This window comes from Balaenoptera musculus, chromosome 4, assembly GCF_009873245.2.
Source record: "Balaenoptera musculus isolate JJ_BM4_2016_0621 chromosome 4, mBalMus1.pri.v3, whole genome shotgun sequence".
In the NCBI taxonomy this organism is placed as follows: domain Eukaryota; kingdom Metazoa; phylum Chordata; class Mammalia; order Artiodactyla; family Balaenopteridae; genus Balaenoptera; species Balaenoptera musculus.
In genome coordinates, this window is record NC_045788.1 from 27,008,111 (window position 1) to 27,080,199 (window position 72,089).

Consider the following 72,089-nt stretch of genomic DNA (forward strand, 5'->3'; position numbering starts at 1 on the left):
TTTGTATATATTCTCAGACATTTTACAGTATTTGTGATTAATTTTAAATGGGACATTTTGCCATTAACCTTTCAAATTTGTTATTGTTGGTTTACAGGAAAATAATTAATACTCTATTAAATGCCTCATTGTTTTTCAGTTGATTATTTAGTATTTTCTAAAAATAAAATAATATACTCTTAAAGTTCTGGCAATTTTTTTCTCTCATATTCATAAGTTTACTTTTTTCATGCCTTATTCATTGGTTAGAACTTCAAAGACATTGTTGGATAGCATCAGTAATTGAAGGTACATCCATATTTTATTCTTAACTTTAAAACGCATGCATGTTTCTGGTGTTTTACAGTCATGTATGATACTTTTCTATAGATTTTTGTAATTTTCTAACATTTCTTCCTGGGAAACTTTACCAGGTGAGAGGATCTAAGTTATAATTCTCTTAAATGGTAACATGTTACTTGATTATTTATGTTATTAATGGAAAATTCAAATTATTTCCAAATATAGGACTCCTATTTTTTTCTCATGTAATAAAGTTTGGCTTCAGCAGACACTATTGTGTACTAAGGAAACTGGGCGGTGAACAGTAGGACTTTCCTTTTTCCCATAGACTTCTTGGCACTTAGCCTATAAGATAAACTGTTTTCCTTTTCTAATAAATACTTTCTCCGTCCATATAACTACTTTTATTAAAAAATACTTTAACAAAAACATACAAAGTCATCAGTTACCACCAATGCTATTTTTTTAAAATAGATATGCAACCAGGATATATTGTACAGCATAGGGAAATACAGCCACTGTTTTGTAATAATGTTAAATGGAGTATAATCTATAAGAATACTGAATCACTATGTTGTACACCTGAAACTATTATAATATTGAAAATCAACTATACTTCAATAAGAAAAAAAAAGAAAAGAAACTCAGATACTGTGGAGGTCAGTGGCCCATCAACACAGGCTCCGGCCCTTCTGCATAGAACCAACAAATGGATCTTCTCGCCCCAGCCCAAGCTAGCCATGTGACCAGAATCTAGGAACAGGAAGAAGACCCTCTGCCCTTCCCCAGTAGTGCTGCCTGCCTAACGCTCCAACTGTTTATTACTGACTCCTCCTGAACTAATGGGGTTTGAGATTTCCATTAATTAAGAATATAAATAAATAAATGGGTAGGAAAGGGGGAGAGGGTGGCCTGCTACCCAGAAGGCTCTGCAGAAAGCAGCCAGTTTATGCTTCATTAGCCTCTTTGCTCCCTCTCCAAACCTCCTAATGCAACCTTTCTTCTGAGATGCCCTCAGGGAACTCCAGTTTGGAGGGGATGGTTTGATTTCAGCCTCTGGTGATTCTGAGCCTTTCTGATTGGCCTTTCACGGCCTTTAAAGGGCCAGCTTGTCCCAAACCCAGGGTACCTCCTCAGCTCACTTACCCTCCTTCCCACAGTGCCTTCAAATATAAAGATGATTTCTGCAGGTCCCCCAATAGGACCCCTCATGCTGTCACAATGCAATGCTGTGTGATGTGACTCAGCTGGTCATTAACATTTTCTTGATCATGTTTTCCCCTCAGGTAGGTCTTTATGTTCCTCAGATCAAAGCTCTCCAACTTGGGTTGAAACAGCCTCTCTAGAAGTGAGCATTTTGCCAGCAGGCTGCTGTTGTAGGCCAGAAGCAAGTGGTGGAAGGTGGAAATGGAGGAGATGGGCGCTGGTAGGAAGTCCATTCCACCAGCAAGCATGGTGGCTTACCTACTGCACTGGGATCTGGGTCAGATACAAAGGTGTTGAGAGCAAGTCCTCTGCCCTCCACGTGCAGCCATTTAGGGGAGAAGACGTCAAACAACAGCAGGCAGCATTTAATAAGGACAAAACCGCATGCTGTAGACTTTGTACAGTAGAGTTCACGGGCGAGAAGATGGGGTGGGAGTGGTAGGTGGAAGTTGCAGAATGTCTCCACGGTAGGAGCGTGGAGGGAGGAACTAGGCTGTGACTTGTTTCAAAGCTGCACTGCCAGACACACACACTGCTTTCCTTCGCTGCAGTTTAGACAGAGTTAATGGAGATGAGGGTGCTGCTACTCTCTTTGAAGGATATACAGTCCTGGAAGTTGAGGCTTGTGCTCGGCCAAGAAAGGGTGATAGACATGCCTTTCGGCTTCCTCATGAAGAAATACGCTCGGCAGCTAAAAACGGATGAGTGGAGCTGTGCCTTTGTTTTCCTGCAGGACAATAGCAGTAGCTTCGGATTCCATTCCTCATCAACAAAAATTCTCTCAGGGCTTCTATTTCGATGGAGACATTGTGGCTCCACAGGGCTTGGGCCACTCACCTCTTCCTCGAGTTGGCCAAGGAGAAGCTTGAGGGCGCCCAGCATCTCCTGAAGATGCAAAACCAGCGTGGAGTCCACACTCACTTCTGGAACATGCAGAAGCCGTTCACAGTAAGTGAGGTAAAGCCCTGGACACCGTGGAAGCCACAGTGGCCTTGGAAAAGAACCTGAACCAGGCTGTTAGGATTCTGCATGCCCTGCATTCTGCCTGCATAGACCCCTATATCTCTGTGACTTCCTGCAGAACCACTTTCTGGATGAGCAGGTGAAACTCATCAAGAAGATGGCAATCACTTAACCGCCCTCCACAGTCTGGCGGCCCCAGGCAGGGGTGGGCGAGTATCTCTTCTTCCAAAGGCTCACCCTCAAGCACGACTAGAGCCTCCAGAGCCCAGCGGCCTTCGAGGGGCTCCTCTGCAGCCCCTTTGTGTCAGGGCTTCTGTCTGAGCCTCTCACTGCAGGCACTAGACAGCTTTTCTAACACCCAGGAGCCCTCGCCCAACCTGTGGACCAAATGGAAACAGTAAAGCTTTTTGCAGAAAAAAAAGGTAAGAATACGATTCTCTGCAGTCTGCCTGCTTCAAAAGAGATCCAGAGTGTGGTGGCTATAAATATTGTCCTATTTTGGATCCTTTGAGGTTAGGGTTAAACTTCAGAGTCATTAATTTAGTAGTTTGGAGGGTGCTGGATAGGAATAAGGACAGGGACATTAGAAAGAGCTTTTCGGCATTTCCAGCTTTCTTCCAAATTAAAGTGCAAATCATGTTCTGTTTCATTCCTCCTCCCTCTCAGTCTCTGCCTAATCTCCTCAAAGTTGAGAGCCAATGCTATTTTTTGAAAGAATGTTGTTTTCTCTATATAAAAATGAATTTATCCCTATTTTCAGCAAATATCACATGGCAAATAAGACTCACGGTTTCTGGTGGAACAAAACAGAAACCTAGTATTTTAATTTTATCCTAAAATTGATTTATCTTTTGCGTTAAATAGCTTCTGTAGAAAACTGGGAAACTAATAATGGAAGGTAATCATGACAAGACTTCCCTCATCTTTGTTGTTATATGACAACATCCATATTACTTATCATCCGTATTACTAGGGCATTTACTCAGCCTAGTCCTAAACGTCTCAAGCCCCACGCTCTAAGTACTTGTTCGCAGTAGGCTTTGCCAGCTTCTCAGTCGAATGACAGCAATTCTCCAGTCTCTATATAGCTGGGATCATTTGAACTCCAGTAAAAACCATAATTTGTTTTATGGACCCTGTGTTCACAGCCATTTCTAATTAACTTGATTGAATTAAAACTTGAAGTCTTCAGATACTCCCATAGTGTAGCTGTATCTGCATTCTTGGAGCTGTGGCTTCTCTTTACATCTTGCTTTCACTGTTGTGTGTCCACATTTTTTTCCCAACTTAATTATTCCCAAAGGCATCAATCGTATCAGCTGAGTTTATGAATGAATAACGTGGAAGAAGAATATATTGTAAGAGCTTGCATTTTCCACATGTTGATACTTCAGTGTCCTCTCTAACAAATCTGCTACACCTTTTCATCTTTTTCATGAATTCCTAATTTCTTCATTCCTACTTTTCTCCTTCTGCAATTCCACACAAGTCCTGCGTTCTGGAGAATTCTTCAAACGGTTTGGGCATTGTTTCTTACTGCATGCCAGACTCTCTGGCCCTCCCCCAAGAACCTGGAAACTAATATCCTTTAATACATTTATTTTATGTTTCAACTATCCAGAGTAGGTTTTGTTTTTCTGAAATCAAGAATTCTGCCCCATCATTCAACATATAGTAGATGTTTAATTAGGTGAAAATTTACAGGTGTTACAGGTTGAGACCAACAATTGGGTTAAGAAGTTGTGGTGTTTGCCAAATGTAGGATGAGAGAGAACTTGTTTGACATCTTTCCATGTGCAAGTGATTTATTAGTTTGAGACAGTAGAATTTATGAAAACTTAAGTTCAAATTAATAGCTTTAGTGTAACTGCTGAGCCTATGACATGGACTTTTCCTTTATGAAGAATTATTTGGGCTCACTTTCTTACGGCTGTGTAGAATCCTGGTGTCTCTGATGTCATTTCTTTTTAATATAAGATAATTATTTTTATATGAAAATTGACATATTCTCTTACAGAAAATCTTAATTTTCTAAAATTTCATGGCTTTATTTTTATATCTAAAGTTCTGTTTGTGTGTGACTTTAAATCATATTTTTTCTAAATGGATATATCATATAGCAATATTCTCAATTTCATGTTACAGTCTACCTAAATACTAGTGGCTTAAGCAATAAATGATCTCCTAAGCACAATAATAATCTCACTTAAGAAGTTTGGAGATAGATAGTACAAGAGCTACATCATATCATTAAAGACCTATATTCTTTCTATTAGAGTTGCCATCCTTAGACTATTGGCTTGCTGACTCATTAAGATTGCTGCTATATTTCTAGGCATCATATAATGTTCCAAAAAGGAAGAAGTGGGCAGAAAAATAACAAGCCACATTTGCCCTTGTTAACAGAACAGCAGATAATTTACTGGAAGCCCTAAGAGACTTCTAGTTATGCTTCACTGACAAATCTGAGTTACATGGGGACCCCTATATACAAAGAAGTTGAGAAAACAAATTAGTTTTAGAACAGACATAAGTCTATAGAATAGACCTATATTCTGCCTGTCATGCTTTTAAACATATATCTAAAAACATTTTATATGGATTTTATAATTGCATGCTTCTGCTTCTGCTAGAGCAAATAGACAATTTAACCTTTTGTACTTCTCTTTTTATCCACAACCCACATGTAATTATTTTTGATTTTACAAAAGGTGATCATAATTCTGCATGCTTCTGCAAAGTAACTTGCTTTTCCTTTACCTACTATAATATAGATGTTTTCTATTCTGTCTGTCCATATATCTATGTGTTCTCTCTATTGTCTAAATTACAATCTAATTTTAAGAAAAGAGAATAATGTAATGTGTGAACCATAATTTATTCATCTCTTCACCATCGTTGAGCATTTTACATATTTATTAATAGTCTTTTATGTAAACTCTATTATAAAATTGACCTGTAGACATGAAGTAGAAAAAAGTCATTTTTCTATGTCTCATTTTCTATAACTTCAATGTATGGAGGTTGTACCTGGTCATCTATAAACTGTGCACAATTGAAACTCTCTGTTTTCTTGTGAGGTTCTGCTCAGGTCATTCATACGTGTGGAAGTGCTTTAAACTACTGTAAAGAATTCTACCAGTATATAGATGACGCCACTGTTGTTGTGATTTTGCAGTCACTCAGTACATTGGAAACATGGGCAATAGGCTAGGGATCTGCACAAGGATCCCAGGGGGACATGAGTGTACTATAAAGGGCTTATAGGCTACTGGGAAGTTTATGTAAGTAAATCAGAGCCAAATTACTGAAGTTTTTGAATGCCAAATTTGGGAACTGGACTTAAAAATAAATCGTATACTATTTTGTCAGCACTGAATAGGAAATTGTTTGCAACACTAGCTGAGCATTTGTATTACTGGGAATATTTTTAACAAAGAATGCACTGGCCCAAGGACACTCCAAGGGATTTTGACTTAATTGATCTGGAATGAGGCCTGGGAATTGATATTTTTAAAAATCTGTCCACACTGAACATTCAGCTTGGATTGAAAATGACCCATACAGGATACAGCTGATTTGTCTATATTTTACACTGCATGTCTCCTACCATTGCTCTTCCTCCTCTCACCATTCTGGATAAAATATTAATTACGGTTTTTGAGTTCCTATGACTTTATCATCTTAAAAGCCTATTTTGAAATGGTGGGATGTTCCCATCCACGATCAGACCTACTCTTGCTTGATGACCTTGAATCACCAATTCTGGAAGAGGTTTGACCCCATGTATGTGCCTCGGCTTTGCCTATACATTACCTGTGAAGATGATCAAGATGCAACATACAAATGACCAAAGTGAAGAGATTTCCTGCATGATTCTAAATAATTTTAGATCTCTTAAGTGAGAAATAGCAAATCAGAGGTGGGAATCTATTTTTAATTATATGCTTAATCGTTATGGTTGCCTATAATTAACTATTTGATAACACAGTGTTACTCAGTTTCCTTGGAAAAATAGGAATACGTACATTCACTAAATTGATTGAAATTGTGAAGTTATATTTTGTCATCAAAGATAGTAATTACTGAACTTTTATGTTGGGCATAATGCAACATAATGGTTTGTTTCTTGTTTGATAGGAAAAATAACATCGAATTTCACCCTCCTGCGTACAAAATCAGCACATTTTCTTTTCCAAATTACAGAAAGAACAAAGTGAATATTCAATAGACATTTGTATTTCCATGAGTTTGCTGGTGTAGCTAAGCAGAGCTGAAAATGTGAAGTGTTGCTGCCATCTACAGCATGAAAAACATTAAAAGTGTATGTTATCTGTACATATGTAAATAGGTTTTGAACAACTTGCTTACTCAAGTAAGAATTGTTTAATTTCTCTCTTAGTCTTTCTATGTATTTTCAACTGCTAGCTTTCAATATTACTTTAAAATGTAATATATTTTACATTTTACATCACAAAGTACTTGTGAATATAGTATAGGTACCAAAATGAATCCTGAGATTATTTTTATTGATTATTTGATTATGCTAAAATTAATTTAAAAAACAATTAAATGATAGACTAAAATAGCCTTTATGATTTATTGATACCAGGAAATATTTTCTAAATCTATTATGTTTGACAAAGTTTAAAAAAAAAATTACTCCAATAAAATTTAAACTTTTTCTCAAAGAGATTTTTTTCAGGTTTACCCATTACCTACTTAATCTGTTACGTAGAATAGTAACCACAGAGACATCCACAAAAATAACATCAGAGGTATATTTTCAATGGATGAAAGATTTTAAGTTGTTGTTTATATGTTGTTTTCCAAATAGAGATAGCTCATGGGGTTGGTGAGAATATTACTTATTCAGGTCTTTAAGGGATGAGAATACTTCTGTCTCAGGTTTCTGAATTCTCATTCCATGTATTTTAAAAGTTCTTCTCCTCTTGCCATTTCTTGGCCACTGATATTCTCATCATAGAAGGTAGACAAAAGCTACCAGCTCTGTAAAATTTGGCAAGTTACTTGACTTTCCCGAGCATTGTTTTCTTCATCTGTGCTTTTGGGGTTATAATGATCACTTTGTCGTGTTGCATTGAAACTGGATGAGAATTGAGTGTGGCAAGTGTAGCACAATGTCTGAAACAGAACCATTGATATTAGCTTTTATATATTCATAAAACAAATTGTTTCATCATGTTTGGTTTCAGACAAAATGCCATATTTTCATATGTGAAATCTCTTATGTTTCTATTGTAACAGATCTTTAAAAACCAGATATTTATAATTAAATAGAAAATGCCCAGAAAATGCATTTTCAATTATTTTGATAATATTCAGCAGATAGTCATAAAATACTGGTTCAATCAGCAAGATCTAATGTGGTTTTTCTCCTTTTCTTTTTTTTTTTAAACATCTTTATTGGAGTATAATTGCTTTAAAATGGTGTGTTAGTTTCTGCTATATAACAAAGTGAATCAGCTATACATATACAAATATCCCCATATCTCCTCCCTCTTGCACTCTCCTTTTCTTTAACAAGATTTTAATTACTTTGTTTTTTCTCTTAAAAATAAATCATAGATTCCTTAAATTATTTAATTTAAATTATTTAGATCTGTGATGTCTAAATTTAACACCTGGGCAGTTGGATGAACTATCATACATGTCACTACGGACAATGCTCACTTGTTTTTATGGCAAAAAATGTCATAGTATAAGAAATAGACAAAATCCATTTGCACTTAGAGAATTTTTATTAAAAAAGGCTTTTTCTTTTTAAGATTATCTGCAGATTCTAAAACAAAATGTTAGGATAAAGGACAAAATCACAGTTTATAGTAAGGGAAAATTGCTGAACTTGAGAACTCAAATTATTATCAACAAGAATTTCTTCCCTCTAATTTTAACAATTAAAGATTATGACAGAACTGAAAAATATGAGTAAATTGTGAAGTATTAAAATTTTATGTTATTTCCTAGGTTTATTCTTATTCTGACTTAAAAAACCCAACAAATCTAAACTAAATGTATATAAACCTCTAATTAAGGTTCCAAGAAATCAGAATTTCAGTGAACTGCTATATATGCTGTCTGGGCTAGACTTTGATTCTTCAGATCATCTATCAAAACCTCTCTTGTAGCGAAATATAGGTGATTTATCTGGTGAGTTTTAGTTTTTTTCCTCCAGAATATTCTGCATAGGGACGGATATTCAAGGTTTTTGTTGATTTGTTTTGTTTTTCCCTGTACCTGTTGGTTCACTCAGACTCAGCTTCTGAGTTCAATCTAGTGTCTAGATAATTTTTCACAGCCCTTAGAGGATGCTTTGGTCAAGTATAGACGTAGAACATACATCCAGGAGAAGAAGCTATTCTTTGAATCATGATCTAGTGCTACAATTTGGAGGAGAGCTGAGTGGGAAAGTATGGCCTCGTTGTCCAAGAAAACTATGAACTTACTAGGTGCATCCTGAACTCCTGGGTGCTTTTCATTCTTGGTGCTGAGGATGACGTTTCTCACTTCTGTGCCTTAGTGCTCTGCTCTTGGCTTGGAATGTTCTCCCAGCCATACACTTCCTGGCTTTGACCCCACCTGGCCTGAGGACACACACTCATCTCAGGTATTGTTATCTACTCTCTAGGGGTTCTGACTTCCCACCCTACATGTATTTAATTCTTTCTCTTTTTGTTCCTTCATGTATATTCTTTTATCATAGCACCTGTAAAACTAAATTGCACCTGTTTTGGTGAGTGGCGTGGCCAGACCACAATAGAAACTGGGGCTTTATCCTTGAGTTCTTAATATTCCTTACATCCCACATGCAATCAAATTCCAGCGTTTATCAATTACCCTTCCATACCTTGCTTGGCAAGATTCCATATGATCCAGCCCCTGGCCACTTTTCCTACTGCAGCTCAAACCTCTCTTCCTTTGTTTTAATATACTCCAACTGCCCTGGCTTCCAGCATTTCTCAAACTTGTCCAGCAGCCTCTTGACTCAGAGCCTTTGCACTTGCTTTTCCATCTGCCTGGAACTCTCTTTTCCCAAATATTCTTATGAATTGCTGCCTTATTTCCTCTTGCTGTTCAAATGTAACAGCAGCTTCATTTCTCTCTATTTTTTTTATCTTGAATTATTTTCTTCACTGTTTTTGGGAATATAAAGTTTTCACCCTCCTGGGAAATAACCGATTGTTCATTATAGCAAAGAATAATAATCAAAACCCGGGCAGGAATACCTTGGAGATATGGTGGGTTCAGTTCCCAACCACTGCAATACAGCAAATGTTGCAGTAAAGGGAGTCACACAAATTTTTTGGTTTCCCAGTGCATATAAAACATACGTTTATACTATATTGTAGTCTAATAAGTGTGCAACAGCATTATGTCCAATAAAACAATGTATATACCTTGATCTTAAAATGCATTATTGCTAAAAATTGCTAACCATCATCTGAGCCTTCAGCGAGTTGTAATCTTTTTGCTGGTAGAGGGTGTTGCCTCAGTGTCTAGGGTTGCCGACTGTTCAGGGTGGTGGTTCCTAAAGGCTGGGATGGCTATGCCAATTCCTTAAAAATAAGACAATGAAGTTTGCCACATCAATTGGCTTTTCCTTTTACAAACGATTTCTCTGTAGCATGCCATGCTATCTGATAGCATTTTACCCACAGTAGAACTGCTTTCAAAATTGGAGTCAATCTTCTCAAACTCTGCTGCTCCTTTATCAACTAAACTGATGTAATATTCTAAATCCCTTGTTGTCATTTCAACAATCTCCACAGCATATTCACCAGGAGTAGATTTCATCTCAAGAAACCACTCTCTTTGCTCATCCATAAGAAACATCCTTATGCTCCTTATCCCTTGAAGTTTGATTATGAGATTGGATCAATGCAATCACATCTTCAGGCTCCACTTCTATTTCTAGTTCTCTTGATGTTTCCACCACATCTGCAGTTAATTACTCCACTGAAGTCTTGAACCCCTCAAAGTCATCCACGAGGCTGGGAATCAACTTCTTCTAAATTCCTGTGAACGTTGATATTTTGACCTCTTCCCATGAATCATGAATGTTCTTAATGACTTTTAGCATGGTGAATCCTCTCTGGAAGATTTTCAATGTATTTTGCCCAGATTCATCAGAGGAATACACTCTCTGTGGTAGCTACAGCCTTATGAAATGTATTTGAAATGCCTTCTGATCCAGGGGCTGCAGAATGGATGTTGTGTTAGCAGACCTGAAAACGACATTTATCTCATTGTTCATTTCCATCAGAGCTCTTGGGTGACCAGGTGCATTGGCAATGAGCAGTCATCTTTTTTTCTGAGCAGTGGGTCTCAACACTGGGCTTAAAATATTCAGTAAACCATGTTGTAAAGAGATGTGCTGTCATGCAGGCTTTGTTGTTCCATCCATAGAGCACAGGGTGAGTCGATTTACCATAAGTCTTAAAGGCCGTAGAATTTTCAGAATGGTAACTGAGCACTGGCTTCAACTTAAAGTCACCAGCCGCCTTAGCCCCTAACAAGAGAGTCAGCCCGTCTTTTGGAGTTTTGAGCCAGGCATCGACTCCTCCTCTCTAGCTGTGAATGTTCTAGATGACATCTTCTTCCAGTATAAGGCTGTTTTGCCTACATTGAAAATCTGTTGTTTAGTGTAGCCACCTTCATTAATGATCTTAGCTAGGTCTTCTGGATAACTTGCTGCAGCTTCTACATCAGCACTTGCTGCTTCACCTTGTACTTCTATGTTTTGGAGACAGTTTCTTCCTTTAAGCTTCATGAACCAACTTCTGCTAACTTCAGACTTTTCTTCTGCATCTCCTTCACCTCTCTCAGCCTTCATAAAATTAAAAAGAGTTAAGGCCTTGCTCTGGATTAGGCTTTGGCCTAAGGGAATGTTTTGGGTGGTTTGATCCTCTATCCAGACCACTAAAACTTTCCCCATATCAGCAATAAGGCTGTTTTGCTTTCTTCTCATTCATGTGTTCACTGGAGTAGCACTTTTAATTTCCTTGAAGAACTTTTCCTTTGCATTCACAACTTCACTAACTGGTGTAAGTGCCTAGCTTTCAACCTACCTCGACTTTCCACATGCCTTCCTTGCTAAGCTTAACCATTTCTAGCTTTTGATTTGAAGTGAGAGATGTGCAACTCTTCCTTTCACTTGAACACTTAGAGGCCATTATAGGGTTATTAATTGGCTTAATTTCAATATTATTATGTCTCAGGGAAAAGGGAAGCCCGAGGAGAGGGAGAGAGGTGGGAGAACAGCCTGTCAGTGGATCAGTCAGAACACAAACAACATTTATCGATTAAATTTGTCATCTTATATGGACCCTGTTCATGGTGCCCCAAAACAATTAACAATAGTAACATCAAAGATCACTAGTCCCAGATCACTACAATAAATATAATAATACTGAAAAAGTTGGGAATATTATGAGAATTACCAAATTATGACACAGGGGCGTGAATTGAGCAAATGCTATTGGAAAAATGACCCCAATAGACTTGCTCAACATAGGGTTGCCACAAACCTTCGATTTGTAAAATATACAATAAAGTGAAGTGAAATAAAATGAGGTATGCCTGTATTACACTTGTTTAATCAGTCTGATTGATTACAAAAATGCACACACTTCTGAAAGGAAATCAGCAACATCCCCTGCAATCAACTCCTGAAAATCAGACTGAAAATCAGATAATCAGCAACAGCTTCCATCCAGTGAACAGATGTCTGAGAGTTAGCCAGTCAGCAACAGTCTTACTCTGGTAAACCTGTTTCCATAGCTAAAGCCAACACTCCAGATTCTAAACGCCACACTTTTCCAAAACCCTTTGTAAGTTCTCTGCTTATAAACTGTGTCTTATAAGCTCAGCCCTCCTTGCCTTAGCAAGAAATACATTCAGTTTATTATTTTAGATATTGAGTGATAGACTCTTTATCAGTATTTATGATCACCTATAATTACATGATATTTTTGTTACCTGTTGGTTTATTATCTATCTGCATTAGGGTGTAAGCTCTAAGAGGGCAGGTACTTTGTTGCTTTATTCACTGCTGCAACTTATTGATGACATAGGTGCCTAGCACATAATATGAACTTTACAAGTATTTGTTGAATGCATCTTTAGAGTAGGAATAATGGCCTCTTAGCATAATATCCCCACTGCTAATACAGTGCCTAGTACACAGAAGTAATTCCATAAAGTATTACTTAGATGAATGAATGAATTCATTGTCCATGCAGGTTTCAAAATATTTGTTAGGGATATCTTTGAAGTAAACCAGAGATTACTCAGATCTCTGTGGGTCCATATAGTTCTCATAAACTCATCTCTCTCTCCAGAAATACACTAGATGGAAAGATGCCCACCTTCCTATTTGACATCTCCTTTTGGAAGACTTAGAGGCATTACTGGTCTAACGTGTTTAAAACTGAACCCACACTCTTTCTTTACCACCAAACCAGATCCTCTTCTAATGTTCTCTCTGTCACTAAATGTTATAGGCCAGAAATCCCCTTTCTCTCTTGAATGTCTATTTTCAACCCAGCATCAAGTAAGGGTGATTTTACCTCCCAAATATATCTTGAATCTGCTGACTTTTCTCCCTTTACATGAGCATCACGTTAATCCAAGCTACCATTAGCTGTCGTCTAAACTACTTTAGTAATACAATTGGTCCATGAGCACCTTCTCCAGGCCTCTCACCAACCTAATCTTTCATCAGTCAACTCTCTCCTTATAAACTTTTATCAGATGCTTTGCTAATAGAACAGAGTTTAAAATCTTCAACATGGCCTCCAGACTCCATTCATTCTCATCTTGTACCACATTCCTCTTCATTGTCTGAACCTCTGTCACTGGCTTTCTTTAAGTCACTTGAGATTATCATGTTCTCCTTTTCCTCCATCAGAAAGCTTTGCAAATGTTAGTACCTCAGCCTAAAACATTCTTCCTCCTGCTCTGACTCATTCTACACATATTAAATCCACCATCATTCCCTCACTCCCTGACCAAGTCACATACCCCTACCTTACTGAGAACCTTGTCTATCTCCTGTAAACACTTCTCATGTTGAAAATCTAAGTTCTGTTTGTGTCATTATTGGATTAATAGCCATCTCTTTAACTAAACTGTAAGCTTCATGGGGCAGGGGCACTCTATTTTTGGCATATAGGAGGGAGTCAAGAAGTATTTATTAAATTGATGAAAGAATGAATGAAAGGGAAGAATTTGAATCTGGTCAAGACTTTCCCAGCATATTTCAGAGTAAACAGGGTTGGAACCTGTGTTCTGAGAGCATAGTGGGCCAAGGAAAGGCAGTGAGGAACAATGTCATTCTAGAGCTGCTTTCTTTTCATTAAAATTTTCACTGAAAAGCAAGAGTCTCCCTAGTCTTTTGTGGGCTCATGTTTGGTGGTAAAGACAAAAGTGGTGCATAGAAGACATTCAAAGATCAATTTCACCTTTAACAAAGAAGGAGAGAAAAGATGGGTCCTAATTTGTTGGAGTGAACAAATACTGTAGCAGGTTTTCATTTAATACGGCCAACTTTAAAATGAGTGTTATATTCTAAGAAGGATTTTGATTCTTGGGGAGTCTCCATTAGATGTAGGTATTAAATAGCTCTTTTCACTAGTTTTAGGGTTCATTTAAATATTTTAAAAATCCAAAACATTGTCATATTAAAAGGCAGTATTTACAAACGGTGTTTTCTTTCTCCAATTCTTGCCTCACTGTGCAAGTCTCAACCACTGCTGTGCTGCTGTTGTAACATCAGTTACAAAAATCTTTCATTTTGGAAATCAAAGTAAAGGACAAGAAAAAGCTATGAAAGCAGGATCATCTTTAGGGAGAACATTTGGGACATGGAGGGCAGGGTAGCGTGGGGAAAGAGAGGTTGCCAGTCAGCCTTCCACATACTGCCTGATTTTTCTTTGTTTTACTTCGTTTTGTTACCCCACCAGAAAGTCACAGCAAGCATAGTGTCTGGCATGTAGTAAGCCCTCAGAAAACCTTAGCTATCTTCTCCATTTTATTGGTTAATAAGCATCAGCTTAAAAACGGCCATTTCCTTCAGCGGGTTGTAAATGACCATAAATCACACACATATTGGTTAAAATAGACAAAGGAGAATTGGAGGAAACTCTGCACTCCCCTAAACCATCACCACAGCTCTGCAAGGTAACAAAAGGGAAACCCGTGGAGGTTCAGAAAGACTACACGTCAGGTTCATGGATGCATGGCAAGCACACAGCGGGGCTAGACTCAGGGTGACGTCTACCATAGCACAGAGGACTTCTGTTCCCTTCCGTGACTGCACTGCTCCCATCGTGAAGGTGACACCAGTTCTGCTGAAGAAGTGGATGGGACGACTCGGGGAAAGGTTGTGTGTGATTTGAAGCATGGTTATTTTTTGGTGGTTAGTGCTTCAATTCTTCTGCCCACCAGTAGGTCACTGATGGTTGCTTGAGGCAATATATAGTTCCTGCAGGCCCCAGGGGGCTCTCAGAAAAGTTTGCACTTAGAAGTTTCCTGCTAAAGGAAACCGAACCAAAAAATGGAGGTGAGGCTCTTTTCCTTTCCATCTTACACAACCTAAAGCCCTTAACCCAGAACCTGGAACTAAATTGATATTTGTGGACTATTGAGGGAACTTAACTACCACATACAGTGTTATTTCTAGATGATAGATTCCTAATTCCAAACAACTAACTTAGTAACAGATGCTTGGAACACATTCCCTTTACTAAGTGGAATTTAGTGGAATATTTCTAGAGTTTCTCTAAACATCTTTATATGTGGATAGAAATTTGGGTAGTATTTGTGTAATTCTAAAGTAGAGCCTACATGGTACTTCGCTTATAACAAATTTGTTTCCTCATTTTGAAAAGGGGAGAGGACTATTGCCATTCATAAACAAAGATTTTTCCTTTTGAATGGACTTTGGAAATGTGTGGACAACTAGACATAGTAATCTGGAGGACGATGAAAACATTAAAATGGAAGGAATTAATTGATTGAGTTGGCTGTGTTTCCTGACATCTGTATTTGCCTCATGTATTAAGGCTTTGTTTGTTTGTTTGTTTTTGTTTGCTTGTTTTTAAGGCCTGGAGTTGTCTATTTTTCAGAGCCTCAAATCCCTTTTTTGACTGAAATTTTACTGCAAATAGATAAAATTCCTGCTCTATACCACTGCTTTATTGATACTAACTTAGAAGTCTATTAATATGCTTATTTAAATCCCTAGCACGGGCATGTATTTAAAACATGCTTTGATTTGTAACTATTATCTTTTTTATGGAATGTAACTGTGCCTTTTGCCACTAGAACAAATTGATTTCATCTATCTTCCGTCTCATCTTTAAATGTATTATTTACCCAACTTTTAGCTTTTCCAACATAACGTAAAAATGTCTCACTACAATAAGAAGATTAATAAACAAAGCAAAAAAGACTATTTATGAAAAAATACTTTAGAAATCCAGTCCTTTTGATTAGTAACCAGCCCTAGTACCAGAAAAACTTCAAAGTGCTCTCTAAACATTGAATTTTCATCAGTGATGCTGCAAGCCTTAGCTCTCATCTTTCATGCTTACCATGCAATAACTTCAAAAGGATAAAAAGAAAGAATGGTAATCTCTCCAAGCGACACTCTGCTAGGGCCAGTCATCTTGTCTTTAGCTATCATGCATTCACAACCAGATAATTGCTTCATTACATTATGCTTTAATAAATATAATAATTAACATTTTGTTACCAAAAAAGCCAATACTCAAGCCATTCAGAAATGAAATTCAGAGCCCAGGGGATTTCTAGAAGAAAATGAAAAAGAATTAGCATCAAATATAGACCTCTTCAAAGGGAAAGAGATCATTTAAACTTGTCTTTTACTTACTGAAATCTGTTCTGTATATTTTATTGTTTTTGTCATCTTGCTTGTTATAATCCAGCAAGCGAATGTTCAAAGAACATAAAATCCTACAAATAAATAAATGGAATATGAGTGAATTTACAAAAGGCAACAAGAGTCTCACATGTAAGCTTTGATTACATAAAGCAATTATGTTTCCCAGTGGTGCTCCAGGAACATGTGATTTATCAGTAGGAGAGAAATCAAAGTTTTTCACTTCATGACACTTAGATAAATTTGCAGAGTACAAGTAACTTGGAAACCTTATCTGAATCAGCATGGTATCACCAGTCAAATTTGGGGTGATCAAGACTTTTTAGAATTAGATTGTAGGGCAGTCTGGGTCAGCGTGGGAAGTTGTAATAGACTCTGACCTTTAAACAAGAGGTAGGCATATCATAATGGACTTTGTGGTCAGTAACTCAGCAGTCATCTGAGGAAGTATACCGGAGGGAACTTTGGCGGGGAGGGGTCAGAGCTGTGTGTTGTGTAGTGGTAGCCTCAAACAAGAAAAGACCAATAATAAGATTACACTTGTGAATTTTGCTGTTTGGATCGGGGAATATCCTCACACCAACAGCTTTCTAAAGATCTCTCACCACAAGGTAATAAAATGGAGACGGCAATAAAGACAATTCTTGGTGACAAATTATCTTAAAAGCTATATTGTCCAAAGAAGTGCAAATATTTTATGATATTATGGTACAAAGGAAAGGAAAAGCAATGGGTAGGAGCTGTCTGATAGTCTCAGTGAGTGTGTTTCTCCCTCAGACACTGGAGTTAAAAAGTTATCCTTTCAGATTATTCGGATGTTATCTAGATCAGTACTTCTTCAGTTTATAGGCATAGGGAATTGTTGACAGTGCATTTTTGCCATCAGCTTGTTACATAAAATAGGTCAGTAGGGCAGATTAAAGATAATCTATTTTTAATATAAATATTAAGTAAGGGGCTTAAACAGAAAAGCCAAATTAAGGTTTTGAGAAAAGGGTGTGTGTATGTGTGCACGTGCGCGCGCCTTTATGTGCATGCACGCACATGATCGCTGGCAAGTTTGGTGTTGAAATGCAGAAATCGTCAAAAAATAGAAGGGGTGAGCAGGAAGTGGCAAATTAAAAGCCTTACCCAACAGGTAAGGAGAGTGGGAAATTGAAAAAGTATTAGGTGACAGGCCAGATTGACTGGACTTGGTTAGATCTGTAGATGAAAATGGGAATTGAGGGTAAGTGATGACTTAGTAAGTATAGAAACCTAGCTCTCTACGTATTAATTCTACCTCTACCAATGATAGGGAATGAATAAGTTAAAATAGTTTCTCTAAAGCTGCTGGAGAAAAAAATCCTAATATATACATATATATATATATATATTTTTTTTTTTTTTTTTTTTTTTTTGGCTGCGTTGGGTCTTCATTGCTGTGCGCGGGCTTTTCTCTAGTTGCAGTAAGCAGGGTCTACTCTTTGTTGCGGAGCATGGGCTCTAGGTGCCCGGGCTTCAATGTTTGTGGCTCACGCAGGGGATCAGTAGTTGTGGCTCGTGGGATCTAGAGCGCAGGCTCAGTAGCAGTGGTGCACCGGCTTACTTGTTTCGCGGCATGTGGGATCTTCCCAGACCAGAGATCGAACCCATGTCCCCTGCATTGGCAGGTGGATTCTTAATCACTGTGCCACGAGGGAAGTCCCCTAATATATATTTTTAATTAAACTCTAAGTATCCATCAGTGATGTCACCAGGGAATTATTTTTAGTTACTATAATTCCCAAGTGTCGCTAGAAGAGACTAAGTAAATAGGACCACATTTTTCCCCACAGCAGCACAAATTAATATCACCATAAGATTAGGATCCTAAAACCCTGAAGAATAACAAAATATGAGAGGAAGAATGTAGGTTTATTTTAAAATTCCATGAGCTTTTGTGAATGCACTGAAGATGGTAAGCAATGAGGGAGATATTAGAAGGAAAGTCAGGAAAACCAGCCCAAAGGCCAATACCTTTGGCACTGGTATTACTTGACTTCTGTTCTCCTATCACCAATCTAGAAGAAAATGTTTTTTAATGAAATTGGAAGTTGAGAAGAAAGGACAATAACATCATATCTTTGTAATAATAGAAACTGATACATCTTAACTCATCTCTGTCTACTCATGTATCTATGTACATATTGGAAGGGCAAGAAAACAGTAATTTTCACATTCTGAAAATATATCACCTAACTCCTTGGTAAGCTATTAAGCAGTCTTGAACTTTACACAGGATAAATAATATGATATTTAAGTTTAAATATTTTTCAGTGAAAGTGAAAATAAGCCAAAAGTCTAAATTAAAGTTGAAAGAGAAGGATAACTCAGGTTTCGAGAAATGCTGAGTAGGATGTGGACGGGGTATTAATCCTCGAGGAAGAGGGGGTATGAGGGCCACTGGAGGAGGCCTGCCTAATAGAAATGCAGGCTCGTACATTCTGACTTCTGAAGAATGTTGGCCCCAAACTAACCTTCTATGTTTAAACTTACTCTTTAAGGTAAATGCTGTGTAAAATGGGATTGGCTCTATAATAATCAACAAGGGAAAAGGAAAGAAATAAATCACCTTTACTCTTTAAGACTGCACTTACAAAGAGAAAACAAGCACCAATCATGGTTGCTTTGACTGTCACATCTAGATCTGCAGGAACGTGAATTCCAAAGTTGTCAGCATTGGTGAAGACATCGTTTACGAATCCTGACCAGTACTTTGAAATCTTCCCAATTGTAAGCTTTTCGTTAATGGTCTTCACCTTTGAAAAAAAAATAAGAAGTTGTAAATTTGAAGGTGATACAGATGGTTTTACATTTCTTCATATATTTACTTCATGAGAGATAGGAATTATTTTATTCATCGTCTTTAAATGACAATTCGATGGTACTCATTCCTTTATATAAGCATAGGTTTGTAGATTTTCTAGTTTACTCTTCAGGAATTTTGCTTTTCTGACATTTTTTAATCCATTGTAATTCCATTATTTATTTTTTTTGTTTTTGTTTTTGTATGCAGATTGAGAATTTAATAGCCTCAAATAATTGAGGCCAGGCTACCACAAGATGGCAGCAGGTACATAGTCTCAATTATATGGTCTAACCATGATTCCTTTACCTGAAGTACAGATTTTAAATCTGAATTCTTCATCAAAAAAGAAAAAAAATATGTTTGTGAAATATTTTAGAAGAAATTTTTTAGAAAAAAAAAAATTTCTAAGAACAATTTATAACTTTTTAATTTTTATTGCTAAGATTTTATAATTACTAATATGTTTAAATATTATCAGTCATTGCTCAATTTCATTTTTATATTATACTCAGATATTTACTAGGTCATTCCTTTATAACTAACCCTAAGTCCTATTTTTCATTTGAAAAATCCTCTGGGCTAATGTACCACACAGGAAATTCAGACTAATTTGACATCAAAAGTCTATAGTTCTTTTCAGCTAGAAGGAATCTACAGTTAAACTTTATCCACTATTCATTTGCTTGCCCTGTTTCTCATTCAAAGGCTGAAAGTGATTCAGTATAAACTTTCACTTTCTGTATGGGAGTAGAGGATAGAAAATAGAGAAAGTTACTTAGGCCATGTCTATACCATGAATAATAAAACTCTTAAGTTCTCCTCAATCATAAGGCATATTTTTATCCTTTACTCTTAGGAAAGTTATACCAAGTCTTTTTGGCACAGGCTGGAGTTATGACAGCTCATTTTGCAAAATGTACATTGTATTCTAGGTGAATAGTGTTCCCTGAAATCCTGCAACCTTAATGTCCTATGTGGGATATACATGAATGAATGGAGTGAATAAATGAAAAAGAAATACATACTTTAAATTAGACTATATCCTCTAGGAAAATCTGTTAAGATAGTTCATATTCTTACACATTGAATTTGCAAGTAATTACTGTTTTTTAACATTCAATTTACACAAATATGTTTATATGAGAATAGATTGTTTTACAAAATGAATTAGCAAGTCTTATGAACATAGCTTTTAAATTAATAGTATTTTAATGGAGTGTGCTCTTGAGATCAGAACTGGATATGTTACCACCAGGGATATAGGAAAGAAGATGTAATTTTGGTGATTCTGAACTAAATATATTTGCTTTATACCATAGGCGCTATATTCCACATAAATCAAGTTTTTGTAGTATGTTTTAAAAAAATTCTTGAACTTAGTATCTCTGGAATTATGAGTTATTATTGGCATGTACAATATTACTTGTTACATTATTTCACAAATATATAATTTTCTAAATTTATTTCAGAGATATTTCATGATTTGAACATTTTAAAAATTGAATTATGTTGCAAAAAATCAGGACCTAAGTGAAACGGTCCTTCATTTTGTCAATCATACCTCAAAATCCACATCGCCAAAACAGCCACATGTTGCACAAGGACCAACAATTTTCAAAATATCTTCTTTGTTTGCGTTTTGGATTGTGAATTTAGGCAGAAGGGGGTCCCACTTCTGTGCAACATAACCAACTATAGTACCAGGAGGGGCTTGGATTTCTAACTGTAAGAAGAGATAATAAAATAAGATTTCCTAAGGTTATTGTATTTTAATTTTACTATAATATCAGCTTACTTCTAAACAGTATATAAAAGATTCTAAATATCTGCTTCTATGTTATACTGTTTTTTTTTTTATAATTTATAGAAACAAAGAAATTCACTGTATAGATATGTGTTCTGCATTATGCGCTAAACGTCCAAGTCTTTGATCTTCCTTCCCTAAGGAGAACCTATCCCAAAGCTGTTTTCTGACCCTGGGACACTGGCTTCTTTGCCATTTTGTTCCAAGTACAATAACTGGTCAAGCATTGAAGATGTTTCCTATGAGGTATTTCATATTTATCCCCTCTCAGTTGTGGCCACAACACACATCTATTTTTAAGTCTCACTTACTGATTATTATGAACTTTTTTCTCTTTGGATTGTCAACTTCTAGCTTCTCTGTGCTCAGTTAAAAACAAATGCTTCTTGCAGAGTTACAGTTGTTACACACCAATTTGATTTCTGTTTCATTTTGTCCAAAGTGTTAAAGACTTGCACTTGCATTTTCAGGGCTGACTTTAGTATTTTACTCCATCATCCTTTATTCCCCTAATTTCTTTATTGTCCATAATATTGTATTTCAACATATTTATGTAGCCAAATCAAATACTTTGTAAAATAAGCTGGAAGTGGGTGAAAATGATGAACATTGTTTGCTTTTAAATCAAACCAGCGCTCATCATCTGATCTCCTTTTGTCTTTCCTTATTTGTTAAGTTCATAGTCTTATGTGCATATCTGTAGTGTTTTCAGATGGACAAAGGTGGTTTCAACAAGTCTTCTTAGAATTATATAGATTTGTTCTAGGACAACTTTTAAAGTAACTGATGTGATTTTAACCAAATTAAAAAACATATTAATCAGTATTAGGATGCATCTTATGGTTAAGTTATATGACATGGGGCTACTTTGAAATAAAACATCAATTATCAGAAATTTTCAGATGGGCATATATTCTGGATTATACTAAGTTTAGCATCTTGGTGCATGTTAGATCTTGAATATCCCCAGTAGAAGTATAAAAATTCTTGGGCTCCGTATATGAGTACCTTAGCAATCCTATCACTTAGCCAGGTAATTGCCTATACATGGAGAATTAGCTTCAATATATATTGTGAGAAACTTCTCTAATTAAGGAGAGTTCCATGTTACTATTTATTTCCCTTTGTGCTAAGTAGACTATTTATACATAGGTCCTCAATAGAGAAGCTTGGGCTTGAATAAAGACACCTGGATCAAGTCCCATTTATTGTATCTTCTAGATGTGTGATCATAGGTAAGGCACCTCCACTCTCTAAGCCCCAGTTTCCTCAATTGCAAAGTGTAGAGAGTAAAATCTATTCCAACTTATAGAGGTGTCATGATATCAAAAACATCAAAGTAAGTATATTTTCCATACCAACTTAGCTGCATCATGTCAATGAAAGTTATTACTATAGATCTATCAAATAGTGATGAAAATCTATTATATATTAAACATATAACAATCAGATGGTTCCCTCTAGAACAATAACATAGTCTTTGCTAAACCTTGAAGTTTGTCATAAATGGGTGATTGGAACCTGAGATTCTGTACTAAAAATAATACCTACCCAAGAGAATACTTTAGAAGAGTTTAGTATCACTCAGCACTCCCTGAACTTTGCACCAATAAGAGAAGAAAAAGGGTAGATTTGCTTAATGGTGGAACTTATAGCTATTACAATTACGTGGCTAATACAGAGATTCAGGAGGATGTGTCTCGTTTACATGATGCATGAGCTGTCTTTACCAATTAACATCACGGAAGCCACTATAGTTTTTGGTTGGAAAGGAAAAGAAATTTAGTGAATCACCAAATCCTCAAGCTGTTTGGATCCTAAAGGAGCAACATTCTAATTCAACCAATTGAAAGGTTAATTGCCCCATATCTGCAGATGAATGCCATTTATTTAAGAAATAATTGCTGATTTTTCCAAACATGGAAAAATACAAGCACACCCAGAGCCAAAGACTAACCTCTTGTAGGTAGCAAGGGCACCAGCAGCTGTTACACCTCAAGGGCCTGTTGACTGTAATCACCTCTCGACCTGAGTTATCGGTGATCTTCAGAGTGCAAGATCTCAGTGTGGAACAGAAAGTACGATTGAAGCAGATGCTTTCCTCCACTGCAAAGTAAATTCTTTGTCCCAAGCTGTTTTTAATCTCATATTTGTTGGAGGTCTCAGTGCCAAGTATCACTAATGGAGCAAAAAAAAAAAAAATTATCAAAATCATGCTTATTGCTTACTATCAAAACTTTATATGAGTAAAAATGGTTGTGTTATTAAAAGAAAACAGAGTGTCTGATCAGTTATTAAGTATATGGTATCTTATTCAGACAAATCTACTTCCGTGCTCGAAATTTTGAGGATTTAGCCATAGCAATCAAAGTAAACTCTGAGAACAAAACTGTGCAATTACTAAATTTTGATTACAGATATATGACCTACTTGGACGCATGTATTACCACTTTTCAACTAGGGAAGCAATGCTGTAAAGAAGAATCAAATACTCAGATAATAATTCTATCACTGTTATGAAATTTACTGGGACAACTCACACTGATAGTAATGATTTTGTCTAAAATCTCTATCTGGTATTATATCTACAGCTGCATGCTATCTATTATAATTTTGACATATCTTAGTTAAGGACAAAAATCCTTGATTAATTTGAATTCAGTTAGTCATCATTGTAAATTTGTGTATTGTTAAATGATTTGCCTATTTGATGAATCACTGACACTATGATAAAACATATTTTGTTTTGATGATTTTTTGTTATTTAGTCTCAACCTTGATTTCCATGTCTGAAATTAGAGCATTAAGAAAATTTAAACTATTAGCAGCCATGGAAATGAACAAATAGTTTTTATTACTTTAAGATTAAAAATAATATTAGATTCCCAATGACAGTATCATCAAAGACTTGGGGAGTTTTATGCTTTTATGTTTATCTATATCAGACTAATAATTTTACTTTCAATATTTATTTTAAAAAATAGGCCTAGTGCTCTTTTTAATCTATCTTAAACATTTAGCTTTATCATTTATAAAATATTTAGATGTAAAGAAACTTCTGAAACTTAAAACATTTCAACAGTTTTAATAATTACAGAATATAATATACTTACTTCCAAGAAGCTCCACCTGCTGGTGTATAATTATCAGGTCTAACTGTTAAAAGACGACATAAAGGAAATAAAAAGTATTACATCACAGGTCTTTGAAAACCTTTGCAGCTATTACTATTAACCTGTTTACTAGACTACAAGAAATTAGGTGATTTTCGTGTTCTCTGTGAGGGAAATGGCTGAAAACAGCTCACATTTTATAATGAAAAAGAAGATAACATGGTTTTTATTCAAGTAAAATTTAAAAATTACAAGAACCCTGAAAATTTCAAGGGCAGAATTGCCCAGAATAACATTAGCAACTGTGATTAACTCTGTGTTTTTTTCCTGTGGTAATCAGATAAAACTGTAGCTCTTGGAAACAATACCTTTGAGAATATTTTTAAACCATCTGAATAAGAATGCCTATAAGGTTTTAAAACTCTCTCTCTCTCTCTCTCTCTTTCTCTTTCTCTCTCTTTTTGAAAGAAATGAACCAAAATGAAACAAAACAGTAATGACCTGCATGCACGGTCTCTCCTCTCAGCCCTATAACTCTACTTTCACTCTGTCATGCAGTAACTCATTCCTCACAGTGATGAAACGTCTTTGTTAAAGCTGAAAAAAGCTATTCTTTAAAATTTTCTCATTCACATCTTCCTTTGGACTAGGGAAAAAAACCCCCAGAAATCCTGCTGATGCCAACAAAGTACCAATTTAAGCAGAAAAGAGTTAAGCCACTAAATGCATGACACATTAAAACTTGCCTATGTAATTAGAAATGAAGTTAATTTACAGAGATAAAGTAGCCACAGTTGAGAAGTGACTTATTAAACAGAATACAGTACAAACTGCTTTTTAAAGGAAATATTTAAAGTATGTTCTTAAGAGTGAATTTTATTTGTGTATGTTTTCATTTTGATATTCAATACTTGAAGAGTCACTAAGGTAAAATCATGAACACTGAATGCAATGCTGATTATTACCTTTTTGAATGCTTCATTTTCTATCTTGCCTTAAAATTTTCTTCACTTTATTCTCCCTTCACATTAATAAACTCACTGATAACTTTTAAATGAAAGTAATCAATACTAACAGTTGGAATTGATTGGGCATCACAAACGCAGAAAATATGACGTTACCTTATTTCCTTCACTCTCCTTGTATATCCTGTGGTGGAGATAAAAACTAATATCATTTCTTCTATTTAAGTTTTATTATTGATAAAAGTGCATGTGACCTCCTTTTTAAGATTCACAAAAATATTTTTTCCAAAATTTATGATTTAAGATATTCTAAAACATATTTTAACAACTCTGACAAAGTTTTTTAAAAAAATTTGAATCGGTCTTTGTTGTGTAGTGTTGTTAGTTCTCTTCTCTTTTGAGGAAAATGGAGGGTTGAAGAAAGAGAAGGGGTAAGCTTCAAAAGGACATGCATGATTATTTAGCAGTGGTTCTATGTAGGAGTAGCTTAGAGATAGAGAAGGAGTATGGGGGCAGAAGTTAAGTTTGAGTTTAGGAGCTTTGACTATTTGTGACATGGATCAAGTTTTCAGCCTTGAAATTTAGAGACTATTAATTGAAAAGGGAAGTTGTACCTCTCTAATACCTAATAATAGCAGTTGTTTATTTAATGACTACCATGAGGTAGTCATTGTACCAGATATTTTGACATAGTGTCTGATTTAGTCCTCACACACATCAGAGAGCTAGATATCATTACATTTTCCATGTGAGGAAACAACCCCAGAGAGAGAAAGTAGTTTGCTCAAGATCACAGAGCATGTATCAATAAGTGGTTAGACGGGATTTGAACCCAGGCAGTAATGCCGCTGATTTTGACGTGTTCTTTACCCTGCTGTACCACATCACTAAACTAATCTTAGGAACTGGGAGAAACCATTCTTAAGTGATGCTATGGGACTTCTGAGTACCTTTCCTCCCTATTTACTCTTATACTCACCCATCCTCTGTAATCACATTTGACTTAATCTACCTCTGTGGGTAAACCTCCTGGATTTGAGGGTCTTGGTTTTGGTTGTTCCTGTAGTTTCCTTTAAATCGCCCCAGGCCACTTATAAACCATGGTCCAAAAGAGCCCTTTTCATCTTTTGCTATTAATTGATGAACTAAGAATTGTTGGAAAGTCTAAAGAGATTGTGTCATGTATTCGGGTGTCAGGGCAAGTAAAGGACTCCTGAGGTATGAAAGGTATAGAATGGAAACCTAATTACAGCCTTGGATATGTAACTAAGAATCAATTCTTATGTATAATTTATCAGGTTTACAGGTATCACTGGTTCCATTTAATACATGTAGCAAAATAAATGGGATCTTTACATGTGTCCTTGTAGACTTTGACTCACTACTCTTAGCTATAGGTGACTAAATTATAACAGTTATCCTTTGATGCTTATAGGATAAAATGTTATTGACTATTATGAACATGTTAATCCATCTGGAAAGAGAATGTATTGGTTTTATTCTTAAGTTTAACCTACATGAACAACATATATGTATATATATACATGTCTAGACATATAAGTATGTGCATGTACATATGCATGTATACACACACAGACACACACACACACCCTGCTTGGGAATTTATTTTCAAATTATTAATGGAAACATGATTTTCAGTAGTGGTCATTGGATAGTCTTGATTAAAGGAGAATAGATGATTTTTTAAAATTTTAATTTGAGTGTTTTAACTCGGAAGGATTTTTATTGAATATTTTCCTGTTTGTTTATTGAAGCATGTACTATTTTCAAGTGTTCATAGTTTTATTTAATCTTGTGGTTTTAGATAAAAGTTAACTCACAAAATTCTTTGTATATATGTTTCTTACAAACTAGTAGTATTAAACTTTCAAAATGTGCATTCATCCTTTTCTATATGCACCACTTTAAAGCAAATTAGTGTTCTTTTAGTATAAAGATTATAAATTTTCTTTCCCTTTGAAGTAAAATATCCACCAATTTGTGGCATATTTGTTTTCTGAAAAAGATTACCAAAGGTATATGTTTGGAAAATTGACTTCATTTTAAAACTGCAGCCAATGGGTTCATATCTCTATCAAATATGAAAAAAGTGTATTCATGTCAAGCATCTGGCTTCGGGTGTGTCATCATTCATGGATGGAAGAAGAATATGTGATGACCATATGTGATCATCAAACCTCAGCCCTCTGGCACTGGTATATCACTTTTATACTCGGCGAAACCTTGTCTGACAACATTCCCAAACAGCTTGCAGCAGTTAATCAACTCTAGTCAGCTATTACAGCTGATCCTTCCTGCAGATGGAAGATGGTAGGTTAGCCTTTCCAGCTCTTTTACATATCTCCCTGAGCTCTCCAGTCTCTAAAGTACATTTGTCTGCCAGTGGGTTTCTGGAGAAGGCATCTGCAATTATAAACATTTTCCCAGGAATATATGCTGCGTGCAGCTTAAACCCTATCAGGCATAACAGAAATCTCTTGCACCTTAAGGGAATTAACACAGAGATTTGATTTTGATAAAGGAGATAGACTTTATAGTTTGAAAGAGTGCCAAACAAGCTGAAATTGCAGCAGATGTGCTGACATCTCAATATTAGTGTAAGTGTATTTCTAATCTTTTGTAGGATAAATACAAAAGCAACAGTAATATACATAAATATCAATTGCTATTTATGTGCCATGGAATTCAGATGATAATATTTCTTGATTGATTTATTATAAGGCTTGAATCATTGATGACCCTCCAATGACTAGAACAATGGCTGTACCTAATGATAATATGATCTTTCAAGCAAATTGGCCTGGAAATGCAAGAGCATCAGAAGACAATGCTAACTTGATAGGCTGATTTTCTCTTGGATTTCCATCCACCTTTTTGAGATTCAGTTGAAGATGTTGAACTCTCAGCTCACTGCAGAAGTCTCTCCCTGAGTAATTTGACCTCTAGCAACATTTCTCTTCTCTGTACACCTGTGCACATTAAAATTGTGTGCTTATCTGGCTCTAGTACCCAGCCTTGCATTTTTTGTCATCATTTTTTGTCTTTGCCAATGAGGTTGCAGAATGTTTGGGTGAGAGGGACTAGGTTTTATACCATTTACGTGCCTTGATTAAGACAGGTACTCAATGTCCTTAATTAAATAGCTGTAGGTGACTAGACATATTAGACAGTTCCTCCAGGCTAAATTTGCTGACACCTTGAGCAATAAGCAGTAAAAGGATAAATGTGCTAAACAGCTCAATCGAAAATGTTTAGTCTTCTTCCTCTGACAAATAAATAAGGAAATTAGAAGTGACCATAAAAGAAAAAAGTTTCTTCCCAAATAATAGAAATAAATAAAAGACAGATTTTATAATTTCATGATTTATAATGCTTTTCTCACTTCAGTAAGTTACTTGTTGACATTCTTCAGCCTGGATTGAAAGGCAAGAAATCAAGTTTATATTCATTTTAAGGGCAAGCACTTAGTAGAAATAGAGAGACAAAAGCACCTGGCTTAAATATTCTAGACCAGGAGGGAGACTCCCTGGTGGAGGGGGACCCCGCTGCCACACTTGGTTCCCTGGATTGGAAGGTGAGATGTGAAGGCCGTGATCTGGGTCTGAAGCTTCCGGAAGAAAACCAGGCAGACTTCTGCTTCTTTGGTTCTGTGCATCTGCAAGAGAATGACCATCCCAGTCCATATTTAAATGTAGGCCATTTTATTTAGTTTGTCTTATAATATTTGCTTCCTCTTAATTCAGAGGGTAGAGTATCTCCCACAGTAGCCTCTCACTACAGTGCCCTTTCCTTCATTTTTCCTACTCACTGTCAGCACCACTTGACCCCGAAGCCAGAGATAAAGGACTGTGGAAGACTACCAGAGGTAGTTGTGAGAAGAGTTGGATAATTTGGGCAAAATAAATGATTTTAGAAAGTATATATTTTTTGAAGGCAAGTGAAACTTCTATTCAAAGAGCTAAAAGATTATACACTACAAAAAGAAAATCAATGGCAAAAGAAACTAGATGTTCTCTACTCATAAAAGGATAAACTTAGACATAGGTTTTAAATCATAATTATGACTTTCAAGCATATTCTCCCTTCCTCAAATATTATGAAGGCGCCTCGTAATTTCCAAGGATATTTTTTCTCTTTTTATCAATCATACTGCTATGGCTAGATTTAATTCAGGGTCCTTATACTTTAGCTTGCGCCAGAACCAGTTGGGGGGCTTATTAAAACACCCACTGCTGGGCCACACTCCAGACTTTCTAATTCTGTGGTTGGAGTGGGTGTGGAGCTTGAGAATTTTGCATTTCTAACTAGTTCCCAGGTAAACTAATGCTGCTGGTCTGACGATATATACTTTGAGAACTAATGGGAATATTTGTAACTAATTTTATGAGCTTCTTAAGGGCAGTGTAATATTTAATTTAGCTTTGATTTCTCAGTGTTTGGTATAAAAACATCCGAAAAAATTTTGACACTATGAATTTCTTTGTAGCTCACCCAACATTACAAAGGATAAAAGAATTACAGAATTCTAAAATGTTTGGCTTTGATTTTTTAATCACCTGTTTTCTATATTATTGCCAGGTAAAATTGTTACTGTTTCAATTATCTCTTAGATTGAAATTCAGAGATTTGCTATTTATACTGCTTTAGTCTGGAGCCTAATATTATGCATAAGACCTGTAAGTGGTGCATGCAAAATTCTTCTTTGTTAAAAATATACTTTATTCCCTTTCTACTATTATTTTTCCCTTTTCTTCTCACATGACTGCCATTTGGCTATCTCCCTCATTAGATACCATTATTTTTTTCAAAGACTATCAGTGTTTTTACTTCTCATCTTTATTAAGCCAAATTGTCAGAGTTCTCACATGTGCATTCATTTCATTTACACTTTGCTGTTTTAGATTGAGTGTAGGTATGGATCAAGCAAGGTTCATGACAGGTGTTTTCAAATATCAGAGAGGCCATTATGAAGAAAAGTAATTTAGACTATTTTAAACACCTATGAATGGGAAGGACAAGGAAACTGGTTCTGGATTAATATGAGGAAGAAATTTATAACAGATGCACAAAGATTTGGATAAGCACTCATTGTACATATACTAAAATTGGAGTGACAGCTATATAATTCACAGTAGATTAGAATGGTCTCTCTTCAGCACTGACACCCAGGTCCATGTAATATGTGTGTGTGAGGGGGGTAGGTATTCTTCTGAATCTTTTAAACCTCTAAAAAATAAATCTGAAGAAAGGACTGATTTTCCTTTGGAGATTATAAATTCCTCTTCATTCATTGCTTCCCAAGCATAGCCTGGGTGAGCAAATGAGAGGGATTAAAAAAAACCAAACAAACCTGGTGAAGGAACACAGGCACCTAAAGAGTGGTCCTTTGGACACTGACATAAACTGTTTGTAGTAACAATTGGTTCATTAAAGTTGTGTGTACATTTGGTGTTAATGACGGACATTAATTGCCAAATGATTCATTTATTCATTTAACAATAAGGTTGTGGGAAGAGACCAATATGGATTTCTAAGATTATACTGGTCTGTGACATTTAGAATTTGGACACGCTTTAGGGGTAGGACTGAATGGAAGCAAGCTTGTCATTTGGTTCCACGAAAAGAGAGCTCCACACTGATAATATTATAACATTTTGCTTCCCCAAAGGCCCCCATCCTGAACTTCTCTCAGATTTGGGGCAGACACAAAGGATATAGACTTTAGAATTCTTCTTGCTCTTAGCCCTTCTCGAGAGCTACTAACTGAGTAAACTGAGAGGAAGACTAGGTAACACCATGTCAAATCTGGGAGAGGAGCAAATGGCCACTACCGCAATAACAACTAGAAAATAATAGAAGGCAACAAACATCCTTTCTTTGGCATTAGTGCCAAAAGCACTGTTGTCATTGACTTTCAGAGAAGCAGAGACAAAATTGTGATCTGGGGAAAACTAGTTTATAATGATAAAATTCAGAATAGTGGTTCATCTTGGGAGTGGAGGTGCATATGGCTATTGACAAGAAAGGGAACTTTATGAGGTGCCAGAAATGTTCTGTATCTTGATCTTGGTGGTGGTTACACAATTGCATCCTGATTTTTAAAATCATGGAGTTTAAGTTTGGTGCCTTTATGCACTTAACTGTACACATGTTATATCCTTCAATTAAAAAAAAATGTGTAGGGATTAATTTCTAATAATAGCTGATAGAAGACTATTAGATTCTCTCTCATTGCCAATTTTATTGTTGAAAAGCCTAGCAAATTACTCCAATTTTTTCTTGTAAACTATTTTGCTGCGACAAAACGCGGTAGATTCTTGAGTGTCTGGCAAGTGGCTCTACATTTCGGACCCAGGTCTTTAGGTCCTTAGATTTCATGGCATTAAGAGATGTTAATGCACTGGGGCCCAGAGCAGATCATGTCCAAAGTCTTTACTGGGGAGTAGAGGCTCAGTCAGAGGCTGCTGGGATCACCATTCTGAGATCACTTGCTTGCTCTTCCGGGATTTCAGCTCACACTGGAGCAGCACAGCCTTTGAAGACTTAAACTGAAGCTTCTGTTCAGTTTAGATCATCCCGGAAACTCCTGTTTTTCTCAAACTTAAAGTCTGAGACCAACCTGTTCTTAAATTGTGTTTATTTATACTAAACCAGGGGACTCCAGACCACACAAATATTTCCTCAGTTCTAATGGCGTCCAGTATCCAGACTGTCCTTTGATTTAGTGGTGCTGATTGAACTCCCTACAAAATGTGTGAAATGTCTAATTAGCCTGTATTCCCTGGGAAAATGCTAATTGCCCATACAGTTTCATGGGCCAGAAAATATCATGACATTATAAATAATGTCTTTAAATATATTTGAATAAAACTCCACAAAAATATTTTAGGTAAATAATGATGATAAACCAATTTGCCCCCTAAAACCAGATTTCTAATTCAAAAGGAAACTTCATTTTTCACTTCTTTTAAGTAGTATAGGGTCTCTCACAGATGTTTTACCCACTTCATCTGTTAAATATTTTGAGTGGGATGCAGCAAGAGTGTTAGTTTTCTACCGTAAGTTTTACCTCTAAGTTTAGTCTTGAGCCCCTATCATTAGTGAACATCACTGCTTTTTTGGTAGATTAATCATATTTTGATCATAATATTGCTTTCTAGTCACAAGTTTCTTCAGAGACTCAGACCACCAAACGAAGAAGGAACTCCTTTGAATTTCTATCTGGCTTTGAATTTCTATCTACTCTTTTAAAAATGTATAACTAGCTTATAAATATTTCACGTACTCTGCAACTCTTTACCTTACAGGCTGCAGTTGTTGCTGTAACTCTGACTTGATAAAGTGATGAAGTGTTTTTGGATTAAGTCTTAGTGTCAGTCTTAAATGAAAGAAAGACCTTGCCAAGATTTTGTTTGTCTGTCTTCAAATATAAAAATGAAGTACACATGTATTAAAATTCATAATTTTGATGTTTCACATCTATGTTTTACAATTTGAGCTTTCCCAGTGATACTCAGGGACTGGTGTATGCTACATGTTGACAAAAAGTGAAAATATGACTTCCTTTGTTCCAAATTAAATAGCATCCAAAGTCTATTTTGATAAAGGAAGCAAATAAGCATACACATTTCTCTGAATGGATCATTAATTTAATTTAGGGTATTTTAAATTGTGGACTCTATTATCCTATTTGTAATTAGGTTAAAAGGTTTCCACCAATTATACTAATCATAATTCTTCACTTTCATTATAGCCTAGAGTTTAATGGTTTCTTCTGATAATGGAATGAAAACACATTATAATTTCATTTTTATATCATTTCACAAGTATTTTTTGTGAGATTGCAACCCATTACCTAAAACAAGCACATCCCTTGTCTTCTGAGAAGTTCTTTGAGTGAGACAACACTAATGATATTTACAGTTTTAGAGATTTGAGGAAAACTTACCAGTTCCCCCTCCCAAAGTCTTTAATCTGCTTGCTTAGTTTCTGTTTGCTTTTTAGATATAATTTACCATCAAAGAAATGTTAAAAGATTCTTGCTTCATAGTTCAGAAATGTTTACTTCTAGTCCATTAAATTTACTAGGATTTCCTGAAAACACATGTTTAATTCTCTATAATAAATGGCTGTATCACATATTTTAAACAACAAATGGGAAATTTTAAAATATTGAACTGTACTTTAACACTTTTTAACTTATGTGTGAAAAGTTTTCTACAAATCCCTTTAAACTGGGAATATTAACTTGTCTTTGTGTTTGGCAGTAGATATTCCCATTCTAAATTTTACTCTGCAGCTTTTCACATCAAGTCACTAGGTTTATATTTGATAACGAAAACACTGTTTGCATCTTAACTTTTACATTCTATCAGATAGAGGGTTTTTAAAAAAAATTTAATGCAACATGCTCCTTGGAGTTCAAAGTTAAAAATTCCAACGTTGAAAAGCACTAAATGACAGGTTTTAAAGTATCAATCTCACCGATTGTAACACCCTTAGAACTGTGTATTTTCAGTCACAATATAAGGAAAAATTTATTAGCTGCCTATATTTACTCTTACCTTTAGAGGCCATGAATATGCTGAGTCACTTCTTCAAAGGCATGCAGGTTAAAAGAAAAGGCTCCTCTTGTTGCAGCAAAGAGAGAAACACAACAGGCATAAAACTTCAGAGGGTATCTGTCTACCTCTTGTCAGCTTACAAATACTGGAGGAACGGAGAGCCTTGCTGTTTCCAGAGTGCTGTATTTTATCATTTTGAACAACAGGGGGAGACAAAGCTATCGTCAAAAGTAAACACTATTCAGAAACCATCATCCCACTTGGTGGCTGAAGGACCAATTTCAGAATAATAAAAACCAGGAAGGAAAATATACAACATACAACACTCATTTTTATGGGCCTTATTTCCACTTAGTGTTTAAAAATTACTTCTTGGAATATATATTTTTGCCCTCACTACTACATTAGAAATAGTCTACTTTTCTAATTTCTAGAAATCTCCTGTACCAGAGTCTGTGATAAAACATTCTATCACATGTAAGTTTCTGACAGTTATAAATAATTTTTTTTAATTTTGAAAATGTTTGAACAGCAATATTTTTATGTTTACTCTGGATTTCTCTCCACTCTCTCTCCCTGTAACAAACAAGAAAAGGATTATTTCCTGCTATTTACATACATAAATGAAAATTTATTTTTATTTTTAGTTGAATTTGATTAATCAGGAATTTGAAAATAGAAACCTTCAATAATCTCATAAAGTTAAATGAAACATACAGGTAATATTTAACTGCATTGCACACTGAGGGGAAACAAAAAAGCACTGTAAACTTGACCAGACAGTTCATATTTCTAAATGACTATGGAGATTTTGCTCACCAAGTCAGTTGCCCTGGATGGCATGATTTGCAAAGGTTGAACTTGTAGGATATACTACATTATCAGCAACACTGTCTGCTTCTAAAAATAGTTAAGTGGCCTGAGAAGGCATGGATAGTGATGAAAAATTATGAAGTCAGCTCACAGGCTGTAGACAGCCAAAAGTTTGGGTTCTTCTTATTTGGCAAAGAGATGTTTCTTTTTGTTGTTGTTTTGAAATGTTCGAGGTTAAAATGAGCTACCATTATTTGAGTTATCATTTTGCAGAAAATGTGTATAAGTATGATTAGTATTTTAGAATTAAATTATATGTTTCCTAAATTTCTTAATGTTTGCCACAGGCATTTGGAAAAACTTTGATCCAAAGAAACTAAGTTGTTATTAGCACTATCAAACATGGTATTTTATACTGTAGAGCACAGAGAACTCTACCTAATGCACTGTGGTAACCTAAATGGGAGGGAAGTCCAAAAGGGAGGGGATATCTGTATGTATGGCTGATGCATTTTGTTATGCAGTGGAGGCTAACACAACATGTAAAGCAACCATACTCAAATAAAAATTAATTAAAAAAACGTGGTATTTTAAATTATGGTCATAACAGACCAGTTAATTTTGACTTTCAACAGAGCACCAATTTTGAAACAAAATATAAAAACCTAAGTGAATTAAACATATGTTTTGGCCTATATAAGGCCAACCATCTATGCATTTGGACATGGCCATTTGACTCACTGAATCTTTCAACATTTGACCTGCAACAAAGACTTTCCAGGCCATCTAAATTGATGATGTGCAGGTACTGCCTATTTCTTCCTTTATACTTTCTTCCTCTGTCCTGCCAAAGACAGCACCAACGTCATTTTTTCTTTTTAAAAAAGACCCAGCAGATACCAACCTGAGGTCTCCCCTTCCCTCCATTCCTTTCGGTTTCCCAGCCTTTCTCAAGGAGAGGCTTGCAAACCCTCCTTAAGGGACCTCCCAGAGGTTCAAGTGTCCTGTCACTGAGTGCTCCCGCAGACAGGAGACATTGCTCCACAAGTTGGCCTCAACCCCCATCCTGCTGCTTTCCTGCTGCCATTCACCTTCACAGTGCTCTCGTTCCAACTCCCCTAACACCTGCCGCCTCTATGGAAGAACCGGGACCACTCTCAATACTCCAGATGGTCACAGAATACTCCTAGCCCTGTGCTATGAAGCCCTGGGCTTTTTCAAGCAGCTTCAGTTTTATTTTGCCAGCAGGCTACAGTATTTTAGTCTGCTCCCTTGATTCCATGAAATATAGACAGTACAAGTTGGGCATGTCCAACAGACATAACCCAGGGCTCGATGATAACATAGCGGGATTGCAGTACACAAAAGGAGACGTGAAAATGAATATCAGGAAATCTAGTGTCAGTGGGCCTGCCCCTTCCCAGGAAACTCCCTACCGGTCTCTCTCTCGTGAGCCTCAGCTCTGCTGCTCTGTTTGGGTGTGCTCATCTACTCAGGATGTCCTGCCTTGCCTGTCCTTGTCCCCCCCGAAAGAAAAGACTCTATATCCGCCATCTTCAGTTTCAGCCAAAAGGAAATGAAAAAAAATTCCATCATAATCTTGACACAATCACGCCTGCCCATGGCCTTTTCCCAGGACCTGTCAAAGCTATTTCGGAAGGTTCATCCATTCAATGTTACATCACTGTTCAGAACGTCCCCATTATTTAATTATTTAGCTGTTAGATGTTTGACTTAAATTTTCATGATTGAAAAGGCTCACCAAAATAGTTTCTCTCAGTACAAAGGGAGAGACTGCCAATTTATTTAAGCCTATATAGTGACAAAAGAAGTGCTACCTGTTATACAATGAAACGAAACAAAATCAGCAATATGCTCCCGATGACATCCTTTGAGGAAAGAGTATGGAGTGGATTAAGATGTAAGCCTACAGGTCTGGGGCAGGACCAAGGACCGAGGACTAGGATGAACTGACTTTTAGCCTGTTTCATCAGCTTAATAGTTATTCTGCCTCTGGTTTTACTATAAAAGTATGTGTTCCTAGAAATTATATACATACATACATACATATATAAACATATATATGTAAATATATAACTAAATATACATATACATGAAGTGAGAGAGAATTACTTGCTTTTCTTGATTTATATAAATATTATTTTAGGTATAACTCAAACACATTTTAGTCACTTAAAATTATGTTTTTAAAAATTTATGATAATGCATAGCATTACATTGTTTTCAGCCACTGCATGTTATTACATTTTATGAGTATAATGAATACAGTTTTTGCTCATTGCCATTTTAACAGATGTTTAGTTGTTTCCATTATGTAAGGCAATGGTTCTTATGCACATGTATAGCAGTCCTTTTGAGGATATATATCCAGAAATAAAAATGCCGGCTATTGGGATATGAAGATCTTCATCTTTACTAGGTATCACTGAATTGATCTTCAATGGTCTTGTACCAATTTACATTCCCAACAGTAAGGGATAAGAGTTCCCATTTCCACATATCCCTTTCAACACTGGCTTGGTCACCGTAGTGGGGAATATCTAGTGGACTCCTAAGTATTAATTTATGAGAAGGCACCATCTAGAAGTCTTAATTACATTATAATCTGATAACTGTAAACATGATTGCATGTATTTATGTTTTCAGTTGTTCCTATCATACTATATCATGCAAGAATAATTAATAGCAAATTTTACGAACAGCTTATCATACAAGTAACTGCTACAGGTGAGGAATGGTATGGTAATGGACTGCAATTTAGTGATAAAATAACTCCTTTCATTCAGTGAGGCTCATGGTATGATCTGCTAAAATGTGAATCCACTTTTAGCAAACGTGCAGCACTTAAGGCATGCATTTCTATGCATAAATCTTATCTCTGGATATATAATTTCCCATACTAAAAGTCATTGTGAAACAATTCAGGGTGGGTATTAATTAATTAATTAGTTAACGCAATCATGGGAAGAAATATCATTAGTATAAATGTTTTTTTCCAGCGTTATTTGATTTGCAACTACACTGTGGATGTAAGATATCCAATCTTTCAATGCGAACTTGAATGTTTCTTCCCTGGGAAAGTACAACTCCTATTTCAGCAGCCATCTATCCACATGTTGCAAACCTCTTATCAAAGTGCATTTCTTTGCTATCTTATTCAGACCTGCCCTTTTGATACAATGCTTCATTCATTCTTTCAGTAATTATTTATTAACTTTTTACTGTGGGCATATCATTATGAAGCCTACTGACTGTAATGATATGACCTCCACTCGAGTGGAGGACCACAACATAGAGATGCAATACTTTTGTTTTTTAAAAGTAAGAGTCAGTTATCACCTCCTGAAAATAAAATGATACAACTCATCCTCTCTCTGAAAAACAAAGCTAATCAGAATCAGTAATGTATCATTCAAATGAGCAATTCTTTGTTTCACACGTACATGTCTAATTTTCCTTTCCTCTGTTACTTTGAAACAGAAAAATAATAACTATTAAGATATCATTTCTTAAATAATGAAAGAATAGTATACTGGATCATGCTTCTTGGTTGATAATGAGGGATAGATTTCTTGCATTCTCTCTTTCTCCCTACTTAAAAAGATATTGATTTAAAGGACTAGAAAAAAAATGGAAAGGAATCCTAGATACAGAGAAGAATCTGTCTGAAACTAAGAGAAGCTGGTTCTGGAACAAATATATCTAGAGGGGTCCCCACTCACCAAGATGACATAAAAAAAGACTCCTAATTTAGAGTCCTGCGCACAGACTCCCTGAGACAAAGGGTACCCCATAATCAGTAGATTGTAAAGCCCAAGGCAGAAGCAAAAGTTTAGATTGTCCATAGAAGTTCTTTTTCAAATTTTCTGCCTTGTACGTTTTCTTCAGGTAAGATGAAGTTAAGCTGAATGGAGTTCTTTGAAGTAATCTGTCTTTACTGTACTTTGTCTTCTGGCATTTTTCTGACCTCTTATGCATAATGTAAACTTTTAACAGTTCATAATGGCATTTTTCCTTTAAAGAGTCTAAAAGTAGTGGGAATCTTCTGAGAGGTTCTGGCTCATTGCAAGCTATATTACTAGAAGAAGAGCATTACAAGCAGAAAACTGTACAGACATATGACATATCAATAATTATTTATTTAGATCTCCTTCAGGGTGTATGTTTGTGTCTCTGAGAGAGAGAGGAGGAGAAGGAGGAGGAGAGAGAGAAAGAGAGAACGGAAGGGAATTGGAGCTACCAAGTAGATTGACGGGGAGAATTAAGAAGACACTTAAAATCTTCAGAAACCCCATCAAGAACTGCTTTACCATTTTGAAAATCTCTTTATTTCTACCATTATTTTAAATATACTTACCTTGTGCCTGGGTTCTTGTGCCTTGCTCAGTGTGGTTGCTTTGTCCTCCCAACATTTGCCTGCATCTTCAGACATCAGCAAAATACTGCAACAAGCCCTTCCGTGGCTGCAGCCGACAGCCCAGCAGTGCTCTGCGTGCAAGTGCCTTCATTGACAGCAGCCATATCACGCACAGCCGGTGCAGCTGCAACTCAGTGCCAGCCAGAGGACACCAGTTGTTTTCTGCAATACATTCCCTTCACATTTCCAGCCTCGAAAATAAGCTTCCCCAAGCTTGGATCCCCCCAAGAGCAAAGTTCCCAAGAAATTGAGATAATTATTATAACAAATATACATTAAATGCATAGACAACATACATTAGAGTTAATTTATGCTTAACGGTGCATACTTAGTGTTTTCTTCTGGTGCTATTTATAGGCTAGATCATCCTGAAAATGTTACTGCATTTAAATGCATGCTTTGCGAAGTGGTGGCTAAAAGTGTGGGATGTGTCCTATAAGCCATGGAGAATGTTGTTTCACTGAATGGGGTTGGAAAAGGAAGGCCTGTGTTTATTAGTGAATATCCTTTTTCTTGTTGTTGTCTAATGCAGGTCCTGACCAATTATAGGCATTCATGAAATGTTAACTCCAAGAATGAGGGAGTAGATGTTACCAACAAAAGCATTGTTTGTGGTTTGGGACTTCTTTCCTTATTTTGTCTACAAGCAAATGTATGAACTGTGAAAATTGATGAGAATTATGATCTTGCTCCTGACCTCAAATTGTAGTCAGTCATGATTTGAATAAGATGTATGTATACAAGTATGCTTTGTGTTTTTGGCATAACTAGAAATAATTCTGGGCTGGCTTAAAGCGAAGTATATTTATGTTTTGCATAGTTGTATTTTTTCTTTGGCAATCTCCTTAGTCATGTTTTTCTCTAGTAACTAAATAGATTCGAGTGCAATGTTGTCAATAGAGATATATTTTGAGCCACATATGTAACCTAAAGTTTTCTAGGAGCCACATTAAAAACTTAAAAGAGGGACTTGCCTGGTGGTGCAGTGGTTAAGAATCCGCCTGACAGTGCAGGGGACACGGGTTCGATCCCCAGTCTGGGAAGATCCCATGTGCCGCGGAGCAGCTAAGCCCGTGCACCACAACTGCTGAGCCTGTGCTCTAGAGCCGCAAGCCACAGCTACTGAGCCCGCACGCCACAACTACGAAACCCACACGCCTAGAGCCTGTGCTCTGCAACAAGAGAAGCCACCGCAATGAGAAGCCCATGCACCACAACAAACAGTAGCCCCCGTTCTCCGCAACTAGAGAAAGCCTGCACACAGCAACGAAGACCCAACGCAGCCAATAAATAAATAAATAAATCTTTTAAAAAAATAATAAAAAAACTTACAAGAAACAGGTGAAATTTTTTTTAACATCTTTATTGGAGTATAATTGCTTTACAATGGTGTGTTAGTTTCTGCTTTATAACAAAGTGAATCAGTTATACATATACATATGTTCGCATATCTCTTCTCTCTTGCATCTCCCTCCCTCCCACCCTCCCTATCCCACCCCTCTAGGCAGTCACAAAGCACAGAGCTGATCTCCCTGTGCTATGCAGCTGCTTCCCACCAGCTATCTACTTTACATTTGGTAGTGTATATATGTCCATGCCACTCTCACTTCGTCACATCCCACCCTTCCCCCTCCCCATATCCTCAAGTCCATTCTCTAGTAGGTCTGTGTCTTTATTCCCGTCTTGCCACTAGGTTCTTCATGACCTTTTTATTTTCCCCTTAGATTCCATATATATGTGTTAGCATACTGTATTTGTTTTTCTCTTTCTGACTTACTTCACTCTGTATGACAGTCTCTAGATCCATCCACTTCTCAACAAATGACTCAATTTCGTTCCTTTTTATGGCTGAGTAATATTCCATTGTATATATGTGCCACATCTTCTTAATCCATTCATCTGATGATGGACATTTAGGTTGCTTCCATGTCCTGGCTATTGTAAATAGAGCTGCAATGAACATTTTGGTACATGACTCTTTTTGAACTATGGTTTTCTCAGGGTATATGCCCAGTAGTGGGATTGCTGGGTCTTATGGTAGTTCTATTTGTAGTTTTTTAAGGAACCTCCATACTGTTCTCCATAGTGGCTGTATCAATTTACATTCCCACCAACAGTGCAAGAGTGTTCCCTTTTCTCCACACCCTCTCCAGCATTTATTGTTTCTAGATTTTTTGATGATGGCCATTCTGACCGGTGTGAGATGATATCTGATTGTAGTTTTGATTTGCATTTCTCTAATGATTAATGATGTTGAGCATTCTTTCATGTGTTTTTTGGCAATCTGTTTTATTTATGATAAAAACTCTCCAGAAAGTGGGCATAGAGGGAACCTACCTCAACATAATAAAGGCCATATATGACAAACCCACAGCAAACATCATTCTCAATGGTGAAAAACTGAAAGCATTTCCTCTAAGATCAGGAACGAGACAAGGATGTCCACTCTCACCACTATTATTCAACATAGTTCTGGAAGTCCTAGCCACGGCAATCAGAGAAGAAAAAGAAATAAAAGGAATACAAATTGGAAAAGAAGAAGTAAAACTGTCACTGTTTGCAGATGACATGATACTATACATAGAGAATCCTAAAACTGCCACCAGAAAACTGCTAGAGCTAATTAATGAATATGGTAAAGTTGCAGGATACAAAATTAATGCACAGAAATCTCTTGCATTCCTATACACTAATGATGAAAAATCTGAAAGAGAAATTATGGAAACACTCCCATTTACCATTGCACCAAAAAGAATAAAATACCTAGGAATAAACCTACCTAGGGAGACAAAAGACCTGTATGCAGAAAACTACAAGACACTGATGAAAGAAATTAAAGATGATACCAACAGATGGAGAGATATACCATGTTCTTGGATTGGAAGAATCAACATTGTGAAAATGAGTATACTACCCAAAGCAATCTACAGATTCAATGCAATCCCTATCAAATTACCAATGGCATTTTTTACAGAGCTAGAACAAATCATCTTAAAATTTGTATGGAGACACAAAAGACCCCGAATAGCCAAAGCAGTCTTGAGGCAAAAAAATGGAGCTGGAGGAATCAGACTCCCTGACTTCAGACTATACTACAAAGCTACAGTAATCAAGACAATATGGTACTGGCACAAAAACAGAAACATAGATCAATGGAACAAGATAGAAAGCCCAGAGATTAACCCACGCACCTATGGTCAACTAATCTATGACAAAGGAGGCAAAGATATACAATGGAGAAAAGACAGTCTCTTCAATAAGTGGTGCTGGGAAAACTGGACAGCTACATGTAAAAGAATGAAATTAGAATACTCCCTAACACCATACGCAAAAATAAACTCAAAATGGATTCGAGACCTAAATGTAAGACTGGACACTATAAAACTCTTAGAGGAAAACATAGGAAGAACACTCTTTGACATAAATCACAGCAAGATCTTTTTTGATCCACCTCCTAGAGTAATGGAAATAAAAACAAAAATAAACAAGTGGGACCTAATGAAACTTCAAAGCTTTTGCACAGCAAAGGAAACCATAAACAAGACGAAAAGACAACCCTCAGAATGGGAGAAAATATTTGCAAGTGAATCAACGGACAAAGGATTAATCTCCAAAATATATAAACAGCTCATTCAGCTCAATATTAAAGAAACAAACACCCCAATCCAAAAATGGGCAGAAGACCTAAATAGACATTTCTCCAAAGAAGACATACAGACGGCCACGAAGCACATGAAAAGATGCTCAACATCACTAATTATTAGAGAAATGCAAATCAAAACTACAATGAGGTATCACCTCACTCCTGTTAGAATGGGCATCATCAGAAAATCTACAAACAACAAATGCTGGAGAGGGTGTGGAGAAAAGGGAAACCTCTTGCACTGTTGGTGGGAATGTAAATTGATACAGCCACTATGGAGAACAATATGGAGGTTCCTTAAAAAACTAAAAATAGAATTACCATATGACCCAGCAATCCCACTACTGGGCATATACCCAGAGAAAACCGTAATTCAAAAAGACACATGCACCCGAATGTTCATTGCAGCACTATTTACAATAGCCAGGTCATGGAAGCAACCTAAATGCCCATCAACAGACGAATGGATAAAGAAGATGTGGTACATATATACAATGGAATATTACTCAGCCATAAAAAGGAACGAAATTGAGTCATTTGTTGAGAAGTGGATGGATCTAGAGACTGTCATACAGATTGAAGTAAGTCAGAAAGAGAAAAACAAATATCGTATATTAATGCATGTATGTAGAACCTAGAAAAATGGTACAGATGAGCCAGTTTGCAGGGCAGAAGTTGAGACACAGATGTAGAGAATGGACATATGGACACCAAGGGGGGAAAACTGCGGTGGGATGGGGATGGTGGTGTGCTGAATTGGGCAATTGGGATTGACATGTATACACTGATGTGTATAAAATTGATGCCTAATAAGAACCTGCAGTATAAAAAAACAAACAAAACAACTAATACTAAACTTTCATTGGGTTATTTGTATGGAAATATGTTAATATAAATGTTTCAGACATTACATGAAATTTCTAAAAATCTTATATTTGTATTTGTATGGAAATATGTATGGAAATATGTTAATATAAATGTTTCAGACATTACATGAAATTTCTAAAAATCTTATATGTTCTGGTATAATGTTATAAGTAATAATCCTAGTTATTACTTTAAAATGTATATCTCAGAAATAACTAATTTTCTTGTCAACTGCATTATTATGAACTTTCATCAAATCTTTAACTGTGGTCATTTTTAAGTCTTTTGTCATTTACAGACAGTTCTGGGTGTACTCTGATGATTTTGCAAATATGTTCCTATAAAAGGGTTTCATCTTCAAGAAATTCATGGAAAAGACTCTGACAAGTACAGGTTTCTGGTAACTGACTGTACTGCTGAACTGAATGAATAAGCATTTTCAGAACTCTAATGAAAAACTGATGAACTCATAAAAGTACTAACAAAAGATCAAGATGAAAAAAAAATTAATTACATGGGACTGAGTGAACTGATGAGGATGAGTATAATTTTTGTGACTTTCTGTCTGAATTAAAAAAAAAAAAATCCCACAAGGACTCAGAGGCAAAGAATATAGAAATCAATTTTCACTGCAAAGTAAAGGAGCTGTTACAGTGGAGGATTACTGGACTGAATGTCAATATTATGACATAGTATGAGTGTGTTTCATGTTTGGTAATTGCAATCATTGTTGCTTCTGTTGTGGTCATCCATGTACAATGCTTGATGTCAGTCTATTTATCTCTTGTAAAAATAAAATACAGTGTGTGTGTGTGAAAAAAAAATTTTATTCAAGTATGGTTGATGTACAGTGTTGTGTTAATTTCTGCTGTATAGCAAAGTGACTCAGTTATATATTCATTCTTTTTTATATTCTTTTCCATTATGGTTTATCCCAGGATTTGAATATAGTTCCCTTTGCTATACAGTAGGACCTCGTTGTTTATCCATCCTATATAAAATAGTCTGCATCTGCTTATCCCAAACTCCCAATCCATCCCTCCCCCACCCTCCTCCCCCTTAGAAACCACATGTCTCTTCTCTATGTCTGTGAGTCTGTTTTGTAGATAAGTTCATTTGCTGACACACTTTTCTTAATAGGCTTTAGCATATCCCTTTTTGTTTGTTTTTACTTATCATTCTTAGTCTGTTTTGCTGGAGACACTTCTTTCAAATGTTTATTTTGGAATACTCCAATGCTCAATCCTTAGTCATTTTTTCCTATACATTCACTTCCTTGGTGATCTTTTCTAGTCTCATGGCTTTAAAAATGTTGATTACCCCAAAATATATCTCTAGCTCAGGCTGCTGTTCTGAACTCTCTACTTACATAATAACATCTCAAACTCAGCAGGTTCAAACTGAACTCCTAATCTGCTTTACCCATCTAGTCATTGGTAACCCTGTCTTCCCAGTCAGGTCAAATCTTGTGGGTCATTCTTGATTCCTCTCTTTATCTCACACCTTATATTTCACACAGGAAGTTCTTTGGCTCTTTCTTCAAAATACATCAATAATCCCACCAGTTCTTATTACTTTCACTGCTTCCATTTTAGGCCAGCCATGATAATTCCATGCCTGGATTATTGCAGTAGTCTCGGAAATAGACTCCCTGTTTCTACCCTTGCCCCCTACAGTTAATTCTCAAATGCAACAGCAAGAATGACTCTTTGAAAATATAAGTTAGATCATATCATCCTGCTCCTCAAACTTTGGAATGAGCTCGATAGACCCTATAGTATCTGGTCTCTATTATCCCATCTTCTGATACTCTTCCCCTTAGTCTGTTTTGGTCACACTGGCCTCCTTGCTATTCCTAGAACATGCCGGGGATTCTTCCACTTTACAACTTGCTCTAACTACTCCCTCTATGAAATAGCATCAGCTTAAACTGTTTTTGCCTCCTTAAATAGGTTGTTGATAAATCAAATTGAAACAGCGTCAGCTTAAACTGACTTTGCCTCCTCAAATAGGTTGTTGATAAATCAAACCTTGAGTTGTTTTACAGAGACAGCACTGCGGAGGTACAGGACAGGAACCCCTGTCTCCAGCATGACCCCAGAGCCAAGAATCTTCAGTCTATGGAACTCAAAGAATAGAAATGTTGCCACTGGAGCCCTTTACAAAGTGAGAAGTCCTTCCATAGGAAAATCTAGCTTCCAGCAGCATGAGTAACTTATATGTACTAATTCAATATTAGCCAATCAGCTTCCAAGTTTGAGATTGCCCCAGCCCCTTAAATTTTACCCCTAACCTTGGATCGGCAAACAGATTTGAGAGGCTTGCCTCCTGTCTCTTTGCTGGTCAACCTCTAAATAAAGTTCTTTCTTTTCTCAAAAGCTGGTGCCATAGTACTGGCTTCTATGCAAATATGGCAGCGAGCCCTTGCTGACTAACATCTATCTGGAATGTTCTTTTGCAAGATATTTGTAAATAAACTCCCTCATATCATTTGCATTTTTGCCTAAATATCACCTTTTATATGCAGTCTATCTTAATCACCCCCTTTAATATTCCTACACAACCCCCCTTTCTTCACCTTCTTGGCTTGAAATTTATAGATTCTTTTTCTAGTCTATAAAGCCTAAATTTATATATTAATCACATGTATGTAATAAAGTCTAAAGTTATTTTCTATAACATATCTTAATGTTTGGTCTTAGTTCTACACATAAAGTTTTCAATGTTTACCATTAGCTCTTTACCACAAGGTCAGTATATTATTTAGGGCTACATTTGTCATGATGTTGTGTTTTCAAAAAGGGCTTGTGGGCTCATGTTTCCTGAAACCATGCATATCTGAAAATTTCTTTCTGTTGTCTTTACACTTGCTTGACAGGTTGGCTGTGTATAACATTCCTGGATTATACTTGATTTCCTCTTGGATCTTTGTAGACTCTGCTCCTATGGCTTTTTCAATATTTATGTGGTTGTCTGAGGACAATGACATTTCCCACTTTATAAGTGACTTGCTTTCCTTACCTAGATGAATGAAGAATACTTTCTTTAGCCTTGAAGTTCAAGAAGTTGACTATTATGTTAGAAGCTAATTGTATTGTAACACTTTTTTTTAGTACTTTTTTTTTTTTTCTAGTTGCGGCAAGCGGAGGCTGCTCTTCGTGGCAGTGTGCAGGCTTCTCTCATTTCTGTGGCTTCTCTTGTTGCGGAGCTTGGGCTCTAGGCACGCAGGCTTTAGTAGTTGTGGCGTGCGGGCTTAGTTGCTCCGCAGCATGTGGGATCTTCCTGGACCAGGGATTGAACCCGTGTCCCCTGCATTAGCAGGTGGATTCTTAACCACTGCGCCACCACTTCTTTTAGAGACACATAATCTTGGGAATTCCCTGGCAGTCCAGTGGTTAGGACTCCACGCTTTCACTGCTGAGGGCCCGGGTGGGGGAACTAAGATCCTGCAAGCCATGTGGTGTGGCCAAAAAAAAAAAAAAAAGAAAAAGAAAGAAAGAAAAAGAAACACATAATCTTTTGATCCATGCATCCATTTATTCTTTTATATAAGAAAATTTTTCGTTTAAAAGTATTTTTCTCTGTTCCATTAGTTGTGCTTTCTACTTCAAGGGTTATCCTAGGTTTCATTGTTATTACCAGCTCTGTATCTACTATTTTTTTTTCTAATTGCTTTCATAACTTTGTTCATCTGCATTCACATTATTATCTCAAGAGTTTCCTATATTATCTTTAATGTTATGCATTTTACCTATATTACCTAGTATAATCTAGTTACTGGAAGTACCTGTTATTTTCAGATTATTTCTTAGTTCTGTAATGCTGTTTTTGCCCCTTCAATTTGGTCCTTAGTTCTGTATTTGCATTTTATTCAGCTATTTTATCACTGTAAACTTAGTATTTTGATACTTTGGGTTTGTGTTTTCTTTATATTATTTTTTGTCAAGGAACAGTAAGAAATGTTTATTTTCTTAGATAATTTTTCCTTCAGGAGTTAATTTTTTACTTCACTTTTACATGCCATCATTTCATCCAACTTCCCTTTCAGCCAAATTCTTCTTCCCTTTCTTTCATTCTCTCTCTTCTCTCATTCTTTCCTTCCTTTTTCCTTCCAATAGCATCTTTGCAGTATTAAAATGCTTTTATCTTTCATCCAGCTCTGCCAAGATCTTCTAATCTATTTGATGTAGTATGGATAAATCCTCCATGATTTTCTGACCTGATATAAAATTCACAGAGCTCCAGTTTAACATCTTGTTTTTTCACAATCTATTACTATTATGTAGCCCAAGACCATGAAAATCAACAGTAGAATTCAACCTGGACTCTGTGTTATCTTATTTGGAAGATTTGATCTCTGTACTCCTTTTTCCATTTTTTGTGAAAGATTTTGTATCCATTTCAATGTCCTAAGTTGGCTGTGTATCCTGTTTCTGTTTTGTGGTGGATACCCTTGTATCCAAAGTCAAGTGGGATCCTGGAGCCCTCCTCTGCTTCTGACAAGGTTTGGCTGGGTAGTTCTTTTGTCACTTCTTCCAGCTGCCATTTCCACATTCTCACCAAGCAGAGGAACAGAAACACAATTGGAAACTGTTGTTACTGCCCACAGAATTTCCAGCATGTCTAGTCTACAAACTGGGGGGTTAGAGTTTGAGGGGTTGGGGCATTGCCTGGTAAAGGGGACTAGGAGACTGCAGTCAAGGTGTCTAGACCCGTGGCCTTTAGTGCATCCATTTCTATGGGCCTAACTCCTCAGAGGATCTGCCTTGCCTTTTAAGTTCTTTTGTCTTTGACTGCTTTGCCTTCCGGCTGGAGACAATTAACTCTTGGAAAGATTGTACATTCTGTCTTTCCTTTAAACATCCTTCCTGCTGGGAAAATCTAAATGAAGAGTCTTAGACATTTTTCCTTCTTCTTATGAGGCTCTGACACAGTAGGGAGGGGCTAAGTGTCTAGAGCTTTTGTCCACATTTTTCCAAGCCTGCCCACACATCTCTTCAGTGTGCTTTTCAAATTGGGAGGAAATATTTTAAAATCAAAGGACTCAAGGCACAGAAAGAGATCTTAAAATCATGTATTATAGTATTTTCCAACGAGTAGCTTAGGTAGTTTTCAGTTTCTGTGTCATTTTTGATAGTAAGTACTGATAATTGCAAATAAAATGATATGCCTAAGTACATGCAACTAGCTGCAGAGATATCCCTGACTCTGATTTCTTAATGCCCTTATCACTCACTGTACTTCTATTACGCCATATTATTTTTTCCTACTCAAACCCAGAAAACAATAAAGAGAAATCAAGAATATTTATTTTAGTCTTTTGAATCACTTACATTTTTACGTCAATTAGTAAATTTTTAAACTAATTTTTCAAAAGTTCTTCATAAACCATCTAACATATTTTGACCAGTTAATCAGGAGCAGGAATTTGGGTTTGCAGATTCATGCTGTTATAAATTGAGATAGTCTGTCCAATTTTTTTATGAAGAGGTGAAGGGAGATTTCATTAAATTTCAAAGGCCTGTCTTGTGTCTGAGCACACGGATGTGTGCTATTATTACACTTAATGTCTCTTTCCTCATAAGGGAAACCTTTTTCTTTTTTTTTTTTTTAATCCCCTGTCACTTTCCAAATCATCATTTTTGAGACTCTACCAATCAAAGGAAATTGTGATTCTTTGAGCCTCTCAGCTGTACTCTTTGTAACCATGGAAACCAAGCCAAACTGTTACCAAGGTAACCTTCCTGAAGCTATGATTTCACTCTCATTACAATTTTTCTTAGGATTAATAAATCTATTGAAAGTTGAACATAAATAATACTGTATTTGTACATAATTTACGGATTCGAGTATGATTATTTTTAATTCTCATTTAAAATTATACATAACTGAATTTATGGTTCAAGATGGAGGAACAAGCACAGTCATGTGACAATGTTTTGAGCAATTCATTGAGTATCTGAAAAGAAAATTAATTTGACCTTGATGCTGAGAATGTTTTCCCTTTGGCACATATTTAGCAGCTTAAGGTTACTTGTATCCGTTTTTCCCCCATGTAACTTGATTCTGCAGTATTGTATGCCATATGATAAATGCTATTATTGGTCAGTTTGTATAATCAAGCTATGGATAAAACACAGAGGACATGGTTATAGATAAATAACAGAAGGTAAATTTTAGAAACCTTGAAAACATAAAAGCAATTGTATACATTTATCCATATAATGTTTGGTGAAAGCAAGTGTGATTTTATTAAATAGATAACCTAATGTTGTTGACTCAAGAGGTACTATTTAAATGTATAAATCAGGAAGCTAAAGCATAAGCATATTTTAGAATAATTTTATAAATATTTTCATATATTAATATTTAGATATTTGAATGTTTTTAGAATATTTTAAGCATATCTTCTGATATCCATCTTGAAAAAAATGTAAATTGTTAAAAAGAAAATGGAACCAGGGGTTGGAAGTTAGTTTATAAGACTCATATTTTAAAACTTTTATATGGTTTGACGTTTATGTTTTGAGCACTAAGCATTTTAAATAAATAGCAAATCGAGATTTTTGTTGTTCTGAATTTTGGAATGGTGTTTTTCACAGTAAAAAGGAATGTGTACGAATATTTTTCTCTCTCCAAATTGAATTTGAACATAAGCACATGCCCTAGATTCTCTAGGAGGGTCCTTTTCCCCATAAACATTTCTCTTCTTTTGAGATTTTCCCTTTATTTCCTTTTTTCTCTTAGGGAGGAAGTACAGAGGCACGTATCAGTGGACCCGAGGCCGTGAATTTGGAGCATGAGCACAAAGAAGGGCCAACACATGCGCTGCTTGTATATGAAAGAGGAAGGGACCCCCAGCGGTCAGGGTACCAAGAGGAAACAGAAGCACCTTCAAAATAGAACAAGGTCAGAAATATTTATTTATTTACAAAGCCATTATTTCTATATTTGTAGGTGTGGTGACCTAGGACGAATACCCCTCAGGCTACTAGTCAGCCCCAAAGGGACAAGTGTGTGACTTACAGCAAGAACCCAGAAAGACAGAGGTGGGTGGGGTTGGCTGACATGAGAGGTATGTAAAAGGAAAACAGCTACTCTGACTTCTCCCTCCCTTGACCTCCCCATCTCCCGGCTCGTCTCTGGCTAAACTCCAACAAGAAGACAGGGGGTTCTATTTTGTAGAACAAAGAAATCAGTTTTTCTGAGTAGAGAGCAAGGTAGGGATAGGTGGAGATGGATAGAGAATGGATTTTTAGGGACAAAAGGGAACTACCTGCCATGAAACCCCTACCTTGAGACCATTTTGTGATTTTGTAAGAACTGGGATTTTACTCTCATCTGTCAGAAAAATTGTTGTAATCAATATACAAATCTGCCATATCTATAGTGCGTATGGCCTTCATTAGATATGGCAACACTGTGCACTGTACCACCTGCTAAGCCATGGGTTACTGCCTTCTGTTTGAGTAAAAAGACTCCAGTATTGGAATCTTTTGTTAATAATGCAACACTAACCCCTAAAAGGGAGCTACTATGAATTTAAATTTCATTGCATCACTAAGGACACACTGATGGAATTCAACAGGTGGGAGCTGAACCCATCAAGATGCTTCAGGCCCACCATCAGAGAATTCCTTTGAATTCCATTTTCTATAGCCCTTATTTAGAATACTTATCCCCCTGTTTGGAGAAACACACAGAGAAAATGATTTTCACTGCAGAAATCATGACTTTAAATAAAATTTCTTCTTTTAAAAAATCTGGGGCATCACTAGAGTCCTTGGTTCACTTGAAAAAGGGAATACTTGAAGGAGGGAAGGGGAAGGAAGGAAATTCACATGGTCTTGTTAACCTAAAGTGAATAGACTGCCAGTTATTTTTCCAGCAGAAAAAGAGTTTGCTCAGGATCAGCAAAGAATTGCAGTTTGGGGTCTATAACTATGGTGAGCCATGTGGAAGTAAGTCCCTAGCATGAATGGAGAGGACAGCTCTTTTATAGAGGGAAAAGGAAGTTGGGAGGGCTACAGTAAACAAAGAGTCCATGGCTTTTCATACTCTGATTTGTGACTGTCTCTCACTGACTGAGCTTCTTGCCAGGCAAGAAGAGGGAGTCTTTCTTCTTCCTGCTGGGCTCTGCTATCATGGAAGAGTGTGAGAGCTGCCCCTCTATTTAACTGAGGTTTTTGTTTATTAATTTGTATACCCTTATCATCTTTGTATCAGATGCTATGAGAGAAATTAAATATATTTAATTTAATTTAGTTAATCACAGTAAATTGATAAGGCGAGTAATTTTCTGTTTTACAAGTGCTGTGTATGTTTTTTACAAAATTCGGTTCCAGTAATGTTCTTTGATTGCTCTACAGTCGAAGGTGATTATGAGTCATAAAATAACCAAAGTTAGGAGAGGAAAGGAATGTGAGAAGGTAATAGACTAGATCAGTGAATTTCTGATTGTGTCTCTGGAAATTCTCACGTTCCAAGAACAGGCCTCAGGGGCTTCTGAGTGTGAGGGGCGGGGTGTGGGATGCAGAGTGCAGCCAGGGGTGTATGTGAGGCTGGACAGAGAGACTTTGGACTCCTCTTCTCTCCTTTCAAACAGAGCAGCTTTGATTTGATCTGTTTCCAAAATTTTCTTAATATTAATTATCTTAATATTCTCTCAAAATCACTTCTAATATATTAGTGGCATAAAGCTTTCAAACGATATTACAATTAAGGAGAAATGAAGCAATGATCAGCTTGCTATTCACATAATAACCAGCATTGCCTATTTTGCTCCGCAAAGGTTCATTAACTCATTTAAAGCCAGGCACTTCATGAAACAAACATGTGATCAGATACAAACAGTTCTTTAGGAAAGTGAAAGTGAGAAAGAGTAGAACGTGACCGACCTCCCAGACTAAAGATTCGTTTCATGCTCCTTCTTAAGAGCTGGCATTTGTCGATTCTTTTGGGTCTCTGTGATCACCCTGTTACGTTTACCAAGAGAAAGGTATTTACTGAGATATTTACTGAATTAATAAGCAACCATAACCTGTTCAGTTATTGTATGAATATTGCCTTTTTATGCCTCTGCTGGGTCTAGAAGGGATCTGTAATTTTGCCCGGGTAGGTGGAAGTGTGAACTCCGCCTATCCAGTTACACAGAAAGCCTTAAGTCACCCTGTCACCAAGAGCTGAAAGAAAGAGTGAGGGAAAAAGAATTCCAAACAGTTTTATTTCCTCAAATAATCATCTTTATTAAATGTTTTTAAATTGTAATATAGTTGACATAAAACTTTGTGCAAGTTTAAGGTATATAAAATGATGATTTGATATGTGTATATATTGCAGTCTGATTACCACCAAAGCCTTAGCTAACACCTCTTTCATGTCACACAAATATCATTTCTATTTTTGCAGTGGAGACAACTAAGATCTAGTTTCTTAGCAACTTTGAAGATTATAATACAGTATTGTTAACTATAATCATTTTACGGTGCATTAGCTCTCCAGGACTTATTTATCTACTATTTCCAAGTTTGTACACTTAAGCAGCATCTCCCAGTTCTCCCCCTCACCCTACCCCCATCCCTTGGTAACTACCATGATACTTTCTGTTTTTATGAATTCAGCTTTTTCAGGTTCCACATCTAAGTGATATCATACAGAATTTCCCTTTCTCTGTCTGACTTATTTCACTTAGCATAATGCTCTGCTCTCAAGTTCCATTCATGTTTTCCCAAATGGCAGGATTTCCAAAACAGCATTTTCTTGAGTTTGTAACTAAAATGAGATTACAAAGTAGGAGATCATAGGGGATCTCACAGAGGCCCACCTTGTCCCTTTGGTTAGTGTGCCAGAGGAAAGGAGAGGATTAGACCCTCTATTAGTTTAAAGTAAACAAAGGGGAAAAGCTAAATTTGAGAGTTTTCAGTTTTAAAAATTGTTCTATTTAGCAAAAAACGGAGGGGGAAGGAATCACATGTTATCATCTAATTTTATTCTTTGGCTGATTTAATTCATTTATATTTGCATGCATTAGTGTACAAGAGAAGTCACAGAACAAAACCAATTATTTAAGTGAAGTAGAAATAAAACAATGGCAAGGAGGGAAAGTGAACATTGTAGTAGTATTTGGCTGCAAGTATTTGTAGATAAGGAAATCGAGTTAAGGGCTTCTATGTCATCTGTGTTTAATTTTTCCCCTCATATTTTATATTCTTTATAACCAGGAATTATCTGAGAAATGGTACATTGGCCTTTTTAAGTTGCTCCTCAAAAGGCTAATTAAAGTTAAAAAAAAAAAAAATGAATGACAGTGCTACAGAGTTGCAAAAGGTCTCCAGATCTCAGGTGCTTCATTTCCTTACCCTCAGGCACATTTTATAAGTAATTTGGACAGATAAACCTAGAGGAAAGGTGATTCCAGAAACCATTTCTCATAATTCACTGTAATGTTTATTTGACCTCCCCTTCCTGGCAGAGAGTTCTTAAATCTGTGTGAAATCCTTTGGGCAGGAATCTACGTGTCACATGAAGGAAAATCTGGAGCACTATTTCTCTCATTGGTGTCTGTGTCAGTTGCAATGCCAGAGTCTTTGTCTCCTTTGTTTGAATAGAAGCTTCCTGAAATATACATCACTATTTGCCCTCTCAACTTCCTCTCCCCACCCACTACGCGCCATTCTCTACCTAGACAAGCACAATCTGGCTTTTGCTTCATAAGTCAAAGGCCTATCACTTCTCTGAAATAACTGTCTCCAAGGTAACATATGGTCCTCTGGTTTCCAAACCTAAATATGCTTTGAAATTCTTATTCATTTGACCTCTCTTGGCACTTGACTGGATTGACAACTCCCTTGTTTCAAAACACTTTCCTTCTTTGGCTGATTTGATATTATTTCTTCCTGGTTTTGCTTTTACCACTCTGAGGGCCTTCTTGCATTTACCTAACTTTTAATTTTGGTGTTACCTATGCTGCATCCTTGGTCCTTTTTTTTAATTTTTTCATTCTATACTCTCTCCCTGAACAATCTGATCCACATGCGCACTCTAATTTCTATCAACTCCCAAATTCATAATATTAGTCCATACCTCTCTTCTGATCTTTCGATTTGTATAACACATTTTGTAAAACATGTATAGATAATTATACATATTGATTATTCAAAAAGCTCTGATGTTTTATAAGTTGTATGTACACACCACCACCACCGTCATCAACTCCATGACAAATTGAATTTTCAACACAAAATCTCTATTACGTGACATTCTGTTGGCCAGTCATCATGCTGGACATAAGAATTAGAATCAAATAAAACCCACATGTGGCCCTCCAGGAGCTCTAGGTCCAGAGGCCCTGAGCATCACCCAGGTTTACCTCTTAAGAACTACGGTGCCATCTTGTTCCTCCCCATCATGGCTTATCCCATGCTGTGCTAGAGCTGCTTGTTTCCACATGTTCATCTCTCACTCATTGTGTCAAAAGGACAGCAACCCCTTCTATCCTGTTTATGTCTCTTTCTAACTCAATATAGATTAGTTGACTTAAACGAACAGATTTTTTCAAGCTGAGTATACCTGCCTTAATATTATATAAATTTGATGTACAAAGAAAAGTCTTGTTTTCTCTCCTGAATTTCATTTTCATACTTGTATAATTATTCTTCTCACAGGTCAAGGACATTCCATTTAATCTTTTAGAGCAGGTATTTGATAGTTATAAACAAAATGGAAGGTCTCATGTAAAATGCAGTGACTTGTGCTTAATGTATAGCCTATAGGACCAAATAAATATATTTATAGAAATATAGGCTCAGACGTTAGAGAACTACCAACCTAAGAAAATGTTGGAATTTGGGGGGTACCATTCCAACTAGCATATGAAAGAAGTGACAATTGTATTGAATCTTTTTATTTAAAAATTCTTACCATGTATTTTTATTGGGCCTATTATTGTAATGAAGAAACTTCTTTATTGAATTTAGTCTACACATCACAGTGAAAATCTTGATCATAGTTTCTAAGATCTTTTCCTTATCTTAGGATAACATTATTCTGTAAAGTCTTTGACATTGTATATAAATGTTGGTATATATCCATCAATTAATTTTATGGGGTAAGCTCTTGTAGCTTTTATCAGATTCTCAGAAGGGTCTGTTTTCCCCAGAATGTTAAGAACCATAATGACATATGCTTTACTCTGTATTATATCAAAAAATTGCTAGTGAAAAAGAAGAATTTTTCAGAGAAAATGTCAAATGAACACCTAAAGCCAGAAAAAAAAAACCCCAATCTTTTGTTTTTGAAATTTACACTATACAGAAATGCAAGCTCTCTTGATGCTGACCCTACAAGGGCATTTCCATTTGTATCTGAATAGATTCATTTCCAAATTTGGAGAGTAGCCCATGTTCCATTACCATGCAGCCCACGACATGCTTGAGATTGCTAATTAGGGTGCAAATTGTGGTGGTATTTCTGGTGACCTGGACATGTGTTCATTGGAAACAGAAATGAGCCCCTCAACTCATTTCACATAGGCCAGAAAACATCTGCCAGATGGTTACAGCTTTCGGTAACTATTAAACTGGATTGCATTTGAACAAAAGACTTAGATATATAGTGTTTGAAAGCTTATTCTGAAATTTCTAACATATCCATGGAGATTAGTCTTAATGAAAAACTACATTAATCTACCTCATGCATTGTGATTAGCCTAAAATGGATAATTCCCTCTCACTTTCTCCAAAGTCAAGCTAAGAATGCCTTTATCCACTCTCATATAATGCTAACAAAACATCTGGGAGATTTACTGATATGAGAGTATCTATTAGGACTTCAAAATTAATTTCAATTCCCTGAGGTATCTTATTTTAATTAACAAAACCATGATCCTGTTCTATTAATTAGCATGTGGAAGGAATAAGTTTGAGATTAATGAATTCTAACAAAGCATTTATCTTCTAAAATAGTTTTTTAAAAAATGCATTAACAAACTGGGTCTAATTTGTTTTATAATTTTAATAACACTCTTGAAATTCCATTCTGAAGAGTAATATAACTAATATTCGTTATTTTTCATTTAAAGCTTTATTTTGGGTGTGCATATTTTTTAAAAACTTCATTATTAGTGGCATATAGTTTTAACATTGAATCTTAAAGATTATTAATGTGAGCACAAATACATTTAGTATTTTTATTACATTTTCTGTTGAGTATAAATTGCATATTTATCTCACTCCCAGTGTTTTTCTTGCCAGCTTATGAAAATATCTGGGTATGCCACAGGGGATGACCATGGAGCAAGGCAGGTAGAATCTGTAAATAGCTTCCTGCACTGCCCAAACATATAATTTCTGCATAGTCATATATTGTACCCTAGATCACTGTTATTGGTATATTCTTGTATTTTGAAACTTATCTTAAATACAGCTAAAACATTTTAGGCACCAGTACAATTTACAAATTAGATTAATAGTGCATCTGATATCATTAAGAATACTACTATAATGGAGCATGTTGAACAATTACAAATAATTTTGTCTTATGTCAAGCCACAAATGATGACTTCAGGCAGTATAAGATTAAGGAAACTGGGTTGTGAAAATCTAAATGGCATCATTCAAAACTCCTCATAGACATTTTCCCCTCACATATCTGCTTTGCTGCCAACATGTTTGTTGTATTTGAAGGCGTCACAGAATTGTTCTCAAATAGCACTCTGGAAAATAGAGTATATTTAATTAATATCAAATGCAAGGAAAAACAATCAAGGCTTTGCATATGGTTTCTGTTTTTGAACCTTTCATACTCATAACCTACACTGGAAAGGATCAGATAATACATACTTTAGGCTTTGTGGGCCAAGAGGCAAAATTGAGACTATTATAGAGGACATTAAATAACAAGTGAGAAATCAGGATTCCACAAATCTTATTGATGGCATTCAAAACATAATAACTGAAGACAATTTTTGGTAATATAAGCATATTAATCAGAAAAGTGGAATTCTCCTTTAGGGATAATATTCACTAATTGGGTTTCAAGTCAGTGTTTCCTGTCATCAAAATCAATTGCAAGTATTCATCACAATGCTGATCAGTAATGAGATTTTATTATTTTATCTTTGAAAATGTCTTTTCACAGAGCTAAATTCTGCCAAATACTGATATTAATCCTTGAGCACATGAAAGGCACTTATAGAATTCTGTTAGATTCTTCTCTAGATATTTGCCTTTTAGTATGTCATTACATTTCAGATTACTCCTTTTCAGTTGTAGTTTAGGTGGAAGCTCCTCACTTACGTAGTTAAATGAATTTTGAAACATGGAAATTTCCTTTGAACCTGGAACTATTAGAACTTAGGTTGAGCTTGAAAAGTATTATCTCCTTCAAAATTGTGTGGTAGTGGAGGTATTTCTTTTTATCTTAACTTTTGACAACCTAGGCGGTGTATAAAGCAGCTTGACCTTACTTATGATTCAAACAATATTAGTTGTCATCCAAATGACACTCCTGCAGTGTAAGTTTTGCATATAAGTACTGATAACAGTACTTATAGTTTTGCCTTGTAATTTTAGGTCAAATTAATTAAGAAATATTATCAAGTCTACCACAAATGGTAATTTCCAAATTCATTCAACATTCAAAAAGAGTGTTTGAGGACAGTTCTTCTTGATCACAAAAAGTTTAATCTTGGCTCTGACCTCAAGAAAATTGCAATGCAGTGTCACTGTTGAGTTATAGAATTGCTGTAAGGTAGAGTACTCAGCTTCTATTTCTGACACATATTCACAGAATTCCTGATGATTACATCCAGGAGAGCTAATGGAGGTCTCTGTTGACACTATTGGTAGTGGCTTACTTAATATAAAGTCTTTTATTCTGGATGTACTTATTCATGACACCTCTGTGTTCGTTTGGGTCCTCTAAGGGCAGAAGGCAAGATGGGGTTAGATGTGCAAGAACTATACTGAAGAAAACATCTGTGAGGGACAAATGAAAAGGGGCTGGAGAAGGTGGGGAAAGCCTTCTGACTCTAATGTAGTTCTGACTTCTGTGAAGGAGAGAAGGAAGGAAGGAGGGTCTTGCACTGCAGTTTGAAGAAAATTTCAGCTAAGGCAATGGGAGGTTTTGAGCCAAAGTTTCCCATCAGAGGAGTTCCTTCCTTGTTCAGTCTTTGGCTAGAAGCAGCATGTGGGAAGTGTGGCCTCAGCACAGTCATGTTGGTGGATTCCTAATGTAACAGCTTGGGCCACCGATCAATTACACTTCATTCAGCAAGGTATTTGAATGGTCCATTTTCACGGCTGCCACAGTTTAGCACTTGCTCTGCACAGATTTACTTCTCCACACTTATTTGGGGAGGAGCTCCTCCATGATTCCCATGGATCTGTCTTCCTGAGGGGAAACTTAAAAGAGAGAAATTTATAGGGTGAACTACAGCCTTGGTCACTGTGGTTGATCTCATTGGTTCTCATCTTTTTCCACCTATAAGATCCATTCTAAAGCCCTCAGCTATCACCTCAGCATATCTTGATTACTTACTTGGTGGCGTCCTGAGGGTCTGAATGCTTGATGATCATGCCCTTATCAGGCCTGAGTTGCTACATATATCTGTTCAGTAAGGGAGTACTAGGAGGTACCCAAGTGGATAAGTTGGGTTCCACATGTGTTCCTTCTTGCCCCCATTGTGTAAAAGCAGCCTCACCATTTCCTGCCACTCAGAGTCAGTTACCCTTGTTAGCATGGTGATTTCTATTTTTGTCTGCTGGCTGGTCTCTGGACACGAGGAGTCCTGGTGGACAAGGTGCCTTGGTGGCAGCTGTAGCTCATAATATAATGGAATTTTTGTTGATGATCTTGATAATAGTATAATCCTTTTGGCTTTCAGGAGCTCCATTTCTGCACAGCCCAGAGCTGTAGGATGGGAAGCACAAAATCCCCATTGGGTCTTTGGGAGTGATGCTATATGTGGTCACTCTTACTTCTACCTTCTGGTCCTCAAACCTTTGTATTTTTCTATTGGGGACACAACGCCATATTGAGGCCTCTAATTTAATACATACCAAAGTGTGGCATTCCATACTTTGAGAGAATTGCCTCTGAACTGGTGCTGAAACTGAGCCTTTAAAGCTGTTCCAGCATTCTGTGAGGTTGGCTGCTTCTGGATGGTTTGGTATGTGATATAATTATTGGATTCTACAGCCCAATAATACTCTCATACCTCTTTCACCACAAAGTAGGTTTCCAATAATACTCTCATACCTCTTTCACCACAGAGTAGGTTATCTGATCTGATGCTATGCCATATGAAATCCATAAACCCTGAAATACTGGTGCTCACTGAAACTAAGCAGGTAACAATGGCAAATCCATACCCAGAATAGGCATCTATTCCTCTAAGAGGGAAGGACTGTTGGCCTTTCTAGAATGGAAGGGGCCAACGTAGTCAACATGTTCCAACTGGTCCATTGCTCTCCTCAAGTAATAGTGACATATTATTGTCAAGAACTGTGAAAGAGCTGAGATTTTACTCTATTTACAAACTACATTAGCCTGCCATAGTTTCATAGATTTTGCCAGAAGACATGAGACTCTTGAATCAGAGAAAACAGGCCGTTTATTATGTACAGTAACAGCAGTAGTGAGAGTATCATCATCTTTGCTCCACCCCATTTCCCAAAAGGGGTTTGTGAAGAGGAATACACATGCAGTGAGTTGGACAGGACAGGAACCCCAACCTTAGGGAACCCAGATATTTTATAATGGGAAGTAGGTTTGTATCTTTTCCCCAGAAGGAGGTGCTATCACTATAGTAGTGGATAGTAAACAAACCTACCCCTTAACTCCAGTGGAAGACACGACCTCTGTCTTCCAAGTCTATTCACTACAAACATCCTTGAAAAGATAGTCCTGAACAAAAGTGGCCAGTGCCTCTGCTGGTAAAGCCTTCAAACGTATGAGAAACACATGGAGACCTGTTTTCAACAATCAGATGCACAGAGTTGGTCTCTGTTACTGAACAAGTTACATGTTCAGAAGCAGAAGTAGCTACATAGGGCTTGGTAAGTGGGAGTCCATGCGCTTGAGCCATCCATAGCCTCCATCTCTGCCACTGTGACCATTCCTTTAATATACCCTTTATGCTAAGTCTGAAGTTGCTGATAATGAGATTAGCTAATATCCGTTGGTCAAGTAATTTTGTGTACTTAGTTATCCAGGACCTTTTCCGTGGTGCATGTTTTCTGATGGACATTAAAATTGCTACAAAATATTTATACTTTCTGTCCATTCCATATGTCCAGACATATACCTCTACCCCCTACCTTCTTATTTCTGAACTTTTGGTCCTTACCAATGTCCTGACCAGAAGTTCATCTGTTTGGCTACTGCCTAGGAATCTATACATAGTCTCACTTTTGGCCACTTCTCACACAAACTAGACGAGCAGGTGCACTCCTTGTTGATCTTCCCCTTGAGAAGATTTTCATCCAAAATATCTTTCAAGGCCACCCATGAATATGGTGGCCACACATTCTCCTTTTCCTCCTTCTCCTTTTCCTCTCCTTCTCCTTCTCCCTCCTCCTCCTCCTCTTCTTCCCCCTCCTTCTCCTTCTCCTCCTCTGTAGTATAAAGGTTTACTTCATTTACCAGGAATCCCATAAGATTTATTATTTGTAGCTAGAATATTAAAATGTAACTGTTTTGGTTTTTAGAGAAAGAGAATTTATACACATTTCACAAGGCAAAAGATGGCAAAACAAACAAGAAAAGAACAAAAGGAAACAACAACCAAAAAAAAAAACCTTTGTTCTTTAAGCCACTTGAAAAAAGAAAAAAAGAACCTGAGTCTTTGCCTGGAAACACTACATACTCTTTTAAAATAGGTTAGAGCCTTAATGAAATTCAGTATTTGGTTAATTGATAGAAAATCTGGCACTTACTAAGACAGAGAACTTATATTGTTAATTTTACTTTGGCTGCAGCAATGTGAATCCATACAACTGGACAATGAAGATGACTGTATGTCTAAAAAGAAGACCTTTTGGGGGAAAAAAGCAATGTCACTGTTTAACCACATAAGTTGTAACTGCGTTATTAGCTCTAATGTGTAGTACCACAGGAGAGCTAATGGCATGGTTTTGGAAAAGCTTTACAGATTCTGAAAAACTAAATGACCTTCAGGACTCTCATTGAACACAAAGCTATTTCAGATTTCAGTCTTTGTGTACATACAGAAATTACTCTGCATTTCCTTAATTTATAATCTGTATGGGATTTTTTATATACTCTGAAATGTTAAATAAATATATGCCCTGGGACCAGGCAATATAAACTTAAAATCTTAATCTTGAAAACCTATTTTTAAGTATCTTGCAGACTCTAGTTGACTATATCAATCTGCTTTCCTAGGAAATTATTTAAAACTGTAGGCTTCAGGGTAAGCAAAGGACATATTTCATTAATAGAAATGATCTTCCTAACTGAGAACTGCCTTTGCAATTCATGCAGTAGTCACCTTCCTGGGCCTCTCTTCTTCAGTTCACACAGTCCTAGACAAAACAAACAGCATAGCATGTCAGTCTTCTGCTCGAAACTTTTCAATGGCTGTGGATGTCCTTAGAATAAAGTCCAAAATTCTTACTATGGCTTTCAAAACCTTACACATTCTGTTTCTTTCCTAGTTCCCAGACTCATCTCCCTCCCTCTCTGAGTATTATCTACTATTTGTAATGGGGAAAACAAAACTATCTATCAATCAGAAATGGTTGAATAAACTATGGTATATCCACACAGTGGAGTACTATGGAGTACTATGTAGCTATAAAATCTGTGTGTGTTTGTGTGTGTGTGTCTGTGTGTGTAAGTGCATATGTGTGTGTATTATGTGTGTATATATGATATATATAACATAAATGTGTGTTTATATATAGAGACCTATTTATATCTATAGATCTATCTATTGTCTCTATCTATCTATCAATCCATCTATCTGGATGCAGGAGCAGGCCATAAAAGAAAAAGATCAGATGACAACTAGACTTCACTGAAAATCTTTGTTTCATAGATTTGACTTTTCAACTATTTATATATTTCAATAACCAAAATAACTAATTTAAATTTGAAAATGGAATCCCTAAAAGTCAAATTCAAAATGCAATAAATGAATCTGTGTATTTACCAGTGACATAGCCACACAGAGGATAGAAAGGTCATTCCTTCCTGCTGATTTAGACACTCCTTTAGCTTCTATCTCCCAGAACATTTCAAACTTTTCTGCTAGATCCTTCTGAAAACAATTCATGTCCCACCATTTGGGGATCTCACCGGGTCATTGTGGCCTACAGGCAATACATATGTGCTTCCCACGCCCATCATTCATGTGTCAAGATACTTCCTGATGGATTTTTAACATTAACACATCTCCAGCTGAGAATTAGGCACCAGCTCCAGCACCCCATGAACTCTAGAAACCCTAGATCAAGTTCTCCAGCTGGTTGGGTTACATCTTTCCTACTTGTTTTGAAATGGGTAAGAAGAAGTCCCTACCTCACAGGACTGGAAGATTGCCTGGCCCTCTGAAAATTCTCTCCAAAAATCTGTTTTCTTTGTTATCCTTGAATCATTCTCCTCACTATCTCTTATATACCCTTGTATGGGTGATGGGCTAAGGTGTCTAATTTTAGGTCATCACTTAGCAAGTTCAGCACAGCTTCTCTGATGCCTCTTTTAAAATTGGGAAGAATTATCCTCTTTGTTTTTAGCTTTGGAGCTTCAACTGAATGAAAAAGTCCAGGTATGACAGGCATAATGGTTGAATAACCCTGAACAAATTTCTGTAAGAGTCACAGCCGACTAGACCATGGACCTTAGACAGACCATCACACAGCCAGCATTGGGCTACTCAGCTACCTTTAAAAATAAATACCTAATAGAGTACCTCATGATGAATGGTGATAAAGCCAAATGTTCCCTTTGTGAAGTACCAATGAGAGATAAATACAGATTTTAGCAGAATGACGTGGAGAATTTCCTCATTGCTTATGAAGCTCCCACACATACTACAGTCAATAAATAGAAAGAGATGATAAATGCCTGATCCTCAGTTGAAACATTATGGGAAATAAATGCATAATGTCTGTAACATTAACAAAAAGTCAAGAAGTCAATGTAAAAGCATGTACATTAGAGATACAAAATAAAGTCCCCAAAAGAAAAAAAGAGGTAAAAAATTAAAGATGATTCTTGCTGGGGATTAGGAAGTGGGAGTGGGGGATTCTTTGATAATACAAAGAAAAAAGGAAGCAATTTAACTTGTAGTATAGGTTTCCTCCTCTCTCTCAAATCTATATAGTTTTTGTTTTCTATCATGAAGTGCTAAACATTAGCATCTTCTTGCTCTTAAATATACATAAAGAAATAAAACTAAAATAATTGAGAAGAATAAAAATAGTCTATGAATCTGCTCTAAGTGTAATCATAACTGTGTAATGAGATATTTGGGTGAGAAATTTTAGTTAACTATTTATGAGCAAATATTATATGAAGTAATTGTTGATGCAATGAAGGAATAAAAAGGAAATTAAAAAAAAATATGACTGGTGCTCATTATGTACAAATGTCTGAACCAGCTGGAACTTAAAATGATGCCCCTCCAAGCTCAGGTTTACCTAGAGTAGGTTGTTTATTAACTTAAATACACTCGTAATGACTAACCTTGTTTGATGCAGTTTAGGGTGATGCACAAGAAAGTTTAACTAGAAAGGATAGTTAATGTAACAGCTAAATATTTGGGAAAAAAGTTGCACACAAATAAATACATGATGTTTATGTAGAGTAGAATTAAATATCTGTACTACTTTGAGAGTTAAATATTTTCTTCATGTCTATTCATCAAATTGGATGTATATTTTATCTATCTCTATATTATAAAAGGATATGCTCAGGCGGCAACCTTTTATTGAGAAGAAAATCGTTCAAAGGAAAGTCCTTTTCTAAGCAAAAACATATTAAAAGATATTGACTCAGTATTGAGATGGTAAATATCAGGTATGAATGGTAGGCAGTTTAAGCTAGCTGGTGTTTTATTCAGTGGGGGAGTCGAGATTGCTGTCAACTTCCAAACATCTGTGTATCCCTCAACACCCATTGTAGCTGCCATGCACTTTATCAAATTGTTTAAATCCAAGAGTAAAGCTTGAGAAATCCAGGGCAATCATGAAAATCCCGCTCCTCTTCAAGTGTCAGCAACTCAGGCATAAGCCAGCTGGTGCATTGCATTCCCCTGGTGACAGTGATTGGTTTAGGAATGGGCATGTGATAACCTAAGTGGCCCAGTTAGTCCAATAGAATGGAATTATGTTGTGCGGTTAGGGCAGAGGTGTTTTCTTTCTCTTGAGCTGGTCATGAACAAGGAAACATGTGGCTTTGATCAGTACTGGTGACCACCTTAAAACCAGGAGGTTGGAAGCTGGTCTAGGTTTAAGCTGTTGATGGCAGAATGGAGAGACTGAAAGAACAGGTCCTTAGTGACATAATAGAAGAGAGAGATTTTTCAACCCTGGACTGCCTGTTATGCAGGCCAACACATACCCTTTTTGTTTGGGTCACTATGAATCAGCTTGCATGTTACGTGTAGCCCAAGTTATCCTAACTGGTCTGTAATTAGGCAAAAGATTGGTTCTCTAATAGTTGCCACAGAACAGTTAAATTAATTATTTTTTCTGGTTAAACTTTCTTGTGCATCACCCTAAACTGCATCAAACAAGGTTAGTCATTAAGAGTGCATTTAAGATAACAAACAGTCTACTCCAGGTAAACATGAGTATAGAGGAACATCATACAGTGTTTGAGGTCCAGCTGGTTCAGACATTTGTACATAATGAACACTGGTCATACATTTTCAAAAATTTCCTTTTATTCCTTCATTGCATCTACTATTTCTTCATATACTATTACCTCATAAATAATTAACTAAAATTTCTCACTCAAATATTTCCTTATTACACAGTCATGATTACACTTAGGGCAGATTCATAGACTATTTTTATTTTTCCCAATTACTTTAGGTTTATTTCTTTATGTAAATTTAAGAGCAAGATGATGCTAATGTTGAGCAGTTCATGATGGGGAAAAACTATATAGATTATTTGAAAGAGAGGAGGAAACCTATACTGCAAGTTAAATTACTTCCTTTTTTCTCTGTGTTATCAAAGAATCACCCACTCCCACTTCCTAATCCCCAGTGAGAATCATCTTGAATTTTTTTACCTCCTTTTTTCTTTTGGGGAATTTATCTTGTATCTCTAATTTACATGATTTTACATCGACTTCTTGAATTTTGTTAACACTATAGACATTATGCGTTTATTTCCCATAATGGTTCAATTGAGAATCAGGCATTTTTCATCTCTTTATATTCTCGGCTCTAGGATGTGTGGGAGCTTCATAAGCAATAAGGAAATTTTCCATATAATTCTGCTAAAATCTATATTCATTACATTAAAATAAATAATTTTTATTTATTATTTATTTATATTTGCTTTTTCATAGGATACACTGAAAAGAACACTAAGTAGACATAATTTAAAAATTAAGGGGGGATGTTCAGAATAGTGCCACCTAGTGGTGAGAAGCACATGCTATGGAGACAAAAATTATTACATATTTTGAGATTTCAGAGCAATTTGATGAAATTTAAGAGGTAAGTGATAATTTTATTTTATAATATAAATAACACAAAATAAAAATTATAATTTACTTAATTATAATTATGTGGCAATACATATATAATATTAGTAAGTGATGAGAATACCAATGTTTATATGTGTGTGCTTCTTACTGTCAACAAATAAAATTTCCCCGTATAAAATTTTTATGTCCTTTCCCCATCTTCTCCCTACAACAGGTCAGCAGCACAAAACTTAACCTTAGGAGGAGCTTCAAGATGGTGGAAGAGTAAAACGCAGAGATCACCTTCCTCCCCACAAATACATCAGAAATACATCTACATGTGGAAGAACTCCTACAGAACACCTACTGAATGCTGGCAGAAGACCTCAGACCTCCCAAAAGGCAAGAAACTCCCCACGTACCTGGGTAGGGCAAAAGAAAACAGAAAAAACAGAGACAAAGAATAGGGACGGGACCTGCACCAGTGGGAGGGAGCTGTGAAGGAGGAAAGGTTTCCACACACTAGGAAGCCCCTTCGCGGTCGGAGACTGCGGGTGGCGGAGGGGGGAAGCTTCGGAGCCACGGAGGAGAGCGCAGCCACAGGGGTGCGGAGGGCAAAGCGGAGAGATTCCCACACGGAGGCTCGGCGCCGACCAACACTCACCAGCCCGAGGGGCTTGTCTGCTCCCCCGCCGGGGCGGGCGGGGCTGGGAGCTGAGGCTCGGGCTTTGGTCGGATCGCAGGGAGAGGACTGGGGTTGGCTGCGTGGACACAGCCTGAAGGGGCTAGTGCGCCACAGCGAGCCAGGAGGGAGTCCGGGAAATAGTCTGGACCTGCCAAAGAGGCAAGAGACTTTTTCTTCCCTCTTTGTTTCCTGGTGCACGAGGAGACGGGATTAAGAGCGCCACTTAAAGGAGCTCCAGAGACGGGCGCGAGGCGCAGCTATCAGCGCGGACCCCAGAGACAGGCATGAGATGCTAAGGCTGCTGCTGCCGCCACCAAGAAGCCTGTGTGCAAGCACAGGTCACTCTCCACACTGCCCCTCCTGGAAGCCTGTGCAGCCCGCCACTGGCAGGGTCCCGTGATCCAGGGACAACCTACCCGGGAGAACGCATGGAGCGCCTCAGGCTGGTGCAACGTCACGCCGGCCTCTGCCGCCGCAGGCTCATCCCGCATTCCGTACCCCTCCCTCCCCCCGGCCTCATTGAGCCAGAGCCCCCGAAGCAGCTGCTCCTTTAACCCTGTCCTATCTGAGCGAAGAACAGACACCCTCAGGCAACCTACATGCAGAGGCGGGTCCAAATCCAAAGCTGAACCCCGGGAGCTGTGCAAACAAAGAAGAGAAAGTGAAATCTGTCCCAGCAGCCTCAGGAGCAGTGGATTAAATCTCCACAATCAACTTGATGTACCTGCATCTGTGGAATACCTGAATAGACAACGAATCATCCCAAACTGAGGAGGTGGACTTTGGGAGCAACGATATATATATATTTTTTCCCTTTTTCTCTTTTTGTGAGTCTGTATGTGTATGCTTATGTGTGTGATTTTGTCTGTATAGCTTTGCTTTTACCATTTGTCCTAGGGTTCTGTCTGTCCGTTTTTTTTTCTTTCTTTCTTTTTTTAGTATAATTTTCAGCACTTGTTATCACTGGTGGATTGGTTTGTTGGTTTGGTTGTTCTCTTCTTTCTTTTCTTTAAATTACTTTAAAAATTTTTTAATAATTACTTTTTGTTTTTTATTTTAATAACTTTATTTTATTTTACTTTATTTTATTTATTATAGTTTTTTAATTTATTTTATCTTTTTCTTTCGTTCTTTCCTTTTTTCTCCATTTTATTCCGAGCTGTGTGGATGACAGGCTCTTGGTGCTCCAGCCAGGCATCAGGGCTGTGCCTCTGAGGTGGGAGAGCCAAGTTCAGGACACTGGTCCACAAGAGACCTCCCAGCTCCATGTAATATCAAATGGTGAAAATCTCCCAGAGATCTCCATCTCAATGCCAAGACCCAGCTCCACTCAACAACAAGCAAGCTTCAGTGCTGCACACCCTATGCCAAACAACTAGCAAGACAGGAACAAAACCCCATGCATTAGCAGAGAGGCTGCCTAAAATTATAATAAGTTCACAAACCCGCAAAACACACCACCAGACACGGTGCTGCCCACCACAAAGACAAGATCCAGCCTCATCCACCAGAACGCAGGCACTAGTCCCCTCCACCAGGAAGCCTACACAACCCACTGAGCCAACCTTAGCCACTGGGGGCAGACACCAAAAACAATGGGAACTACAAACCTGCAGCCTGCGAAAAGGAGACCCAAAACACAGTAAGTTAAGCAAAATGAGAAGACAAAGAAACACACACCAGATGAAGAAGCAAGGTAAAAACCCACCAGACCTAACAAATGAAGAGGAAATAGGCAGTCTACCTGAAAAAGAATTCAGAATACTGATAGTAAAGATGATCCAAAACCTTGGAAATCGAATGGAGAAAATACAAGAAACGTTTAACAAAGACCAAGAAGAACTAAAGAGCAAACAAACAATCATGAACAACACAATGAATGAAATCAAAAATTCTCTAGAAGGGATCAATAGCAGAATAACTGAGACAGAAGAACGGATAAGTGACCTGGAAGGTAAAATAGTGGAAATAACTACTGCAGAGCAGAATAAAGAAAAAAGAATGAAAAGAATTGAGGACAGTCTCAGAGACCTCTGGGACAGCATTAAACACACCATCATTAGAATTATAGGGGTCCCAGAAGAAGAAGAGAGAAAGAAAGGGACTGAGAAAATATTTGAAGAGATTATAGTTGAAAACTTCCCTAATATGGGTAAGGAAATAGTTAATCAAGTCCAGGAAGTGCAGAGAGTCCCATACAGGATAAATCCAAGGAGAAACACGCTAAGACACATATTAATCAAACTATCAAAAATTAAATACAAAGAAAAAATATTAAAAGCAGCAAGGGAAAAACAACAAATAACATACAAGGGAATCCCCATAAGGTTAACAGCTGGTCTTTCAGCAGAAACTCTGCAAGCCAGAAGGGAGTGGCAGGACATATTTAAAGTGCTGAAAAGGAAAAACCTACAACCAAGATTACTCTATCCAGCAAGGATCTCATTCAGCTTTGATGGAGGAATTAAAACCTTACAGACAAGCAAAAGCTAAGAGAATTCAGCACAACAAAACCAGCTTTACAACAAATGCTAAAGGAACTTCTCTAGGCAGGAAACACAAGAGAAGGAAAAGACCTACAAAAACAATCCCAAAACAGTTAAGAAAATGGGAATAGGAACATACATATAGATAATTACCTTAAATGTAAATGGATTAAATGCTCCAACCAAAAGTTATAGACTGGCTGAATGGATACAAAAACAAGACCCGTATATATGCTGTCTACACGAGTCCCACTTCAGACCTAGGGACACATACAGACTGAAAGTGAGGGGATGGAAAAAGATATTCTATGCAAATGGAAATCAAAAGAAAGCTGGAGTAGCAATTCTCATATCAGACAAAATAGACTTTAAAACAAAGACTATTACAAGAGACAAAGAAGGGCACTACATAATGATCAAGGGATCAATCCAAGAAGACGATATAACAATTGTAAATATGCACCCAACACAGGAGCACCTCAATACATAAGGCAAATACTAACAAGCATAAAAGGGGAAATCGACAGTAACACAATTATAGTAAGGGACTTTAACACCCCACTTTCACCAATGGACAGATCATCCAAAATGAAAATAAATAAGGAAACACAAGCTTTAAATGATACATTAAACAAGATGGGCTTAATTGATATTTATAGGACATTCCATCCAAAAACAACAGAGTACACATTCTTCTCAAGTGCTCATGGAACATTCTCCAGGATAGATCATATCTTGGGTCACAAATCAAGCCTCGGTAAATTTAAGAAAATTGAAATCATATCAAGTATCTTTTCTGCCAACAACACTATGAGACTAGATATCAATTACAGGAAAAAATCTGTAAAAAATACAAACACGTGGAGGCTAAACAATACACCACTTAATAACCAAGAGATCACTGAAGAAATCCGAGAGGAAATCTATAATACCTAGAAGCAAATGACAATGAAAACACGATGACCCAAAACCTATGGAATGCAGGAAAAGCAGTTCTAAGAGGGAAGATTATAGTAATCTTAATAAATAAAATCCTACCTGAAGAAACAAGAAACATCTCAAACAACCTAACCTTACAGCTGAAGCACTTAGAGAAAGAAGAACAAAAAACCCCAAAGTTAGCAGAAGGAAAGAAATCTTAAAGATCAGATCAGGAATAAATGAAAAAGAAATGAAGAAAATGATAGCAAAGCTCAATAAAACTAAAAGCTGGCTCTTTGAGAAGATAAAATTGCTAAACCGTTAGCCAGACTCATCGAGAAAGAAAGGGAGAAGACTCAAATCAATAGAATTAGAAATGAATAAGTGGAAGTAACAACTGACACTGCAGAAATACAGAGCATCATGAGAGATTACTACAAGCAACTATATGCCAGCAAAATGGACAACCTGGAAGAAATGGACAAATTCTTAGAAATGCACAACCTTCCAAGACTAAACCAGGAAGAAATAGAAAATATGAACAAACCAATCACAAGCACTGAAATTGAAACTGTGATTAAAAATCTGCCAACAAACAAAAGCCCAGGACCAGATGGCTTCAGAGGCAAATTCTCTCAAACATTTAGAGAAGAGCTAACACCTATCCTTCTCAAACTCTTCCAAAATATAGCAGAGGGAGGAACACTCCAAACTCGTTCTATGCGGCCACCATCACCTTGATACCAAAACCAGACAAAGATGTCACAAAAGAGGAAAACTACAGACCAATATCACTGATGAATATAGATGCAAAAATCCTGAACAAAATACTAGCAAACAATCCCACAGCACGTTAAAAGGATCATACACCATGATCAAGTGAGGTTTATCCCAGGAATGCAAGGATTCTTCAATAGATGCAAATCAATCAACGTGATACACCATATTAACAAATTGAAGGATAAAAACCATATGATCATCTCAATAGATGCAGAGAAAGCTTCTGACAAAATTCAAAACCCATTTATGATAAAAACCCTCCAGAAAGTAGGCATAGAGGGAACTTTCCTCAACATAATAAAGGCCATATATGACAAACCCACAGCCAACATCATCCTCAATGGTGAAAAACTGAAACCATTTCCACTAAGATCAGCAACAAGACAAGGTTGCCTACTCTCACCACTATTATTCAACATAGTTTTGGAAGTGTTAGCCACAGCAATCAGAGAAGAAAAAGAAATAAAAGGAATCCAAATCAGAAAAGAAGAAGTAAAGCTGTCACTGTTTGCAGATGACATGATACTATACATAGAGAATCCTAAAGATGCTACCAGAAAACTACTAGAGCTAATCAATGAATTTGGTAAAGTAGCAGGATACAAAATTAATGCACAGAAATCTCTAGCATTCCTATACACTAATGATGAAAAATCTGAAAGAGAAATTAAGAAAACACTTCCATTTACCACTGCAAGAAAAAGAATAAAATACCTAGGTATAAAGCTACCTAAGGAGACAAAAGACCTGTATGCAGAAAATTATAAGACACTGATCAAAGAAATTAAAGATGATACAAATAGATGGAGGATATACCATGTCTTGGATTGGAAGAATCAACATTGTGAAAATGACTCTACTACCCAAAGCAATCTACAGATTCAATGCACTCCCTATCAAACTACCACTGGCATTTTTCACAGAACTAGAACAAAAAATTTCACAATTTGTATGGAAACACAAAAGACCCTGAATAGCCAAAGCGATTTTGAGAAAGAAAAACGGAGCTGGAGGAATCAGGCTCCTGGACTTCAGACTGTACTACAAAGCTACAGTAATCAAGAGAGTATGGTACTGGCACAAAAACAGAAATATAGATCAATGGAACAGGATAGAAAG

The 72,089-nt window shown here is 36.7% G+C and overlaps 1 protein-coding gene across 1 annotated transcript; it reads right to left on the reverse strand.

The window, feature by feature from the left end:
• Positions 1-16,385: 16,385 nt before the first annotated feature.
• Positions 16,386-38,962, reverse strand: PLSCR5 (phospholipid scramblase family member 5). The gene is made up of 8 exons (XM_036851059.1): positions 38,864-38,962; positions 33,673-33,738; positions 28,600-28,763; positions 24,123-24,165; positions 22,967-23,187; positions 20,767-20,928; positions 18,994-19,155; positions 16,386-16,449 (listed from the first exon to the last, which is right to left on the reverse strand). The coding sequence occupies exons 2-8, from the start codon at positions 33,683-33,685 to the stop codon at positions 16,411-16,413; spliced, it is 804 nt and encodes a 267-aa protein (XP_036706954.1). The 5' UTR covers positions 33,686-33,738; positions 38,864-38,962; the 3' UTR covers positions 16,386-16,410.
• Between the last annotated feature and the right edge of the window lie 33,127 nt (positions 38,963-72,089).

Coding starts and splice junctions, on each gene's coding strand:
- PLSCR5 (XM_036851059.1), bottom strand. Junction 23,188..24,122: donor GCAGGTGGAGCTTCTTGGAA/GTAAGTATATTA, acceptor TTGCTCCATTAG/TGATACTTGGCACTGAGACC. Junction 20,929..22,966: donor GCCCTTGCTACCTACAAGAG/GTTAGTCTTTGG, acceptor CTCTTCTTACAG/TTAGAAATCCAAGCCCCTCC.